We start from the raw sequence: 69,772 nt of genomic DNA, 5'->3' as shown, positions 1-69,772 counted from the left end.
GTAATGCTTCTACATGATAACGTACTTTTCGTCAACATAAACAACATAATGGTAACAAATTTTGTCACTATAATAATATCATAAATTAGTTAATCTAAATGATTAATTTTTTAATAGCTTATGAGATTGTTAGTCAACCATAAGCTAAACAACTAGGCTAATCTTCTATAATACATAGACTAGATAACTGGGTTAAATATTCTTAGAAATGGACTAACAGAAAATCTATAAAACTAGTGTAAATTATTTACTTAAACAAGAGGGATGTTGAAATACTCATCGTCAAATACACCTGCATTTATGTGTAAACCCCAAGTTATTCTCACATAACCGGTTATGTAATGCTTTCATAAATCCAAAGACAAAGTTTACAACCCAACTAGTTGAGAAATAAAATAACTAGAAGAAAACTAGGGAGTACAACTTAATAAGTTTGAAAAATAAAATAATTAAAAGAAAGTAAATCAACTAATTTCTCAATGGTTGTGTGCTGACAGACTATACAAAATATTTATCTTGCATTTACATTTATACTTGATGAATTATATTTCACTATCTTCTCATAGAATATTTACAAATTTAAGGAGTGACAATTTCTCGATCTAGATCCTATTTTAACCTTTGAGTAATGTAATTATTATGATGATAATTACATTATGTTATTATTATATTTACGACATGTATATGCATTGCCTACTAAGATGTAATTGATATAATTTCCAATAAATTTTAACTTGGCCATTCACTTAGAGCTACAAGATCATATAAACTATACGCTCATACAAAGTAATAAATAATATAACAGTTAAGTTATTATTATAAATATTTAAATTTCGGTAAGATAATAAAGTCAATTCATTATAAATATATATATATATATATATCATTAGGTAAGATGTAATACATAGTTGGAACATGGTTTAAAGTAAAATAAAATAAAAGAAACAAAATTAATCTTGGGCCGGAAACCAAACCTGCAAGCAAAGTTGGCCGAGCCCACAAAGGAAAAAGGCTTCAATAAGGACTAACCCACATACCAATCAAACTGATAAGAAGAGTCAGAGGAGGAGGAAGAAGTGGAAGGAGATGGCCATGGCGTTTACCTTTTCAATCAACAAAGCAACGGAGAAGAACCAAGAGAAGGAAATGCAAAATACTTCATACAAATGAAATGAACTAGTAGGGATGATAGAGCTCTTACTGACGAGTCCAATGGAGATCATAGCAGTAGAGTTACTGTTGAATACTTCGATCGAGAGAGGGAGGGAGATGTGGGACGAGAGGAAGAAGACGAAGTAAAAGAGTGAAAAGGGGGAGGAGGGTTTACATACAAACCACAGTAGCGCGTGCCTCGCACGTTCATTTCTAATATTTTATTTATTTATTTATTTATTTTCGGGGTTTTTACGGAGGTTCCGGTTACACGGTTAACCTAACCAGAAGGTTTTATTTGCTCTGAAAAGTTGTAAGATTCACAAGCCAAAGGTAGAACTCGAGTTAGACTCTCAAAAAGAACCCACGAATAGGAAGGAAGAGCAAGAGGAACATTTGTGGGTCCAGTTTTGTGGGTTGGTGAAAGCGAGAGGAAACGAACGGCCCACGAGGAGGGGAAGTAAATGTAATGCGTGCGGACGCGAGTCGCATTCCCGAGTCCCGACAGAGCTGGGGCCCACGGGAGTCCACAGCCTGCATGGCGCGCGCGAGAAGAGTGGGACCCGCACGACCGCGCGTGCGGAAGCGAGGTGTGCATGTGCAGCAGTGTGCTTGGTGGGCCTCTTTAGCTTAACGACAGGAGAAAATTACAAATAACACCCTATATTTTCTCTATATTATGCATAGATAGATAGATCCCTATTATTCTTAATTATTATTTTACAAATAGAATCTTTTATCATCAAACCACACTCTACCGTTTGATATGTAAATAATATTTAATTAGATCATAATGCTGGCTTAATTATAGAATAAAATTAAGCCTCCAAAATAAGAACTGAGCAGGACATTAACCAATTTGATTTAGGATTATTTATTTTAAATATTTAAATAATATATTTATAGATAATTCTAAAAACTAAAAAATATCACTGAAAGCAATACAATTGTATTTCATCTATTATTCAGCTATTTTTAACTAATATTTAGGTTTATGTATATCAAATCATATGACTTGTACAAAATCATAATTACTTTATTTTTTTTAAATATAATTATTTTAATTAAGGTCTAAATGGCCATGATAAATAATAGGATAGTTAAATATTAATGGCAAATAGGCAAATTCAAAACCAACGAGCAATCTAGCCCATTGTAAACCTATCCTAATTGCACGGTTCACTAATTAAACCATCAGGTTGACCAAATTTTACCAAGTTAATTATATTTTCAAACTGATAACAAAATAAAATTGATTTACTTCTCGATTCACTAATTAGACGACCCATTTTTTTTATAGCAAATATGAGGATCTATATATAAATAATGAAAAGTGATGGATTTTCCTAATCCTATAATATAATTATCCCATTGCTGTATGCCTGTATGCCACTTAGAATTGACTTTCTTCCGCATGGTTTTAAAACTCAATTAATTCTTAAATATTATAAAAAGCAAGCTTATTAATTGATATATTACTCCACAATATGTATGCGCAAATCATCCAGAAAGAAAAGATAAAACTTTACGTTTAGAATAATATATCAGTGCAGAAAAAAATATTTTTTTTTCTGCACTTGCAAACTCAAGATTTTTATATGAAAAAAGTCATAAAATCATATCTCAATCTTAATAGCTCTCGAAATTAATGCTTACGTCTCACTAACCCCCAACATGAATCTCTTTGAGATGTTACGTGGATTGGATCTCAACATAACATTTCAATACCTTCCTTACATACTCTCCTAATACCTATGATTTTGATCTCTCCTAAACTTACGAGCGGAAGCTCGAGTAATACCAAAAAAATACTTAGGGTTAAGTCTCATAAACTGTCATAAAATCCTCTGTCATATATGTTCTAATTACTTTTTAATAGTTAGAACCACATTATGAAAAGTCGTCTTTTTTTTTTTCTTCAATTTACTCACCAAAGCTCTCTCTACACTTACAATAACTCTCATACATAAAATCTAGATTCTTTTACAAATATATCATATCCTGATGATCACATTGCCAAATTACAACAAGCTTACATCTTAGTCTTCTTAGGGCAAAGGAAACATAGGTTCTCATCTTTAGACCTTTGTCATATGAGAGAAATAGACCGACAGATAGCAACAACTGAATTGCAGATGATGCGATGATCACTTTTTATGTACTGCATTAGACCAACTTGCCTTAAAGGTAAAGCATGCGAGACATGAACGACAGGTAAGATAACTTCTCTTTTCAGATTGATATTATTATTATTATTATTATATATATATATATATATATATATATATATATATATATATATATATGACCATTTCTTTTCTTTTTAAATCGATCGATGGATGGATTTTTGTTGTTGCTTTTACTAACCTTAGCATCTACAAACCTTATTATGAGAATAATATCTTCTAAGGGATGAGATGAAGTATAGAGCATAAGATCCAATGGATGTTTTAATGGTGCATGCCACTATGCCATTCTAGGAAGCATACACCTTGATCTTGAGAAAGGTACGTACATAGTGTGGGTCCACAAAATCTTTAATGTATGATAAATCACACAGCCTTCAGAGGAATATTATGATCAGCTCCTCTGACCTTAGGCATCTTATCATGTCTTTCTTGCTTTCAAATTTATCTTTTGTAGTAGTGGGTAGCAGGGAATTGGAGATTGTTATCATGTGGAAGCCAGAGGTTCCACAGAGAAAAGTACTGTGTGGATCGAGAAAGAAAGAAAGAAAGAAAGAAAGAAAAGGAGTGAGACTTTTCTTGTTTGCATTTTGTGGAATCACCATATATATATATATATATATATATATATATATATATATATATATATATATATAAAAGAGAGAGAGAGAGAGAGAGAGAGAGAGAGAGAGAGAGAGAGAGAGAGAGAGAGAGAGAGAGAGAGAGAGAGAGAGAGAGAGAGAGAGAGAGAGAGTACAATAAGATAGTTAATTGGAAGGACAAAAGAAAAAAAAAAGGAGAGGCAATATTGATATCTACAAGTGAAAATTCAAAATGTCCTATAAGAAATAATGCACCACACGCAATAATTATATATTAGTGCAGAATAATAAAGCTTAATTAAAACAGACAAATCTCAAACATAAGTAATTTTCTACCACCAGAATTGGGATGAAAATTACAGATTTTATTAAGAATTAAATTAATCATTAAAATTAGTGTATGCAGTAATAAAATAAATTTTTAGATGATATCGACGGCTATATTTATAAGATTATTCTCGCCCGAATTCTTGATGTACTATATTTTATAATTAAAATTTAATCTTGATAACCTTGGAGATGGGTGTTTCTTTTTAAATGACTATTGAGATTAAAAGAACAAAAAACCTTTAGGGTGTTGTGATGATGGGATCCCAAGTGAATATTTTAACATCTTTTGTTACGGACTCTTTCAAAGCTGGGATATTTTGATCTCCTCAAAATTTGAAAGTCTGAGGCTCAAATATCAAATAGTTGACCACCGGTTCAAACCAGTGATCACTTCTGAAAATATGCTAGCCCTCCATAATTGGTCATATATGCTAACATTCTAAAATGTATCAAGAGTAAGTGAGTAATATTAGTAGCCTAATAATGAGATCATCAAAAACCCAACTGCATCAATCATATAATAAAGAAGTGTAGGTGGAGTAATTACTAATTTGTATAATAAAGAAGTTTTTGTACGTAGGGTGCATGGAGGCATGCAAGAGTCTTGTTAGTAGGCAGGCAAGTGTGTCCTTTGTTTTCTTTCCCAAGTAGTAAAGTTCTTCTAGGTTCGCTTCTTTTATCAAAAAACAAAAAAAAAGTTCTCATATATATATGTTTCAAGGATTAATTAGGTATTGATGAGCAGAACCACTTCGAGTGGAAAGGACTCCTTGAAGTGTATTGCTTTTGAAAGGACTATGCAATTATGCATGCATGTAAGGATATCTAGCTAGAGAGAGAGAGAGAGAGAGAGAGAGAGAGAGAGAGAGAGAGAGAGAGAGAGAGGGGGAAGAGTTTGTGATGCATTTGGAAGTTAAACAAGAATTAATAGGTCATGTCCCATCACTAGTACTCGTTATTAAGAACAGAGACATGCACGTACGTACGTACGTACGTTAATCGATCCTGGCCATTTTGATCTCTTTCCGAAATGATAAAAGAAGGGTACATGAAGGTGCATGCATGGACAATGTCAGAAGGATAGGCCGCCATCCACAGAGATCTTGACACTTTGAAAGCTTTCTAATGGGATGCATTTGTTTCACTGTTTCACTGCAAGGGTGAGACCTGAGGCTGAGAGGGATGGAGGAAGGGGACAACTTTTGGTTCTAGATAAAAGGATATACGAAATGATACTATTCTATGTTCTTGTTTGGTTATAGGAGAATGAAAAATTAACTTTAAAATAAATATACAAATATTTATCTTAGTTCTTTTTATTAGGTGTTTGGATGCAAAAAGATTACCATTTTCCTAGCTTATTGCAAATAGATATTTATTATTTTTTATGAAAGATAGAAAATAGGTTTAAATTAAATCTAAATTATAATTTTAGTTTAGATTATTATATTATGATATCATGATAATATAATTTAACTTATCATAATGTAAATATAGATACAATAACAAATAACATACATCTCATAAAATATTTTAACTATTAAATGTATTCTAACATATCACAACACTCAAATTAATTACAGTTTACGAATTAGAATATATTAGAATAGAGAGAGCAAATTGATCATTTTTCGTTTTGGATAAAAGAGTCGGACAATTTTTTTTTTTAATGCAGATCAAAATTTCAAATAACATTGCAGATAAATTTTCTTACCTCAAGGCTTAAATTTGTAGCTAAACATCAAATTATCTATACTTTTATATTAAAAGTACTATAAAAATTATTTCACTCATAAGCCCAGTTATATTATTACTCTTGTTTTGACTAAATTTATTTCACATATTATGTCAAAAATTATTACTTTTCTTTGGTACCACCTACCTATTTCATTCTATTTTTTTCTTAACTCACTCTTTTTTTTTAATCTATTACTCTTTCCTACTGTTCACTTATCTTATTTACTAGTATGTATCTTATACCTATAAGAAAATGAGAATAAATTTATATGTCAAATCAATATTATTTAAGTCAATTTTTTACTTCTTAATTTTATTTTTTATTTCTATTTTATGTCACATAAAAATTAATTATTATACTATCATCCTAATTTATAACCAAACACCTTATTTTTATACTCTAGTTTAAAGATATAAGTTTAATAACGAGAAATTAGAAGAACTACTCTAAATCATAAATGCCACTTTTTTTGCCTACAAAATATTTTAAAAATAGTGAAATGTCTCTAATTAAGGATAGAGTTTTTTGCGTTGACTTTTTAGAGAAGTGAGCCTTTAATAATGTTTTAATTAAACCTATGTTACTAAAATTCGAACTTAAAAATATTTATATACAATGAGTCCTTTTAAATATAAAATTACTCTTCTTATTCTATAATTAAGAAAAATAGATATAGATAAAGGTGCCTAGTCGCAGTCGCACAGGCTGGAGTCTAACCCAAACTTGAACGTGACCTAAAAGATGGTCAAGCCTAGCATGTTTGGTTCGAATCCAATAGGACCCTACCTGACAGCGACCCAGAAACGTGACCATTGCAAAATCGTAATTAATGTAAAAAACGAAGGTTAATAAGATTGCTCCATTTTCTCTTATACAGCCAGATCAGACACGCTTGGGGTTCAAAAAAGCGTTCACAAAACTTTGTAATCTCAAAATTGCCCCTCGAAACCAATGCGGGGCCCACGCCTTCAGTTAGTTACTCCGCTGATTCCGTCGACCGTCGAATAATACGTACCCAGTGGCCAGTATCTGAATGGAGACTCGTAGGACACAATCGTAAATATTTGAAAAGACACGGGGCTCTGTCGTAATCCTCTCGTCGGCTATCATATCACGACGTGTATTCTTCGCGGGCCCCACTTCTCACCTCCTCCTACGTAGACTTTTTTTTATATATATATATATATTTTTTTCCCCTCTTTTGTTTTCCTATTAAGCCCCTGATAGAAAAGAGTTTATGAATCTCCTTAAATCAAATGTAGAAAACTTATAAACAACCGACTCCCTTTCACTGTTCTCTCCTCCTCCCCCTCCTCCTCTCTCTTTCGATCTCCAATACCTTTCAAAAGAATAGGAGAAAAGGAGAGGATGTCTCTCTCCTTCTTCCTCTCACTAAGGCGGTAATCTCACCCTCCCCACCCCCCCCCCCCCCCCACCCCAACCTTATCCTCCTCATCCTCCATGAACACCTCCTCTTATCTTTCCTCTTGTAGCTTTCTTCTTTTACTGCAACAACTTCTCGAGGCGATCCTTTCCTGATCTGGAAAATGATCAAACGGTGGAGAAGGGCGGGGTTCATGCGATGAGAAGATGGTCCCGGCTCTCGTCCTCCTCCGGCGACTCCGCAACGCCCATGGTGCCTTCCTCCTCGGCTTTTTACAAAAGAAACCCTCTCTGACGACCGAATTATCCAAATGACCCACGAGCCCTCTTACGCCACAAACCAAGAAGAAGAAGAAGAAGAAGAAGAAGAAGAAGAAGAAGAAGAAGAAGAAGAAGAAGAAGAAGAAGAAGAAAGAGAGGAAGTAGCAACTACCACTACCACTACCACTATTACTACGACTACGAGCAATAACAATAGCAAATCCTGGCTCCAATTGGGTCCCACGTTATCCGCGGCTCCGCCCCAAATCGAGAGAAGAGAAGGGCTAATGGAGCTCGAATTGTTCCCCGACAAGCCTTCGTCGTCGTCGTCGTCGTCCAATCCCGCGATCGGCGGCATTGCCCCGATGATCTACCGGGAAAATTGGAACCGGATTTTGCCGATTGCCGCGGCGGCGCCGGCGATGACGGCGGTGGATATAGCGGTGGTCCCCCCGCCGCGGGCGCGCGCCGGAGTTTGGTTCTTTCTCCAGGCTTCACAAAACCAGTGAGTCTAGTTATATTGGAATTAACTGATTAATTTGATTTTATTTCTTTGTTCTTGGAGAATATAAGCCTTTAGATTTAATTTATTTCAGGGGAAAGGAACCATTCTTGCCACAAATACCCAAGGGCTACTTGAGGATTAAGTACTAAATTTGACATTCCTTGTTACGTACCATTTTTGTTTATTTTTTCTATTGGTTTTTTTTTTTGCTGATCCTATTCCTTTCATAGGGATGGGAGGATAACAGTTAGATTGCTGATTAAGTACCTGGTTATTAAGCTTGGGCTGGAGGACGAATCTGAGGTATTAACTCTAATCTCATTGATTAATTAACATATCTGCATGTTGTTACGATTAAGAAAATTGTATGGAATTAGTACATGATGTTTGTGTACATTTGTGCTTTCCTATAGTTGGTGAAAGGAACTTAGGAGCTAGCAAGGGCACTAAGAATTGTGGGGTTGAGTAGCTTTTGGTAATACCATGTGTGATATATTAGGTGGGGTGTTAATGACAAAGGCTTCCATGGGTTGCATGCTTAAGTTTGGTAGATGGTTAGTTATCTATGGTGATGATGTGGGTTGTTTGGATGGATGGATGGATGGCCATGCTTTAAATGCATGGGATGGTAAACTCTAGGGTTTTTGACCATCATGACAAAGTAAGTCTTATTCATGGTAAGATGGACTGCCATCAATAGAAGAAAGTTATTGTAGTGTATTAAAGCAGTCGTATAGTATTTCAAAAGCTAAACATAGAGATAAAACTACGTATCTCTACCAAGCTTAAAAAAAGGTTGTAAGGGACTGTCAAAGGTCATTACTCACCCACCACCATTGAAAGCAATGCATCGCACAAGAAACAACTTGTAGATTTAGTTATGAGTAAGCTCTCTCTCTCTCTCTCTCTCTCTCTAATAAGTAGGACAAGATCTCCTCATAATGACATTTAGATTTTGGTTCCTTCACAACTCTATGTCTGGTTATAAGTATATACCCAGAAGTATAGTGGAGTACATCTTTTGCTGAAAAGTTGAGACAATTTACTTAAAAAAAGTTGTGCAAGTACAACTGTTTTCCTTACATCATTTCACTGTTATGATTTCAATTTGTGCAGAAATGCATCCACTAGCAGCTTATACAAATCTAGTTATTTGATGCTTGTGTGAGAAAGTCTAGAATTCAATAGGTTGAGTGAATATATTCTAAGCTGCATTGTTTCTTAGTATATTGCATTGTTTCTTTGGTGCATCGTTGTACGCTGTTTCCGTAATAATAGCTAAATTAAGGCAAATGTTCATGCTACTGTTATATATGAGTCCGCTTTGTTTTTTCTTACTAGAATCATTCATTATTCGAATCTATCATGGTCATAGGTTACAAATTTTGTAACGTCCTTTTGTCTTAGGTAGGCAATTAAAACGATGCAACACTTAGTCTTATTTGACTGAATGTTTCACTGTGAAAATGATTCCTAAACATCATATAGAGCAACATATAAAAGATTTGTTAGATTAATAGGTTTGATAATTTTGATAATTATAGAATATTTTGGCAAGTATGGATCCATAACATATATATCTAAGTGAATGATGCCTCCGGTAGTACATTTCTTTGTACTTAGACAATATGTCGCCTTTCCTCCGAATTAATCGGACTCGCCAATATGAATGCTTATCTTTATTTAACTCTATTTTCGGAAGTGTCCTTCAGAGATATAGGATTTTCATATATTTTCTCATTATCTCTCTGCCTAGCTCTTCTATTAGACATTGTTCTTTTGTATCTAGATAATCGCTCCCCCACTTACTTGAACATTGCTATCTCTTATTCTTCCAATTCTGTTGATAAATTCATCAACTCAGCATTCTCTTCAAGAAAATATATTGTTTTCTAGTTACCCGTATTTAGTATCTCTCGATCATTATGTTCAAATTCGTTTTTTTTTTAAACTTTGGTGCCCACTTTTGCTCTAGTTGATTCTATCTTTTAACCTTGGTCAACCATTTATAGTTAACTTTTGATCTATCTATCCTCACCTTATAACCTAGAATTTGTCTCCATTCCTTAGTCATTGTCTTCAAGCTGATAAAAGGTAAGTAGAGGGAAAGAAATGTCTAGAAGATCATCCTAATTACCTTTCTTCATTTACTATGGAATAACACCATTATTAATTTCATTTTAATCTTTTACCAGGATATATTATATAACAGTTTTATACTCTTCTGGAAAACTATAGGTCTTTCTCTTATGATTGCACACAAAGTTTAGTTTGAAAAATAATATACAGGAAAGAAGTATATATTTCAAACATCAACTTCAGGTTAAATTTATTTCTTTCCAGTAGAAACAAATCAAAATCATGCATGTTTCAGCAATCAACTGAGTAGAAAAGTTGCCTTGCATTCAATGCCTTCAATATATAGCACAAGAAGTTCAATATGCCAACTGTTTGTTCTTTAGTTCGCAGATATATGCACTTTAGTAACCCAGTAAACTTTCTTTTTTTTTAAAAAAAAAACCCCAATAAATTATTGAGCTTATGCTTCCATTCCTCTTGCATTAACATATTTTATCTTGTTGAAGTATTGGAAACATCATCTTGACACAGAGCTTGTAAGATCATCATTCCTCCTCCATTACTATATTCATGGTATGCAACTCTTTTATTTCAAAGGCCATCTCTATGCATTCATTTTGAACACTATTAAGTGAAGTGGATGCATGTGAGAAGAGGGAAGTGATCAAGAAAACAATGCCACTTCACATATATTTATTAAGACAACAATGGCACACATGCATTAATTTCATGCACAGTGCAACCATGATTAGGGCCATTTATCTATATATAGTTCTACGAAAGTTATACCATTTTGTTTTATTAGTTCGTCTCTTCTTTCTTTATTTATAGCCAATTGGACTTTAATTATGGCCTAATTAAATAGCTTACACAAAGGTACCCCGTACAAAATTAAGACAAGCCCTAGCTTAATTAAAATACGTGGAACTTTTGCATGCTCTTGGATCTATCACATGTCATGCTCTCGTTGGTCTCACGTCACCCTCTCACCTCTTTAATCCTAGACTAGACCTCACACCTAACCCTAACAAGCCAAGGATTGAGGTTAGAGGAGCCATCAAGAGGGCTCAAGTGGTGGTGCACTTTGTGGGATTTTTGTTATATGAAGTCTCTCATCATTGTCCCATTTCAGGCCCACAAGTGATCAATTTGCACATAGGAATTTGTCATATGATGATTGATGAAGCGTTGGAGGAAAGGTATGTGTGTGCATGGAGTGAAGGGTAACTGTACATATCTAGGAAAAGTGAATCATGCATTAATTCCATGTTGGTGTGGTTGAAAGCAATCAGAAGAATGATCCTTAGAAAGGGAAAGGACCACTCTCTCCTTTCCATAGTTCTACAATTTAATTATAGTGCATGGAAGAAATACATGAGGGAGAGAGTTGTCTCCATTATTAGGGTTTGATTGGCCTTTAGTGCTGTTTGGTTGTAAAGAGAACATGGTGGAGGAGTTATCTACAGTGCAGAGGAGTGATAATGTCTTTAATTTCCGTGCAGTAAGAATAAAAATATAGTACATACGAAAAAGACAGGCATCATTAATGTAAACTTGTAGATAAACTATAATTTAAGTCAAATAGTCGATTATAAATATGCCAAGGGGGATGCTATTCCGTGCATTGACAATGTGATATATTTGAGCAAGAATTAGAAAGACAACATTGAATTGGTTTGAAGTAGGATGAGAAGAAAAATAAAAACCTAACATGCAATGCACGAGGGCGACGTGCATGCAATTTTGTTGTGTAGTGTAACGTTAGGTAGTGAAAGGGGGGGGAAATAACACCGACCTCTTCGGCGTACATTTTGGATCAATATTCTTGTCTTCTTCTCTCTCTCTCTCTCTCTCTCTACCGATGATGAAAAGCCTTTATTATTATTATTATTATTATTATTATTTTATTTCTTAGGTAGGTTTTTTTTAGAAGAGCAAAAATTAGTACGTGCTTAGTACTAAAAGATGATTAGTTAGTCTTGTTGAAATGAGACATGCAAGAATGACAGCTAATTAAGGGAGCAAATCATGGATCGTGCATTAATTCTCGTGCTGGGATTTAATAAATGTATGATTATCTTGCACATGGCTCGATTTTAGACATTGACTTAGTCCTGCTTAAATTATCTTAACAGAAAATTATAAATAACACTCTACATTTTAACTATATTATAAATAAACTAAACTAGAATATAATAGAAAGTCTCGACTATTTTGCCTATTTTAAATTAATATTGTTATATTACCTTTATCTCATTATTTTATGATATTTGAGATTAAACAACAATACCTGTGGATCTATTGATATTTAGATGCGATTTTACTGCTTTAGAGGTTTGGTATGATTCATATTTTGTTAAAATTGTTACTTTAGTTTGCCTTTAAACTATTTTAGAGACTTAACTTAGTTTTATAGTTAAGTTAATCCGATGGTCGAGTTAAAATATATATATATATTTATTTATTAATCGTTTGGATTATGGTTTGGTATCTATCTATAAAGAATAAAAATAGAGGGCATTATTTGTAATATAGTCAACACGGCCTTGTCTACGGAGAGAAAGGATTATTCCAAATGAAATGGGTATTATGGGAATGCGATTTAATTCCTTAATGTCACCATTAAATCCAATGCCTCTATCCCTAATCCACCGTCTATGTTCAACCACGTATTATCTGCCGGAAAATGGAACTTTTAACGTCATACGTTGATGTGAATAATTTAAATAGACGGCATCACAGTTTGGCCCCATGCATTGTACCTATAACATCACTTTGAAAAGACAACCATACCTATACATTATTAATGCAATCTTAGCAGCCTCCCCACCTAATTAATGGAAATCTTTTTCCAAGTTTAAACTGACACCGTTGGATTAAGTTGCTTAACTTCAAGTTTGGGCCACCCATGGTATAATTAATTTTAGAGATCTAAGCTTTAGTTCTTATGCATGCATATCAAACTAATCTTTGCGAGAATAAAATGAATAAATAAATACAGGTGGAGATTAGATGCAGAGGACGACGTCTTCTTCCGGTGTTGACGTTGCAGCAAGTTCGCGACAGCATCTGGTGTTCGAGGGTGGCATTGTCGTCGATTCGACAATCATTGGTCGCGGATCATCTCGTCATGATGTTGCAGTACGGTCGAACCGCATAGATTAACTTTTTCATCCAAGTTCTCGTGTGTAATTAATTTAGTCAATTTATACGGATTCCTTTTCGTGACTTTTGTAATGGTCGTCGTCTTCTTCTTTCTTTGAGAATTGAAATAGATTTTGGAGGCACAAAATGAATCTTTTTTACAAGGGAAAGGACGGGGGATTATGGCCTAATTAACTCACATTAACCTAATAGAATTATATTCTATTAAAATTTTTTTTTTTTAAGAGTCTTAAGTAAAATGATGAAGGTAACTTTGGAGTTTTAGACATACTAATATAAATAAAATGGAATATTTCTATTCTTTTAGGTTAAAGGTAACTCGTGAGCTTTTTTGAAAATTGTTAGTTAAAGTAGGGGTATTTTTGGAATAAGCGGCAAGGTTAGCTTCAAACTATAAAAAGCTCATAATGTAGGGGCTTTTTTGTGAAAATTCTGCAATGTAAATTATAATGGGCCTTCTTAAATCAAGTAGGAGGTCTTCATCATCATGGCAAGATAGAAAGAAAGAAGCCAAGAAGTTGAGATTTCACCAGATAACTGTTCCTGAGAGAGAGAGAGAGAGAGAGAGAGAGAGAGAGAGAGAGAGAGAGAGAGAGAGAGAGAGAGAGAGAGAGAGAGATGAGTGTAGTATGCATTAAAGTTTACCAAGCAAGTTACTATGATATGCAATCGTTTATTGACAACCATCTTAAGTATCTTTTGAGCAAAGATCACCTGATATTTTATTTTTTTTGAGAGAGAAAGCTACGTTTGCCGTTTAATCAATTAGATATTTATAAGCCTGATGCAAAAGAAAAATGAGATAAATTGAATAAGACTCACTATTTGGCTAGAACAACAATACAATGTGAAAAGCCTAGTATTAATCTCGGAATGCATACAATATGTTAGCAAAATAAAACAATCTGAAGTTGTTACAACATCCCAAATATCAAGCTCCCATGAATTCTTGAGACAGAGCAATGACGATAAAAATGGAGGAAGGAAAGAGGTGGGAAAAAAGAAAGTGAGTAAAAAGATAAAAGATGGAGAAAAATAGTAATATACTTGTGAGGAAGGAGAAAAATACTCCTACTAGGAGAGGAGAGAGAGGAGACCACCGATGTAGGAGAGGAACGGGCGGCTAAAATTATTTTCCCGAAACCCTAGTAGAGAAGCTCTAGATCACATAATAATTCGCTGATCAAGTTCTTAACTTTGCATTGCATAATGGAACAAATATTTGCAATAAACAAGTAGGAAAGAGATGTGCCCCCTTTAAATTAGCAATAAAAGAGCATTTTGCAAAATTAAAAAAAAAAGTCCATGTGGTTTTATTTTTTTTGTTTATTTAACTTATTTTATTTTTTTCATTACATAATCACCCAATTGACTTTATTTAGGCCAAAGTACCTTTGTTTTATTTTTAAGTGAAGAGAGAAAGGTCGATTTTGCACTTAAAATTAGTTTTTCTCTTTCAAAACAAAATCAATATATTTTCTGAAAAGAAAATCACTTTTTTAAATAAAAAAAAAGTATAGAGAACACTCTTCTTCTTTCTTATACCATCATTCTATTTAAACAAGTGGAACAAAACCATATATACTCAGGCCTAACATTAAGCACTCTTTATATAAATATTTGAGTATAAAAAATTTTGAGTATCAAAACACATTAAAGAAAATTAACTCAGTCATATATTTGAGTGTCATGTGTTCGTAACCTTGTATATTTATTTTAGGATTTATAGTCAACTATATTTTAAATTCTATACATTCAAAAAATAAATACAAATATAACGAGTTTTGATCCATATCAATAGTTGTCCTCAGTAGAACATTAAATAAATTCACTATTTGAATAAGAATTTACCGTTATATGTCCAAGAGTATTTTATAAATCACATCCTATATTTTATCTATTTTGTGATTTACATCTGTACTTAACAATTTTATAACCCGACACCTCTTTTTTTTGTATAATTCTCGTTTGACACTTTGACATTATTTTGTCTAACTAGTATCAACCAAATTACTAAAATACCTTTACTATTATTTTTTCTCCTCTTTACCCCTCCTTTAAAGATGACATAGGTAATTTAAGTATTTATAAATTATTTTATAGATTATAACGGAATATTTTTTTACTAGTACCGTTTAAATTAACGAGGGTGTTAAATGAAAATTATATAAAAAAAGTAGGAGTCGGTTTACGAAAACCTCAAATATGGAGTGTGAATTATAAAATAGATAAAATATATAGTAAGATTTATAAAATTTCCTATGATCTGTGAACCATTCTCACCTATTAAGGGTAAATTAAGAAAGATAGATAGCCATAGGCAAGTATGAACAACACAATACCAAGACTTAATATTAAGTTAAAAATGCTGCTTAATTAGATAATAAATACATTAGCAAGAAATGCCTATACTATAGACAATACTAGCAATATATAGACAAGAATTACCATGTTAAGTAAGCGTAAATCTAATTTCATATATATTGAAATAAACACATAACGTAGGGTGTGAAATATAAATATCCATATGACCCCGATAATTATGAATTTATTAGGATCCGGTTTAGATGGTTAACCGGGTTATCGGTATCCATTGGGTTCTCCTGCTCTCGTTTCTCTTCCCCGCGCTTGGCCCCATCCTAATTCCTATCCTCTGGAGCATTCGCACTCCAATCTAGGGTTTCTCCTCCTCCTCTTCTCCGATGGTGGTCCGCTCCTCGGAGCTGGGGATAGCCGTCGCAGGCATCGGAGTCGTCTCCAAGACTGCCTTCCTCATTCGCCCTCCCCTCACCATCTGCGCCCGCCGCCGCCGGAGCTCCGCCGCCCCCGCCGCAGTTGAAACCTTAGACCAGACGCCTCCTACTTCATCTCCTCTTGCGAATGGAAGAAGTAAGTGTTAGAGAAGTGTTCTGGTTTGTGATCGTGTAGTTGCTGATAGGATGTTGTTTTATCTCTGTGGAGGTCGCGAGGGGATTCAGGGACCCGAGTGGAAGGCAATGAACTCGAAGGAGCTTGGGATTAAGACTTCGATGATAGCTAAGCCGGTGAGATCCGTTCTCGATGGGCTCCGGAAGAAAGGTTGGTATAAATTCTTGATTTGGTTTAATTTAGTAATGAATTTACCTATATGGAATAGATTGGTTCTATTAGACTAACTTAATGGTCTTGAAATCTTGGTCTTTCCAATCATCTTTGTGTTACTAGTAATGGTGGTTAAATGAGTTGGAGTTATCAGGTTGTTAGTTGTTGTGCAGGGTACGAGGTCTATCTTGTTGGCGGCTGTGTACGCGATCTCATAATGAGGAGAATTCCAAAAGATTTTGATATCATAACGTCAGCAGATCTTAGAGAGGTTTCAGCTCTCTTTTTGGCTATTGTTTTTTTGTTGTTGTTGATTATTATGTCATAAATACTCAGAATGCAAATGCTTCATTTTGTTCATATGTAGCACCTCAATTCTAAGGGTTACTGTCATTGTATATATTATTTGAAATAGCAGATTATCAAGATTATCACAATAATAGGTCTGTGCATTGTCAATACGGATGACGTATCATTCTTGACGTGCAAGTTGACTTCTGTAATGATACTATCTGATTTAGATCCTGAAATCAAGTGGAGTGAATGAATAAGGTTCTAAATATTGGCATCGGTATTGGCTATTTCTGCTACTGAATTAACCATTTTATTTTCAGACTACTTTTTAATTACTTAAATTCTAAAAAATTATATAACATAGAAAAATCTTAAAAGTTTGGAAAATAAATGATTGAGATAGGAGTTGTTAAATTACTCACATAAGATAGTAGAAACAAATTGCAAAGAGTAAAAAAATACTAAGAAAAAAAAACAATATCAAAGTCTGGATGGATTCAATAAACACATATGCTCATTGAGGATTTTGGCACCCCTGCAGCAGAAGTGGCCAGGACTCACCTAGAGGTGAGGCTAATAGCTACCTTTGTAACAAAGGCGAGCAATTGACTGTAGAAGGTGTTAAAAGAAAGAATAAAAAAAGGTAGATATAGATTCTAAGTGTCCGGTATGTATCAGTATTGGCCGATACTACGAGCCATGAATCAGCTATTACTAATAGAAACAATGGATTAAGTCTTAACAAGCAGACTCGATGGTTAAATTATAATGATTTGAGCACCTTATCATATTTATTGTTGTTTTATATTTTCTTGTTAGATGTTTTCAAATCTTAAGCGAACTTTCCTAATTTTCCCTAGCTATTAGAAATTCATGTTTAAACTTGGTGGGGGCATAGTAACTTTCTTATTATCATAATGAAAACTATTGCTGATTTCAAACATGAAAGCTTTACCTTATGTCCGGATATGTTAGTTTTCCTTTAGAGTGATTATTCGTGATGTAACTTGTAGGCACTTCTAATAAACTAAGAAATTTAAAATAAATGGTTCAATAGTATAGATAAGGAGTTATCTAGTGTGATGGTAAGGCTTACCCCTTGTATCCAAGAGACTATAGATTTAAATTTTGGGAACAATCTTCTCATAAATGAGGGTAAGATTGTGTACATCTTTCCTCTCTAAACCCTGTGTAGGTGGGATACTTGTGCATTAGGATGCCCTAGTTCAATATTCTAAACAGTATAAAAGAAAACAAAAAATTGTATTGAGACCTTTTTGTATATGTATGACATGGTAAATAGTCATAACCTACTCATCTTCGAATTATGAAAATGCCCTCCTTGAGCTTGGGCGAGCTGCCACAGTGTCCTTCTAAGTTTAACCTTTATTAGTCAAGGTACGATTTTGATTTCGAGTTAGATTCTAGAGGATCAAACTGGATTTGAGATGATAGTAAGAATGCAAGATCTTCAGGAACATTTTAGGTCTTTCTCTCACCTAAGTTTGCAAGTAATGTGATGAGATGATCATCCAACATTTCCAATGGAAAAAAGAGAAGACAATGAACTCTCAATTTGTTCTGCATTAATGTTTTCTACTTGAATACAGGTGCATGCCATTTTAGTATCATTTTATCCTGAATTATGTGAGCAGTACCTTTTATCCTGATGTAAGCTTCTTTTTAGTGTTCCTAGATAATATTGATCAAGCTTAGGCTAGATTATTGTTAGTGTCTAGCTAAGAACTTACGAATACCACCCACACAGACAATATGCATGGAGAAAGGATGATCTCTGAAAATTCATAATTACTGTGCCTGTTCTTTAGCCAGAGTTAACCCAACATGGTAATGGTTTCAGAAAATTGTATGGAGCCCCAAAACTTCCATTGCCCTTTTCTCTTAACATGTCTACAATCATGGCAAGGTACACATTTTCAGGCCAAAGAACTGAAGTCGTGGTCTGTACCTGTAATCTCTCAATTCTTATTGAATAAATAGTAGAAGTCTGATCAATCAGCGTCTTTGATATACTTTCATTAGGAAAATGAATATCAAATAGAAAATATACTTGGTCATCTTAAAGATAAAAATTTAAACAATCATAATTTATAGATGAGGAATTCTTAGATAATCAGTTAGATAAAAAATAAAGGGACATTTATTGAAAGATAATGTTATCCTTTAGAAAGCTGAAACTCTTTATTGATGACATATGCCTTTTTTTTCAGTTGGAATGTACTAATTGAGAAGGAGAGCAACATGTAAATATAACAGATCCTGTGAATGAATGTAGATTTTTTTTTGTCCTTTTGTAGCTTGTTTTGGTGTTAGGACCTCTTAATAGGCCTATGGCTCTGTATTGTCTATTTAGATGAAAACATATTATTTGTTCCACTTCCTTCATATCTTCTTGTTATTATTACTTCTTTTTAACGATTACTGATACTTGGTCTTCTTTTATGTGTGCAGGTGCAAAAGACATTCTCAAGATGTGAGATAGTTGGGAAACGTTTTCCCATATGCCATGTGCATGTAAATGATTCAACTGTGGAGGTGAGATTGTCACCATCTTCTGTATAATAGGCATGCATATGTGTTCAGATAGTTCTAAAAGATTGACATAATAATCTAGCATATCATATTTTTTTCCTTCCAAAGAAGAGTTGTGTCAGATGGAGGAAAACATAGGTTGTTGCAACTCAGATCATAGGCTGAATGATACTCTAATTTTATATTATTATTAGTTTCTCATGTTTTATATTTATATGTTGATAAAGCAGGTATCAAGCTTTAATACTGTTGTACGAAAGCCAAGTAATGACGTGATTTATTTTGCAAGAAGACCTAACTGTGACGAACATGATTATGTTCGATGGAGAAACTGTCTTGGGCGGGACTTTACTATCAATGGGTTGGAAATTCTATTCATACTTGCGTCTTATTGTTTTGCAATCACTGGTTCTATCATCCCCTCATATTCCTCTGGTAGCCTCCAATTGGTTAGGCTCATATGTATCTCTTTTAATTCTTTGGTTTTTGTCTGCAGATTGATGTTTAATCCATATTCACATCTCATTTATGACTACCTGGGAGGCATGGAAGACATTAAAAAATCTAAAGTGTGCATGTATCTCTTAACTTTCATCGGTCACATACATTCAGCATGATCTGTTTACTGTGATCTTTAAATTCGTGTTCTTCTTTTCTACTAGGTTCGGACCGTGATTCCTGCAAGTACTTCCTTTCAAGATGATTGTGGTGAGGACATACATTCTATTTGTTTTCACAACACCTTATCTTGCCTTGGCTGCAGACTACAATTTTTCGTTTATAATTGTGATTCATTCTTGTGTAATTAACAGCTCGTATTCTACGTGCAATCAGAATTGCAGCTCGTTTAGGCTTCAGTTTTTCAAGAGAAACAGCTCATTCTGTGAAGGATCTTGCCAGCTCCATTCTAAGACTTGATAAGGTCCTGTATATATATGCTTACGAAGATCTTCATCAAATGGTTGCTTCTGTGGTTATTCATTGAATTAATTGCTAAAAGGTTCTGTTCCTATTTTTGCTGCTTTCTTTCTTTTCAGGGTAGAATACTTATGGAGATGAACTACATGCTTGCATATGGGTCAGCTGAAGCTTCTTTGAGGTTGCTTTGGAAATTTGGCCTTCTAGAACTTCTGTTACCTATTCAGGTACATTCTGTATGCTATGCTGGTGAATTTTTCGATTCACCCTATTTAAATGATTTCTATTTGTTCGGATTCGAATTATCTTATTCCTTGACACAGGCTGCATATTTTGTTTCAAGTGGTTTCAGAAGGCAGGACAAGCGATCTAATATGTTATTGGTAAGTTGATCCTGAAATCTGTTTTGTTTCGTCTTGGTCAAGTATGATTTACATCTTTTGTTGCCGAAACCGTTCTTTAGAGAATGCACTCTTGATGATTAGCTTAGAACTAAAATTGTTTCATATTCTGAATTCTGAGATACTTTGGGTATTGGTGGTGGCAGGGTGCTATATATAATTATATATAACTTGCAGTAACCGGAGTGTCTGTCAATTAGGGGAAAAAATGGCATTTCTTCATTATGCCTAGCCTGAACATTCTGTTGTTTGGCAGCAAACTTCTCTTGCATACTGCATTTTATGCTTGGTATCAACTGGAATTAATTGCTAAGCCTTGCCATATTGCAGAGGTTTTATAACTTGTTTTTCGAGGTTCAATGTCATAGCCTGATTAACTCTATTTAGTAACTTAGATGGTGGAGATTGCCTGATTCTTGCTTGATCTTGGTTGAGGTCCATCAGTGCATGTATGACAACAAATCTTCCAATTGAATGCTCTTTATAAAGGGATTGGAAATCTACGGTGAAGTTAACCAATTATTGAAATTGTAACTTAAATTCACTTGCCAACCTATTTGATATAAGGTCAGGTCAAGTGAGATCAAGTTTGACGCAACCAAGTTAACAGGTTATCGACATGTTATATGAATCAATCATCCCTTGCAAACCTAACTCTGCAATGATTAGAGATTGTTTACTTATTACCTTGCTAAATTTAGGCAGACCAGTATATATGAAAAGAAATAGGACCATATTTACATGATAGTTGCAAATGCTCTCTAAATGAAATCTAAATGGTATTCTTCTCGGTCCAATTTCAGTGTTAGTTTTCATCGCTCATCATTAGCATTACTTAACTCCTATCTCATAGTCTATATTCCAATATGAAACTGCCATTATCATGAGCAGGTTTTTAAAGTTTCTATAGTCCTATAGTCAGAATCCTACATTGTTGAAATTCTGTGCGCCATCATTTTGTTTAAAGAGTGGCGACGTCAAATGGGAGCATCCTGGATTTCCAGCAATTCGTTATCCTTGTTTTGTCAAGTATAACTTTGTTACAAGTTAACAATGGATATACTACAAGTCTATAACAGTTTTTGTTTACATGGTAGTTAGATTGCAGTTTTCTTTTTTATAAATATTAATATTATGGATGCAGGTGCTGTTCTCTAACCTGGACAGGCTTCTTGCACCTAACAGACCATGCCACAGTTGCTTATGGTGAGAGCTAATATTGTTAGGTTTACTTTTAGTTGATTTTATTGGATTAAGTTTTGTTTTCTTGTTATCCTCTAGTTCTGGGGTATATGAATATAAGCTCAAGTTTCACTTGATTATAGGATGTCATGATACCTGTAATTAAGGTATGTACACTCATTATATTTGCACCGACACTTGGCACTACTAGAGGAATACCTGTTTGTATATCAGAATATTGTATTTCCACGTCATCCTATGAACATGGTAGAAGATGTTTGAGATAACATCAAGTATTGCAGCTAAATTGTGGACACAAATGTAAAACAGTACAAGTTCCACACACTTGTGTCCTTGCTCGTTAGGCAAGCTGATAGGAAGTATGCTTCTATATGAGGTGGTTTGTGGACTGATTTTCCTCACTGAAAGAGAAAGGTTTCTTGTTGTGATTAAAGATTTATGTCTGTTAAGTGCTGATTTGTAGCTACTAATGGCGAGATTATTTTTTGCATGTTTAATTTCATTATATTTATATTTTGTTCTTCTAGCACCAATATTTTTAAATCTTTGTATGTACAACAGGATTGGGCTTTTAGCTTTTCATCAAGCTTTGGTGCGTCAATCTCGAGATCCTTTGGTGGTAGCCACATTCACACTTGCTCTCCATAATGGAGGAGATCTATTAGAAGCTGTAGAAATAGCTAAACGAATTACCCATCCGCATAATATTAACTTTCCAGAAATGTTGGAACCTCGGAAATGGGATGCAGATGGGGATTTGGTGGGCGAGGTGTTAGACTTCGCTTCTGCAGTTAGTGCTTCATTAAGTTCAATGACAGACGAATACTTTGTTTCACAAGCAATGGCAACATATCCTCAGGCACCATATTCAGATCTTGTAAGTAATTGTCTTTAAACTTGTGCATGTTGTCCTATTGGTTTCACAGTTGGGGATATAATTAATTAATTAATTAATTTTAATGCATTCTTTGATGATACACAATTAGGGGTGTAAATGAGCCGAGCCTAAGTGAGCCGGCTCCAACTCAGGCTCGGCTCGAAATAAATTTCGTGCCTGTTTTTTAGCTTTAGGCTCAGCTTGGCTCGGCTCAACTCTGGCGGAACTCGAGCTGAGGCAGATCGAGCCTAAACTGAGCTCAAGCCTGAATTAAGCCTATTATCGAGCCATACTCAAACCGAGTTGGATAGAGCCGAGCCGAGCTAAGAACTATTCAAGCTGAATTAAATTTAATAGTTAAATTAAATAAAACTTTACTAAAGCTAGAAATTTTAAAATTTAACTAGTAAATATAACAAAAATACAACTCTAATACTAAAAATAATATCAAATTATCAAATAGAAAAGCCTCACATCGATTTCAAATTTTAATAGAGCACTATTTAAGCTGTCAAGCTAGCTAATTAAGTTGAACAAAGCTAAATTAAATAAAACTAAAAATTCAAGCTGTCTCTGACTCAGAGATCTCTTATCGCTGCCGAGAATGGTACCTTGTCGATCTCTTCTCCTTCTCCATTGTCGCCATGGAGGTCGGCGCTTCCCCAATCCATTATCCCCTATGCCTTCGGCCGATTTGGTCTCTTCTTTTCGAGAATGCCTCAAATCAACAAGAGAGGAGGAAGGCATTGAGGATTTTATCTTGGTTCGGATTGACAGCGACTACTCAATGGAGTCTTATCCATAGCGCTTGACGCTGACGTCAATGCAATGATTTGGCCATGATATCCACCAGCACCGCCATAGTGGTGGAGTGATCTTGGGGTTCGCCGTGTAAGGCTGAGCCCTAGCTATCGGAGGTACCACATGGCCAATGCCGAGTTCCTAGGTGAGCTTCGGAGAGCGAAAGCTTTGAAGCTCAACGACTTAGGTAGGTCGTGCTGATGATTTTATCAGCTTGGAGGAGGAAGCTTGTCGCGAAGCAGTCTTGCCAACGGTGAAGAAAGAGTTGGAGGAAGGTGCGGCGGGCTGAGGGATTTGAATGTTAGGATAGGGATTTAGGGTTTGGAATTATATATATATATATATATATATATATATATCGAGCCTATTGAGCCGAGCCTGAGCCACTCGTTTATTTTGACACCCCTACACACAACTACTCATCAATGGACTGTGAGCAACAATCTGTAAAATACTCTACACAGCTTTATTTAGGCTCTTATTCAGAATTAGCTTATCAGATATCCATATATCTGGCTGTCTTAACCATTACAAGACTTCTGGTTTACATGTTCCTTCTCACTTAGGCTAGGTTCTGCTTAATGAAAGCTTTTGTGAAGTTTCTCTTTTAACATATGCTTATTTCATTCCAGGTATTTATCCCACTGCAATCATACTTGAAAGTTTGCAGGATATTTGACTGCATTAGAAATAGAGAAAGGGATAGAGGCTTTGTTCCAAAACGTGGTAGTAAGATAAATTATTTCAATCTGGTCAATGGCGGACTGGCAGAGGTGAGACATGTCCTTGCTAGGGTTGTTTTTGATACTGTATACCCCCCAAACCTGGAAAACAAGGAGAGCGAAAGTCCTGCCTGAGGATCATTAATAAGATTAAATGGAGAGAGTGGAATTGTTCTTTCAAGAACAGAAGGCTTTGTCTCCAGCACGTACACTTGCATCAGTTACCAAAACTGTCTTCCTGACAAAATCTGCACATAATGCCCAAAGCAGTACTAAATCTGGAGAAGTTCCTTATACCCAACTTGTTACTCGTTCAGTTTGCTTGAGATTTTATTCTGTGGAAGAAGGTTATCTCAGGGTACATCATATTCTTCAAAGATGGACCTCAGCTGTTTTGAGGGTTGAACCATTGAACTGAGAGGTTTCTGGCTGAAGCCATGGTTCTAACAATGTTTTTGACGGTTTGACGTTCGGTCTATGCAGTCCATTGTAGCAGTTTCAGCTTATCAATGGTTAAATGAATGTCCTTTCTTTTGGATTGTGCTGAACTTCATCTGGAACTGAAGATAAGATCAATAATATGCACATCAGCCATGTTTTCTGTACGTGTATTCTTTCAAAGAATATCTTACCATAATTGATGGTTGTAGACGTGTAGCTTGCTAAGATTAAAATTGGTTTTATCAGAATTTTATACCAAAACACCAAATGAGATTGCTGCGTGGCATCTTTTTCTATCAAAACATTGTATCTTGATATTAACCGTACTTAGATGGAATTATTGTGGGACTTTGATTGAAAATAGTTGTTTTTCATTTTTTTTCTATAATTATCACTTCTCAGTTTCATTCTTTTTGTTCGGTATAACGTGGTTACTTGTAAGCAAACTACTTGCATATTTCCTTCATCATGCAATCTCAGCTGTATTTATATCATTGATAAATGATGTGCTAATTCTGGCACAATTCTGGCATTTGTCCTTATCTTCTCTTATGTTAACTACCTACCAAAATACATGTCAGTGCTTCAGGATCAATTATTGTCTTTCCAATTGTATGAATGCATCTAGCATCCTGGTGCACCACTCTTATGCAAAGTACTTGTTTTCAGGAATGCTATGCGCACATGAAAATATCAACAGGGAAATCCATCATGTTGCCAGTCTTTCGCACAATTTGTGTTTTTTTTTTCTAAAAAAAATCTTTTTCTGCTACATTATGATTCATTTTGCAAGTTATTGCTTTCTACTTTGAAACCAACTTGGTTATTGACGTATAGATAGGCAAGTTTCTGCTATTTTTTAAGCAATACACTTGTGGAGATGCATTCAAAACTTCCAAGCATTAATATGCTCTTTCATGAAAGTATTTACCAACTACGAACATGTGGGTCTCTGAAACAGAAATTTGCAAATCCTTTTTCAGCTCATTCTCTACAAAAGAAGCAGAAATCCTAGCAGTAGCAATCTCTGGTTACTTCTGTTTGTAGGACTACATGGGCAGTTAGGACTTGCAGACTTCAGAGAAACAGAGAAGCAGTGGAGCCTGAGAGAGAAGCTTACGACCAATGATTCCATCACAGTAGTTACACAGTGATCTTCCTATGCAAACAGTCACAAGGAAATCAGAATGTGTTGTCACCCCAAAAGCAGCTCATGTACTGTGGCTTATTTAAGAAACAGGAGAGAGAGCAGAGGAAATGTCTGGCCTGAGATCTGATAGTGTGAAAGAAAATAATAACCTTTTTTTTAAAGAAAAAAAAACCCAAAGCTCTGGGAGCGTAGCAGTACTCATTGCAAGCAGATAGTGCATATCATAACAAAACTGCAAATATAATCATTAGGATACCTATTAATTTAACAGGGATGATACTCCTCGATATTTCAAATAATAGGTTGGGCAACTAAAGTAGTCTTATTCTGCGTCTCAAATCCACAACCCCCTGCCATGGTAAGTGGTCCATGTCCAATTGCTATCCGTAAATTTACTAGTACTATAGCAAATTACTCCTTTCTTTCCTTTTTTTTATTGGTTTTTTTCTTACCATCCTTCAAATTTGAAGGATAAGCAGCATATCCCCCACCTCCTCTCCTTGGCCTTTTCTTACAGGGTGATATTTTATATCGCTTGCCAGAGAAACAAATAAAGTTAGTTGGCCCCCCTGGTAAAACCTGCCATTCCAACACTATCAACTCCCAAAAAGAATGCCCTAAAGCTGGTGCTTGATATCAAAATGAGAGATACTGTACCAGTTTTCCTGCTGCTCCTGCTGCAGCAGCAGCAGCCTCCCCTGCTTCCCTATCACAAGCCCCTGTCTTTGGCTAAGGGGTGGGCTCTCACCATGCAAAAGGTTATAGATTGGGTTTGGGAGATTTATATTGCGTAAAGACTCTCTCTCTCTCTCTCTCTCAATCTAAGGGGTGTAGGCTGTGTTGTTTGTTTCTATTGCAATCTGCACTCACTGCTGTCTTCTCTCTCTCTCTCTCTCTCTCTCTCTCTCTCCCCTCCCTCTCTGCATAGATTCCTTTCTGCCAAACCGAGGAAAGGTTCCTTTGTCTAATGCATTAAGCTCTCATTACCCACTCACTTTATTCCCTTACCTCCACCTCTCGCTGCTAACAGATAAAAGCAACAGTCGTAGCAGTACATAAAGCTTCTCAAATCGTTCAAACAAGCATTGTTACCACCATTGAGACTCGAAGCTACCTACACCTTCTACTGTAGGCCTTTTTATTCTCTCCTTTAGAAAGGAGTAGGAAATGGAACTCCTTTCTAACAAAGCATCATAGTTAGGTAATATGAACAACAGCAACACATTGAATAAAAAAAAAAGAGAGGAGCACAATAATAAAAAAAAGTGCCTTATTTCTATTCGTTTTAAGATCAATCTCTATCATTAACATCAGGGTATAGACGTGGGGAAGAAGGAGAACACTAATGAGATGAAAGAATGGGAACGGATCATAAGGGGAAAAGAAAAACGATTTTTACTCGGTTTTTGGGAGATAAAACCAAGACCCAGATCGATCATTTCAAGGCTCCATTTAGACGCATCCGTTCCGGCCGAGGTGGATGAGGTGGCCGCCGCACTTTGGGCAGCAATCGACGCGCTTGGGAACCATGAAGTACATGAAGCAGGACTTGCAACCGACGGCGACGAGGGTCTCGCCGGCCATGGCGGCCCCGCCGGAGTCGGCTCGCGATGACTCCGCGGCTGGGGAGGAGGAGGAGAGGGTGGAGTACCTGGCGCTGTCTTCGTCGGAAGACTCGTCGTCTTCGTCTTCGTCGTCCTCATCGTCATCGTCATCGTCATCGTCATCGTCATCATCTTCTTCTCCGTCGTCTTCGTCGTCGGAGTAGTAGTAAGTGGATTGGAAAGTGGTTCGTGGGTCGACAGTGGTTCTGGTGCCGTCTTCCCAGTTGATGTAGTAGACTTGCCCTGTCTGGAAATGGAACAGAGAGAAGATCGATAAGAAGAAGAGCGAGTAAAAATTGGAACTAAGAATGTCAGAGTAAAAGAAACCCATTAGAGAATAATAACTAGATTTCATGGAAGAAGAAAGAGAGACTCCATTCCTACTCTTTTTAACCTTCACTGCTATAGAGAGAGAGAAAATGGAGAAGAACAAAAAGGCCAAGAGAGCTTAAAAGAGAACGATAAGGAAGCAAAAAATGACCCCCGTTTTTCTCTTAAATCTTCTGTAATTTGAGATTGAGGAGAGCATTAAAAGCTTCTTCTAACTCTTGTATAACTCATACAAGGGCCACAAGTATGTGAAGAAGAATATATCGGCAAAGGCTTTTAGGAAGGATTTTGACTCCGGAATCGAACACAAAACATTCGTTGGCGAGTTGGGTATGCTGCATTTATGACCAATGATTGGAGAAGTAAGAGAAGTGGGAGTTGGATTAAAAGAGAAGTACAAAACCCACAAGCCAATCCGGTTAATTGTTTTCCCCCTTATATCATCTTCAACGAGACCCACAAGCATTTGGGGAAGAAAGCATCAAACAACATTATAAAAAGAGGATTTTGACGCCGGAATCGAACCAAAATCGGCCATTGTTGGATTAGGTATGCTGCATTTACGATCAAAGATTAGAGAACAAAGAAAAGTGTGAGAAAGTTCCTTGTAACTTATCCAAAGCTCGTAAACATATGAGGAAGAAAGCACCAAAAACAACACAAAGGAAGGATTTTGACGCCAGAATCGAACTCAAAACACGGCCAAGTTCGAGTTGGGTATGCGGCATTTAAGATCAAACGATTGGAGAAACAAGAGATCAAGCATTTACCCGCATGTCAAGGCATTGTTCCCAGTTGTAAGGGAGCGCCATCTCCGAGTTCAACTCCACGGTGACCCCCTCGCTCTCGTCGCTGCCTTCGAGGAGTAGCCGCTGCGGCGCAGCCGGCGACAGAGACGGCCGCGATCCGCCGCGTGCGCCAAGCGAGCAGTTGCGGAGGGAGGTGGTGATCATGTCGATATTAGGAGCCGTCATCGCCACCGAAGGCAAAGCAACAAAGGAGGAGAAGGAAGAGGCCAATATGACAAACAGAGAGGAGAGAAGAGGAGATGGGAGGGGCTTAAAAGAAGGGGAAAAGAAAAGGAAAAAGAAAAAAACGGAGGTGGGAGGGTGGTGTTGTCGCCTGTGAAGTTGTGGGAGGATTTGGGAAGGAATTTGTTTAAGGAAGTAGAGTTGGAGATGGATGCCGGTGTAAACGCGGTTTTCCCAAAATCTCCTCCGAAAGTTTTTGAGAGAGGAGGAGAGAGGAGAGAAATTTATTTATTTATATGCAGTAGATCGACATTCAACTTTTTGTCTGCTTTTTAGGTCTAAGTCTGCAATGCATATCTGGGTTCATTTTCTTTGCCTTTTATTTTGCTTTTTTTTAAAAAAAAAAATATATTTTAATCTTAATATTTGTAGAATAATGCATAAGATTCTAGTACAATATTAGATATTTAATGAAAAAAAAAAAACTGACGACGAAGAATAAGTTTAAGGTCGATCATTTACAAGGGATGCAAAATAGAAAAAAAAAAAAAACTTCGAGCTTATAATTCTTTTTGCAAGAAAATAAGGTAGTTTCGTATGTGCTTGTCGAGCTCATGATGATGAATATATAATAGATAAGTTTATCTCTCTAAGCTTTTATATAAGCTTGACTTTATTTATTATATGTCAGAATATGATCCATTTTACTAAGAAAAGCCTCATAGCTAGATCAAACTATCTTTTTTAATACTGATATTAGGCAGGTCAACTTGTTGATGACAGAAACTCATATATGCTAAACCTAAATCAATTGCTAGGTCACGTCAAAAATTATCATCTTTATTCATATTCTAAGTATATATATATATATATATATATATAACTCGGAGAGAGCGCCCATTAAACTTAAATTTAGGATGATTTGTATCAAAAACACACTTAAATTTTTGTTTTAATCACTTAGATATATATGTTCATGTTTACCTTTCAATTTCTTTTTCATTGCATTACTCTTGGTGTTGGACTAGAAAGCTCTTATTATTATAAAGAGAAGAGAAGAGAAGAGAAGAGAAGATATCTACTATCTAGTGCCTTTGCTTCCATCAGGATGAGTTTGACTTTTATATCTCAATTTTGGGGATTGGAGAAGCTTGCCCATGTAAAAGTGGATGTCCTAAAGTCATTGATATTAGTGCATCCTGGGATGTGAGGAGTGCTAGCTCATAACATCCCTCTAAATATACTTTTGTTGATATCCAAGTCAAATGAGTCTTGGAGACTAATTTAAGAACCACTTGTTTATTGGACTCAACTTTTAATAATATTTATTATCTTAAATATAATGGCAGTTTGACTTATTATTAAGAGGCCCCAGATATAACTTAATTCGAGCTCAAAAACCTTTCTATGATACTTGTTTTTTTTTTTTTACACTATCAGAGAATGATTTTTTTTTCTCATTCTAACAAGAATGTGCAAATTTGAGGAAAAAAATTCATCTAAAAGAAGTTTGAAGGAAAAAGAAGTTGTCTTCTAATTATAAACTGAGGGCTAACACTTTCATGCATTCACATCAAATATCTGCACTTCAAGATATGCATTTAGAAAAGATAAGCATATATTATTAATTTGTGCTTAACTCTTAAAAATAACAAAGAGTTTATTTATACAACGCATTGAGATAGGAGGAGTTACGTAACTTTATCACACCCTCAACCTATGATAGAGAAAAATGCATGTAAACTAAACTCATGCGTAGCACAGTATTTAATTACTATAACACTCCCTCTTATGCACTAAACGTAAAAAGAAAAAGAAAAGAGTATAATAATATTTTTCACTGATAGGTTGTGGGCTATCATATATTTGATGATACTGGAAGTTGGAAGAAGAGGCCATCCTACTGAAGAACTTTTTCCCCAGGATGCCATCAAATCCCAAGCATGGAATCACCAAAGACATGCAGATATATCACACTCATGGGCCTGGATTTTTTGGCTGGATCCTTCCAGAGCAAACTCAAATTAATTATCTATGAATAAATAATATTAAGTTTTGAGTATTTCTCATTCTACAAGATATCTCAAATGCAGCTGATGATTAAGATTACTCAAGTCAATGACAATATATATATATATATATACCCAGTTGGCAATGCTCTTACGGAAGAGTACATATGTATATATTAAGAGTATGAGGTCGCCATCATTTTAATATTTGGTTCAATAATTACTGTAGGAGAATGCATGATAAGTGTGCTTCAACTAAACTACAATTAATTAAAAAAAATTTCAAAGTATTCCATTTGAGTTAAAATTTCTAACATATTTACCATTAAAAAAAAGATTAAAATATTTTTATAACGATCATTCGAATTATCAAAAATACCTCATTTCACTCCTTTCATTGGGATTCTGTTAATTAATTACATTAATAAGTTATCATGCGATAGCTACGAGATAAAAATATAATATATTTACTTACCGAATTCGAAAGAGAATTTTATATTGACAAAAAATGAAGAAATAATTTGATCATTTCTTGGGATTATTAAAATGACGAGATATTTTTTATAATTAATTAAAAAAAACAATAGATCATTATGAAAAAGTTAAAAAAAAATTATCCCTTTTAATTTTAAGCACCAATGCTCTTTGCCTGTTACTTAAACTTAGGGTTCCTCTCCCCTGCCTTGGAGCTATTAGAGGAAGTTGTTAGTTGCATAATTGGGCAGCTTTTGCATCTCTCCGCGTGGTACGTACGATGTAGAAAAGATTCCATACAGCCATCCATTGTCCTCTATCAAGTACATCCGGGGCCCCACGTCGTCCCATCCAATCAGATCCCTCAAATCCCTCGCTACTTTTTTTTTCTAGTTTTCATTGTACAATGGTTTGCCCGCCAGATCCCCCGCAATCCCAACCAGCAAGGATTCGATGCATCCCTACTGCTTTGAAACCAATGAGCAGCTGCCAAGTACTCGGATTGTCACAAATTAATTTTAGTAGGTGGCCCAGAGCATCACTAACCACATCAAATACTTGGAACATATCATACCTAGCTGAAGAGTGAAGAGTGAAGAGTGAAGAGTGAAGAGTGAAGAGTGAAGAGTATATATCTATTTAATTTCACTTCTTTTATGGGTTTTTTCCCCCTCTTTTTTAAGGGAAATTTGAAGAGCCAAAATTTCATTTTTTTTACTTTTAAATAAATAAATTAGGAAATGTATCTAATGCATCATATATTTTATATTTATTATTATTATTATTATTATTCTCATCCTACTGACATAGATATTTGCCAATTCGATGCATATATTTTGTTTTTATTACTTTGTTAGCTTTTAACTTAACCAACAACCAACAACTAACCAAAGTAGAGAATATTCTATTGCTTTTTAAAAATAAATAATTTTAAATTTATTTACTCCTTTTATTTTTACCTTACTTAAAAATATTAGTATTATTTTTCATCTAAAGTTAGTTTAATCTATAGTTAACTTAACTCCTCTATGTATATATAGTAACAAATCGTTGTGAAAATTGAAAGCAAACTTATAATAAAGACGAGAGTTAGTGTATTTTTTAATAAAATTTTTCTAAGAAATTTTGAACACTTGTATGTTTGCGTGCACAAAGCTCTCGGCATTGATTTCCGAGCAGCAAGTGGGGAGATTCTTAGGGATGCCAAGAGATGTTGTCTTCCTTGAACACAGCTAGGGTTTGCTGGATGGACATTCTGTGGGGTCGCCTGGGAAGGAATTGCACGCCACCTGTTTGACCAAATTCCTCTGAGATCCTTGCAACCCAAGATGAGAGTAAGCTGGTCGATGTCGTCTTGGTTGGCTTAGACCTCACTTGGGCTTGATAGAAATTGGCAATCGACTCAGTTGAGAGGGGTTGGTGGATTGATGATACATATCTCAAGGATTAAAATTTACTTTAACCACTAGATCGCATGCTAATTGCATGTCCTTAAGTGGCTCATTATTCACAACAAAAGGACGCCGTGCTGACTACCGGAGCTCATTTTTTTTAACTTTTTTTTTTTTCCTCAATCGTCATTAATTAATTTTAATATTATTTTTGTGTCGGTAGATGAAATCACTATCATATCATCAATATGATTGAAGATTGTCGACAGTATTTAATGTAATATTTTTATGTCAGCAAATGAAAATTTTGATTTTTCGGTATTCTATTTTCAATTAGATATTATTTTTAATTATTAAATTATTATAAATTAATAATATATATTTAATTATATTATGGAGTACTCAATTATTAATATTAGTTTTAATAAACATATTTAATTATTTTATGTTAAATAATATTTATATTTAATTAATACTATATTTTAAATAAAATAGGTTATCTATAAAAAATAATCTAAAAACACAATATAGATTTTAATATATATTTATTTAAATATTATAGTTTTTTATTATTAAAACTATGTTAAATATATACAATTGGCATATAGGGATATGCCACAGGCATCCAAGGGCGTGCCGATGACATGCTGATGGTGGCACTGTACAACACGTGTCTTCCACACGACCATTATTAATTATCCATACCCAAATCGATCCCGAAACTAGCTCGGTTTGGTTTCGGCTCAGGCCGTCTCAAGCAGAAAGCCTGACCTATTGGCCCCCTCCCTCTCTTATAAATTTGAACTACATTTTCGGTTCATTGCATTGCATCAAACGAGTAAGGCGAGGAGCAAGTTACATTGCTTAATGCGTGAAGATCCATTTCTATCATTTAATCTTTGATTAGGTCAGTAGGAACACAAGTTAATGATCATAGCTTTCTTGCAAATGACAGGACTCATTTTGCAAAGCAAAAGAGATACACAAATTTTCAGGAGATCAAAAGTGAAAATGAGGCTTAGAGAGTCAGTGGACCTCCATCCAAATTGTAACCTTCATATGGAGCTAATCTCTATGTTAAATACTTAAATAGTGGAGAAAATTATAAATAACACCATACATTTTCACTATATTATAAAGAAAATTCTCTCTTTTTATTATTTATAAATAGAACCCTATATTTGCTAGAACAATACCAAGTGACGTTCTATCTTTTGGCAGATAAATATAATTTAACGTGACTATCAAATTAAGCTTTCAAAACAACTCGGAGAAATAAAATATGATAAATTTAAATACTAAATCTCCCAAGACCAACCGTACCAAAACTACTACCGTTAAACTTAACTAGGCATTGCTATGAACTTTTTTTTTAAGCAAATAGAAGATTGTACTTATAAATAATAAAAAGTGAGGATAATATTTATATTAGCCACTAAATTATTACCTTTGTTTTTCCATGTACCTCCTATGAAATTTCTCTCTTAATTTTTTTTTCTCATATTATATAGCCACTCGTATAACTAGAGATAACGTAGACCCAAAGGAACGAGTGTTTGAGATATTTTGAATAGCTCAAAATATAATATATAAAAAAGAATAATAAATCGTGGGTCCTGGTGTAATTATTTGTATAGTTAAAATATACTGTGTAATTTGTAATTTTCTATATAAACAATGAAGACATGTGTAATTATGGTAGTATAGACAAATGATGCCAGTATAGAATGAACTATCTAATTGTGTCAGGTTTAAGACAAAGAAGACAACATAGTACAGCTACTTGTTTACAATTGCATACAAAAAGATGCTAAGAATTGAGGACAAGCCACAATAATTCTCTAATATTCAAACAGCAATGCCAGCACCTACTTTGCGTTGCTTCTCTTTTCAGTTCTTCTGTTGGAGAGATGGATTCGTGTACGAAGACCATGCGATTTTAAAGGCAGCTAATTTTATATCTCAGACAGGAAATGGTTGGATTTGGAGGTTATTAAACTCCAGCCAATTGGTCAGTGTGTTTAACAATGGATTGTTTTATCGATCACAATGGGTTCGATGAATCTTGTTTAGTTTTTAATATAAATCCTATGTACTTCGTTATTATTATTATTATTATTATTGTCATTGTAGATGATAGATATTAAATGACCATTTTGACTCTTAATTTATGTCTTTCTTTCTTCCAAATAGGGGGTAAAAGTGGTCCATGGAGTCAGATGATAGTCTATTGTAAAAAAAAAAAATTAAATTAAATTAAATGGACAACTAACCAAAGAAGCATTGGGATATTTTACATAATTGAGGAGGGGTAAGAAAGTGCCTAAAAAGTAAGTAAGAATGTGTAAATAAAAATAGACAATAGTTTGGTGAATTTAAGTGTAATTATCATTTTCTTTCCCAGAGAAAATGGTTTATTAGGAAGATACCAAGGTCTAGGTGCCAATGCACATATACTTATAAACAGACAAAAACACAAAGAAACAAACAAATTAAAACTGAGAGGAACGAGGAACAAATCAGTTGGTTTCAATTTTAAGGTATGGTTTTCACTAAGTGCATGATGGGAAAGAAGTGTGTAAAGAACGATTAGCTCAGAAGAATAATTGTATGCCAAGATCTACACCATAGTTGTGACTACAATTTTATTGCATCAATCGAGCAGAGTTCACTAAAATTGACAACCACCTGATCATTGTGAGAGCATGAACTACAAGTTGGAAGTATTACAGAAGGTCCACACAAAGACAAAAGCACAGAAAAGAATGGACACTTCTTTAATTGCAATTGAATTTCTATTTTGTTATGTACAAGAAGTACCTGAAAAGGTATTCTCTCGAGAACACAAAAAGGAAAAAGAAAAAAGAATCAGTCTTATCATCAGCTGGAGACTTCCACAGCAAAATTTCATAGTAATCAGTAACCCCTCTAACTAAAGGTTGTCAAAACTGCATAAGATGCATCTAAGAACCATGATTTTCATCTCCTGCTAATTACAGCTTTCTAGTCATATATCTCATCACAGAAAGTATGTTGTTACTGCTGATATTCTGGCTTCAAAACCCATCTAGATCCCTGAGTAGCTTTCTCTAATGTTGCAATTTCTTTGAGAAGATTCTTAAATAACGGCAAATCCTTCGACTGTATCCTGTCCTTAAAATGTTGTGTAATGCTAGCAGAATCAGCCTGCCCGCCTCTCTGTTGTATGAAAGTGCAGAGTTGACGGATCAAAACTTCGGGTTGCACAACCATGTATCTATGGGGATTGTTTGATAGGCGATTGTTCTCTGGTGTTCTTGCTATTTGATTCGAACTAGACACCAAATCTAGGTCTTGTTTGAGTGCATCACTCTCTGCTCTTTCTTGAGTTCCACGAATTCTAGCCAAGAGTTCAGCTGAAGAGAGAGCCTTCCCATTGGAAGCCCCAGCAGCAAAAGCGGAAGGTCTACTAGCAGAGCTCTCTGATGATCTTGCAGTGCCAATTAACTTGGTATTTACAGTAGAGCCAAATTTCCCACGAACAGAAGAAGGAGCCCCAGCAGCACCAGATCTTCCAGTCCATGTTGGGACAGCAAAGTTGTCACGGCTCCTATGTATCCGTGATTCCCGCAATGCTTCTGCTGCCCTTTGTGCAACTTGGGAGGCTTGTTCTTCTAACCTCAACTTGTTGTCATCATTGGCATCCATTATGGCGTCATGATTCATTGCACTCTGTTATAAAGAAAAGAATAGAAAAGAGGAAAGTATAAGACTGAGCATAAATGTGCAGAAATAGGTTCCAATATGATAACTTACATGAATCCCATGAGCATCAAAGAGATTCCGTAATATATTTGTTTCTTCATCTAATTCATCACTGTTCTGATCTGACTGCTTTTTACCTTTACTACTGGATGTGGATGGTCTTACCCCAATAGAGGGTGCTTCTTTAGCTGCTGCAATGTGACCAAGTGGAGCTGAAGATGAAGATCCTTGTTCATTGTGCTTATCATTAGCAACCCCAACATTTACCTCTTCAGACAACTCGCTAAAAATATTTGATGTCTCAGTGGAATTACCCTCGTTGTCATCTTGCAAAGTAAATAGATCCCTCATGTCTCTGGCTTTAAAGAATCTTCTTTGTTGAGGGTTCTTTAAAATCTTGCTTGTAAGAAAATGCTTGTAGATTTGCCGATGGTACACCTTTTCCTCTATAGTTCCACGAGTAATCAATCTGTATACTGTTACATCCCGTGTCTGTCCAATCCGCCAAGCACGTTCTCTTGCCTGTTCAATACACACAGATTAGTGGCGTATCACATAAAAAGACAACAGTATATTGCAGTGCATGCAGAAGAGTTTAATTGGTTAATAAAAATGATAACTTTAGTAGATAATGGTGTTGCAATACAACTATGAGCATAATGGGTTATGAAGATGAAGAACAATTCAGTGAAACCAAGACACTGGCCTAAGAAATTTCCAAATATAACATGATTGTAACAGCTCTACAAGATGTTACAGCATGAACAGAAAAGAATAACTGTCCATATTTGCCTATTGAGAATTATGTTGTTTGTTTTATAGAAAAGCAGCAATGAAATTATTACCAATAGAAACTAAAGTTAACTGTCTTGACTCTACTTCCATGGCAAGCTCTCTCACATGAGAAGTAGCCAACCTTTATTTATTACACCCTTGATGAGATCAAATTGTAGAGTTTTGTTTGTGGAGACTGAATCACCTACATATATGAAACATGGGGTAGCTATCCTGACATGGGGACTTTTCCCAAACTCCTCTTGACCTGATACTAACCATGAAAAGTTGTGTTAGATATTAAATATCCCAACAAGGACATTCAATAAGCGGGAGAAGTGCCTCCTCATCTAATATCTCCATGCTAGAAAGCAGAAAGAACAGAAATAATCAAGATCACCAGATATTCATGGAAACATGAAAACCATTGAATATGATGTGGACTCAATGGAAGTATATTAAAACATAATTTCTTTACCTGCATGTCTGTTGAAGGGTTCCAGTCAGGATCATATATTATAACCCTGTCAGCACCAGTCAGATTTGTACCTAATCCACCAACTTTAGTAGTCAGGATGAAAATAAAAACGTCTTCTGAGTTATTAAACTCGTCAATAAGTGCCATTCTCTGCCTTACAGGAGTAAGTCCGTCCATTCGCCGATAGCTGTATTCATTAGCATCTAAAAAGTTCTCCATAATGTCAAGCATTTGTTGAGTTTGTGTAAAAAGTAGAACACGATGGCCTTGCTCCTTCCAGACTTTAAGTACTTGCGCTACAACTTTCATCTTTCCACTCCGATCTGGATTTCCATAATCAGGATGCTGAGCAGAGTGTTCTCTTTCTAATAAATCAGGGTGATTGCAAATCTTCCGCAGGACATCTATCCCATAAAGTGAGTTTCTGTTCCCGTCAAATATTTGCTCCACCTCAGAGCTTGCAAGAAATGCCCGGTAAACAGACCGCTGCTCGGAAGTTAGGCTACAGAACAGAACATGCTCGGTTTTCTTGGGAAGCTGAGCATTCACATCAGCTTTCATACGCCTAAGAAGGTATGGCATTATCAAGTCACGCAAGATAACTGCACATCTGTATGCTGTAGATACTTGCAATGGTGTTGCATTGGCATACCCACCAACTGTGATAGGAACAGCAAATTCTTTCTCAAATACAGGTAAGACACCTAGCTTTCCAGGGAACACAAAATCAAAGAGAGACCAGAGTTCTGCAAGTTTATTCTGAATTGGTGCACCTGTCATGATAATACGGTGCACAGTTTGCAATTGTTTGCATACTAACGTTATTTCAGCATTTGGATTTCTTATCCGATGACCCTCATCCAAGATTGCATATCCCCATTCTACATCAAGTAACTTCTCCCCTAGAAGGCGTAGTTGCTCATAAGTGGTCAGAAGCATCCCTGACTCTGATCGCACGACACGATTAATCAAATTATCCCACCTTTTCGTGGACTTTGCACTGACAGGTCTTTCATCATCACTATCTAAGGAGGCTTCACTATCATAATCACTTTCCTTGTATTTTGCTGCTGTCTGTTTATTCAGACCATTTGCAGAATCATGCAAAATCTCAACTTTGAAGTCGGGGTACCATTTATTGGCTTCCCTTTGCCATTGTTGTAGAAGAGTTACAGGACAAACAACAATGCTGGGTTTGTACATTTGACTGAAATGCAAAGCAGCAAGAAAGGATATAACCTGCACAGTCTTACCCAGACCCATTTCATCTCCAATAATCCCACCAGCCCTTTGGCAGTGCAACTCCCATAGCCATTGTACTCCCACTTTCTGATAATCAAAAAGTTTTGTATAAATAATTTCAGGGATTTTCAGACCTCCTTCAAGAGTGACAGCAGACAGCTCCTCATCATCTGCACTCTCTGCCACTTCTTGACTTTCTTCCTCATAATCCGAGGTGGTTGTGTCTTCCCCTACAACAACATCTGGTAAGAAGAACAAACTTAATAAGATCTTCAGAAGCAAGAGGTACTCTGCCTAATAGTAAAGCTGATAAAAGATGGAGCAAACAGAAGGTTTACACATAAGATTTAGCACCGCACTAAAAGTGAAAAGGTCAAAACTAGTTGCAAGTATCAATCTAAAACAAGCGCAACCAATCATACTAAACATAGTAGAGTTGTAGAAGAAGAATGAAAGTTCATGCTCAAAAAGAGTCCAGAAAAATATTCTATGACAAGAAGAGTTGTGATATGCTCATCCTGAGGTTGGTTTCATGAGGGTGGAAGAGAACTGTCATTCCTAAATCATTCACAGACCATGGATGACCTTTATGTATCACATGGCTAATGCCAAGTGATAAAAGAATATGTATCAGTCAATTAATAGAATCTACCAAATCATTTTCCCTTTCAGCAAGGATATAAGCAGTCAGCGCATAGAAACTAAATTGCCCAGATATCAATGATGTGACAGTACAATCCTAATTCATGTTGAGCTAACATCTAAGAAGTTTTAAATGGAGACTAAATAATAGAAGTACAAGGCCATAATGTATGAATAGCTCCACATTTGAATACATGATAAGTTGGTGCAAAGAGTTGCTCTCCAGTCAGGGAATTCTTGAGGTATAATTCTGTAGAAAAGAATCTCTAAAAGAAGGTCTACAAGGTTATCTTATAGAGCTTCTTAGATGAGTGTTAGCTGACAGCCTGACATGTACAGCCTCCAGGTTTTTATCCAAATGAACACTTAAAACAGAAGCTGCAATGCCCAATTAATTAATGCAAATATATAACAGATACAATTTGAGCGATTAATTCTTTTCTATTCCTTTTTAACTTTACTCAAACTTGTAAAATATGCTCTCACTTCAGCACTTATTCTTTTCTTTTACCCTTGGATGAATAAATATGAAGTAATGTAAAGAAATGGGAGGTCATGTAATCCTTGACTCAAAATAGGGTGATGATGGATCCTTTTCAACCTCATAAAAACAGCCTGCTTTGATGTAGTAGTAAGATAAGTCCCATTTTAGTGCTTACTTTTCTCTGAAAAAGAAAAGGAGGAAAAAAAAGTGCTGCTACTCCTAACCAGGAGATCCCAATTCTTTATTTCACATTTCAATCAGCAAGTAAAGTAGATTTCCTTTTGGATGACTACCCTTGTTAAATGATAGATGTCTCTGACTCACATTTCACATATTAAAAATGATTAGGAGGCTATAGAGGTTGAACTGCCTAGAACTGACAAAAGATGTCACTTCTTTCTTGGAAGACAAGAAAAAGATCGGCCAATGTCACCTCAACTATGAGACATGCATGACTATGATACACTGAAGACAGAAACACTACTAGCAAGTTTTAACAAATATGTTAATGTTTTATGACAACAAAAAGTACATCAATAGAAGGCAGGAAAACAAAACCATAGACCTAACGGGTCAGTGGAGATGTAAGATGTGAAGTTTACCGCTCTCATCTGTCAGTTTTTCCTTTCTTAAATAAGCTTTTCTCCATTTCTTGTCAGGTAAAGGCCTTTTGGTCCTTCTAAGTTTCCGATTATTCTTTTCCAACTCCTTTGTTCTTGGAGAAGCTGGACGTTTAAGAGGTGCTTTAAGTCTTTGAAAAGGGCTAGTAGGTGCATCAAGTCCAGGTAAGGCCTTGGCGTCAAGCAATTTGGTTGTTGGACGAGCTTGCGCAATTTTTATCATTGATTGAGCAACTTTAGCAATGCTAGCTGATGCAAGAGCTTCAGTTGTGACTTCCTCAGGAGCACCTAACCTATTTGATGGTCCAGGTTGTTGAACACGTCGCTCAAATCCTTTAAGCTTATGAAATGGTGTTAATATGCCCTTCCTGACCAATTCATCTCTTTCCTGCATATAGATAGCAGAAGATCAGTGCTCATGAGGCCATTCCAATTGCAATGTAACTCCAAAGTAGAACCAAATCCAAATCAGAGGATTCAATTAAAAATCAGGGGAAGAAATAAGATGAAAACTGATAATTCTCAGTAAATGACAACAGTAATAGACAAAAAGAACAATGCTCACAGTTTCTACAAAGCCAGAAGATGCTGCATCCAATGCTGCATCAAAATCAGCGTCTTCATCATATGCAACAGTTTTCAATTTCCGTTTTGAGTTCCTATGAGACTTTTCAACTGCTTTCAATTTGTTTTTAGGCTTTGCCTTCTCTGCAACCAAACTGGCAAGTAACTTCTCATGTTGCACATCATTGGCAGGAGCACTCCTATCGAACTCTGAGATTTCTCTTTGCAGCTGAACCTTAGTTCTCTTGAGGCTCCGTAGACGATCAGCTGCTAGTGCCTGCTGAAGAGCTGATCCATCAGGAGCTTGGACAATATTATCAGGATGCTTACTCTTCTGATCCTCTCTGGTATCTGGACTCTCTGAATCATCATATACATTTTCTGCAACACATTTAGCTCTTTCAATGCTAGAACCAACGGCATCAATTTCAAGTTCAACAGCACGTAATTTATTGTATAATCTAATTTGGCTAGCTGATGATTCATCAGCTTCATGTCTTCCATCTTGCTCCTGTTCCTCAGAGCTTAGTCCAGATTCACTAGCTTGCTTAGCATCAGTTTTCACCTGAATGACAGAGCACATTTAAAATGAGCAGATTTGTACAAAATAGTGATACCAATTTGATTAGACGGAACTCAATATCACAATAGGGGCAACATAAATAATGTATACAACATGATTGCTTATATGAAGGCTTCACTGGAGCGGTTATTATTCAAACTAATTTTTTCATGTGATATCTGTGCAGCATTTAAAGCAAGTGGGTACTTAAAAACTCAAAATGTAACTTATTATCCAGATTTTCGAAGCTAATATCCCAAATTCAGGTGAAATTGAATAAATAAAACAGGCAATAAGTTCAAGATCACACAACCACAGGAAAATAAATATTACCAACAAACAAGATGCAACCCACGGAAAACAGAAAAGAAAAGAGAAAACAGCGTATCGAGAAAAGTTACCTCTGACAATATTCTTCTTTCAATATCCTCTGGATTAGCCGATGTTACTCCAAGACTGCTTAACAATCGCTGGTCTTCGTCTTCTTCCTCCATGGTGTCACATGAGAAATCAACTGCCTTACATTGATTCAAGCTGCCATCAAATAGGAGAAACGTATGATGAACTAAGCATCAATTACTTATAAGAAAGACAATGCTAACCCAAAAACTAGCAGCAGAAAGCATTATTCCACAGCAAAAGTTGAAATTATCGTAACAGCTACTATCAATAAGCCCTTTGAACACCCACAGTGGTACCAATTTCCAGAATGTTTATCATCATGAATTGCTCAGAAAGAATCAGACTTTGAGTTCTGTGAACAGCTAACGAATTTCCAGAATGGTTATCATCATGATTTATGCCGTCTAACTCTTAAACAATCGGCTTAATGGCAATCACCAACACAAGTTACTACCTTCCATATAATATATGAGAATACAAGAATGCCATCAGCCTAACTCTTAACCCCATGATAGCTTCACTCGCAAGTAACATCGAAAGTCTAAAGAACATCCATTCTACCAACAAAAGATTATATCGTCTTTGCGCGCAGATTTCAATACAAAATAATGGAAGAAAAGGGGCGTAAGTCGGAAAGAAATCAGAGAGGGAGACAACCTGAGAAGGAAAACCCGAGGGGTTGGAGATTGGATGGTCGCACGTAGGGATCCCCCTCCCCTTTCATTCGCTGTTTTTGGTTTGGGTCTAAATTAGAGAAGAGCGAGGGGTTTGGTAGACCGGGTAAAGAATACCGCGCCGTGGACCGGACAACGAACGGTGGATACGAGGCGCGGTCGCGATTAGTGGCAAAGAATGTGCCACGTTTTCCTGTACAGAGCCACTGTTTGGACTAGTCGGTTTGGCGTTAATGCTCGTGCTCAAAGCATCGCTCGTGAATCTCGAGCAAGTCTGGACGGCTTAGACAAGTGTTAAGACTTTAAAAAGTAGAGTCTTTCAAGTTTTTCCCTAATATTGAGTCTAAAAGTTGATTTGTTAGACCAAGCTTTGTTACCTTTTATTAATGTATTATGCCACATCTCTTGTCAGAGTTATGGCATCTATATTCATAGTTAGGACTTAGCAATAATTCATGTATTATGAGCTTCGTAGTCTATAAAATAGCACACGATTTGGCTATTTTGCTATTACTTATAAATTCTCGAAGGATATAAGCAGCATACAAGACTGCGAGGGGGTGGATAGAAAGAACCACAGGACAGAATAAAATTAAATAAAAAAACTTTTCCAAATGCTACATTAATAAATATAATATCTAATCCAAAAATTCTTATTTAATTTAATGCACCAAATTTAAAAAATAATATTTTAAATTTATCGAACCCATCTCCCTTCTCATTTTTAATCCCCAATGCATCTCTCTGCTCTGCTCTCCTTTCATCCATTCTCAATCCGAACTCATCTCAACTCTCCTCTCTTCTATTCTCCATTAGTTAAACACTTATTTACTTATAAAATATACTAATCAAATATATGCTTAACAGATATAATATTATAAAATATAATCAACGAAATAAGTTATTTATTTTTATAGATATAATATTTAGAGAAACATGTATCTCTTAATACACATTTTTAAATACAAAAAAAATCAAACGACCGCTTATTGTCTGCTAATTTTAAAATACCAACAGTTTGGCCAAATTAAATTAGACGATCTCTCATTTGATTGCTCATCCCAAACAATATTCCTTTCTGACTAGCCCTCTTGACAAACAGGAAAAAAAAAAACAGCAAAATGACAGGTAAAAAGATAACCGTAGATCTGAATAATTTTTCGTTAAAAGGAATTCTATTTCTGAGATGTATGAAAACTGCAGCTTCAAATAGGACTACCGATGGACATAAATAAAAGATCGCATTTCTACCTGGACCTAGTAATTAAAGGTTAAGCTGAAGAAACATCAAAATTCTGTCTTAATAGTTCATTCAGGTGTTTTTTCGATGCAAAACTGAGCAAAGCAACCTCATGTGAGATCTTGAATCAGCGTCTCTTCTTGCTTCCCTTTGCACCGCCAGATTTAGATGGGCTTGCAATCAAATAGATAAATACTCCCACCAGTGATAGAACAGAAGCCAGTGATCCATATTTTGCAAGTAGCCTCTGCAAAAGGATATTATGAGACAGATGAGCACTATTGACTCAAACTATACTGTTGAAACTTCAAGATCTAAACTTGATAAGACTGATATTGACAGAGAAAGATATACCTTAGCCTGCAGAATTTTGAGTGCAAAGGATAAGGATGTTGGTTTTCCAGAAGGAGAATGTTAGTCACATAAAAATTGCAACGTTAGAATCTGTGAGAGATAACAACTCCAAATTAAGATGTAAAAAGTGATGGTACAAGAGTGACTGACCCATTCAAACTTCTTTTCAGGAGGTCTGTCTGCGAGAATATCTAACGGCAGAATGGGGCTTGAATAAGCCTCCTAGAATGAGCAAAGGACAAATTAGAAGTAAAAAAATAAAATAATGTAGCATGCCATGCAGAGTAAAAGAATTTACGACTCCTTTGAAGTCTCTGCAACAACATAACAACTGTAGAGTTCTAAGAAGAAGGTGTCAAGAAGCCACTGTATTGCCTCCTGCCAAAGGCAGTTCATCCAACCATTTGGTAGCCAAACTTTAATCATGCTTTATATGATTATATCTATCTAGCGCACATGCATTACAAAACAGAGAACATTTTCACAAGTGAAAGTAATGAGTTAGACCTGTAGTGCTGCCTTTGTGGGAGTGCGGAACTTGATAATAGCAGGACTACCATGGAATATGCCCTTAACTGTGGACTCTAACACGAAGGAGTGAGAAGCAGTGGCACCACTGAAGATAACACAATTTTTTTTTATTTCAAACGATTGTAAAAGAAATAAGTAGATAACAGAAAAAGGTGACAGATATGCAATGGACTTACGCATCAAGCCTCTCCCAAGTCTTTGAGGTGCTGCCAGAAACAAGCTCAAATACATCTTGAGACCAACTATCATCATTGAGGCTCACATCATACGCAGTCCTGAAATTGTTGCTAGTTTAGATAATGAATGATAGCAAAATTAACAAAAGAAAGCTTTGTAGAAATTGTACTTATTTTACAAAAAAGAAAGTAAACTATGACGAACAGTTTTTCTAATAGAAGTATATGCATTATAGAGCAGTGTAATTCTTTCTACAAGCATAGTATTACACAGACAGCCCACTTAACTTTATCACTAGAAATGCCTCTTAATGATAATTAGTTCACCTGAGTTTGTTAAGCTTCTTTCCATAATATCTACCCACAAAGCATGAGAAGTCATCAATCATCATTTCTTGGGTGTTTGTATTAATCAACTCCATTAGAGCCACCATGAAAGAAGAAAAGATTTCTTAACAACTTTAATCACTTGTACAATGATAATTTATCCTTTTGAAATTCTTCAGATAAATTTAACACTTAAAAACCAACTGCAAGCAGAACACAAAAGATACTGTTTTTGTCCTTTCCAATACCAATTGTTTTCGACTTCCATTATTAATTCTCTAAAATATCTTTCACATCTATGATGATAGGCAATTTTACAATAGTCACTTGAGACCACCTTTCTGCTCCATTCTTGTTCAACCCTAAATGTACTTTTTATTTAAAAAAAAGGGAATTTTATAAATCGCATCCTACATTTTACCTATCTTGTGATTCATACCCCATCTTTAAGAATTTTATAACTCGATGATTTTTCTCCTTATAATTCTCATTTAACACTCCGATGTTATTTTCACAAACTGACATCTACTAAGTTACTAAAATACTTTCACTATTTCCTCTCATCTTCTCTATTCCTTCACCATCTTTCTTCATCTTCCCCAACTATCTCCTCCCACCGTCATCGCCGTCGACACCACTACATTTCCTCATCTTCCCCCTCTTCTTCTTCTTCTTCTTCTTCTTCTTCTTCTTCTTCTTCATTTTTTAGGTAAGAGAAAAAGATAAAGACAAAGATAAGGGCAATTTAGGCACTTATATATTATTTTATATGTTATAATGAAATATTCCTTTGTTAGTAACGTCCAAGTTAACCCAGGATAGTTAATGTGAATTATAGGAAAAAAAAGAAGAATCAAGTTACAAAATCCTCACAGACAGGGTATGAATAATAAAATAGGTAAAATATAGTGTGTAATTTATAAAAATCCTTATAAGAAAAGATAAATGTAAAATTAGTGATAAACTAAGTAAATACAAAGAATAACATTTGGTATAACTTCCTACAAGGTGAATAGGTTTGTCAAAATGGCTCGGTGGCTCGCAAGCTGCTCAAGACTGGCTCAAGGTCTAAATAAGCCAAGCCAAGCTCAGTTTTTAGGCTCAAAGAAATAGTCGAGCTTAGAGCCAGACCTAGCTCGCTCACGCTTGGCTTGAAAAAGCTTGAGTCCTCGTGCAGTAGAATTAATGCATAAACATTTATTACTCTTTTTCCCCAGCTATACCTATCTACTACATTCAACAAATAGAATCTTGCCAGTTGTCACCTCGCTAGATTGCTTTACAATTTCGTATAACTTGGGTGTATCAAACCCCACATCAATCTTCAAGACCATTAGATTAGATATTAACGGCTAGTATTCTTCCAACTTGAACATTTCCTACTGTAACTCAAAAGTTCCCTTTCTACCTTACCCTTCCGACAACAACTCTACCCATTGTCTCTTCATCTCTTCCTATCTATCTTTCCCCTGCCTCCCATAGACCGATCATGTTATTCGTTGTCATTCACTCCATCCTAGAAGAATGCTAAAGACATCATCATTCATCATCAATAGTGCCTAAAGCCATGATCCATTGTTGTTGAAATTGATGTTTTCTCCCTTCATTGGAGACATCGTTTTTTGTCAATGCCTTCAACATTGCCATCTTTGCCAGTCATGCCCTGCTGGGTTGATAAACGAGCTTAACAAGCCAAGCTCGAGACAGCTCAATAATAAATCAATCCGAGCATGAGATAGGCTCGATTCGAGCTCAAGTCAAGCTCGAGCTTGCTGATTTATAATTTCGAGCTGAGCTCTACTCATCTTGCTCGAGCTTGGCTCATTTACACCATTAAAGATGTATATAATGGAAATGTGCAACTTGTGCACCGTCAAATATTACATATGAATTATGACAGAAATGAAAAGCACTGTGCAAAATGACAACACAAAGATCTATAACACAGGCATAGAATCACTTCATCATCAACTATGAAAGCAAGAAAACTGATTGACATAAGACTACAAGGATCATGACATGACCTATATTAAGGGATCCAAAAAGAGAGATTCATGGAATTCACAATGCATAACAGAACAGAAGACATGCAAGTATGAAATTGAACCAATATATATAATTATATACACACATAATCAGGGAGTCTTCACAACCTATGCCCAGTTGCCCACAAAAACAATGATTTACTTGTTATCCTTGTATGACTGAATCACAAGTAGGTTAATATACTATGTTACCCAATGAAACTCTCACTGAAGTAGCGTAATGTTTTATGATTTTATCATACTGAGATTCATCTAGAACAGCAAATCATTTATAGGTATACCAAAACCTCTTCAGATTGCGATCTCAATAAAATAATAGAATATCACCGATTATATAAACACCTTTGAAATTTACTTTATCCTCCACAAATTGCATTGACCATGTAAAACCAACTTTTCATACTGCCCATCATTCTGCAGTACAGCTAGGAGTAATCCAGCCAAATAATTCCTTTGGTAGCTGAATATTCAGAATTTTGGTGTAATAAAACTTATGGCCTCAGAGGAGGGGTGGGTGGGATTGGGGTTTGAGTTAGTAAAGAAATTTATTATAACATGGTAAAACCCCCTTTTAGAGTTCTAGTCAAAGCACGACAAAGGAGGAAACACATGATTATGCAGTATGCTTTCAAGTCTGTTCCTCACATGTATGACTCCTACACAGGGTGAGGAAAAGGTAGCCTACTATCTGGGAAGGGACAGGGAATCAGAGGGAGGCAGTATCGACTATGAATGAAAAGCTGAAATAAACCTTTATCCTTATGTGAAGCAGACCGATGTGGACAGAAAATACCCAAATTAGCCCATTGGCATCATACTATTGACTATTGAGTTGTGAAGTCACTTTGATTCCTATCGAACTTGCACCTATAACTTCTTCTTATCGTCTCTCATAAAATATTCACATATTATACTTGTCCAAGAGAATAAAAACTTCCTGACATAAGTCATAACTATGTAAAGAGGACATGCTTCTAAACATTCTCATCATCCTTTTGAAGACAACCCAAATTTAGTCAATGACATGAGACATGCTAAGAATTTCTCATCAAATATGAATACCTGCCTATATCACCAACCATCAAGTCATCCCACATGATCTAGGGAAATTGTTTCAGATCTGGAGTTATTATAGTAACCTCAACCAATCAGTAGGATTTACCAAAAGCAATCTTAAATAGAAAACCTCAAGATGTCACAGTACTGTAGTCCTATTAACATCATAACATAATTCTCCTCAGAAACTAAACGACTTAAAAGGAACTAATCAAACTAGAAAAGAAAAAACAAGCAAATTTAATCATAAGAAGAGCCAAAAAGAATGTAACAGAAGCTCCAATTAGAAAAGATCATCTTTCTTTCCTCAAGCTGTACAATTCAAGAAAATCTGGCCTCCAGATACCTAAGGCAACTTCACCTGCTATTCCTTCTAACGAAAAAAAAAAACAGAAAATTGCAACAAACAATTCTAGTGCGAATCCTTTCATGAAGTTCATTAGATATTTCTCCTATAGACAGACACAGAAAAGGTAACACGAAATTTCATGCACAAACGGCAAATTTCAACAAATTTTACATCTCTGCAAAGAACACTTCGTTCTTCCAACCAAATTTACCAGAATTCCTCGACCGAATATGCTCAGAAATAAGCATCCACATGCAAAGGAAATAAAGCAAAACTTTTAACTTTAAAAACAACTTTTCTCAAATGTGACCAGGAATATCGCAGAAAATACAGATTATCATAATTCTCTTAAATACATCTTCGATTCTTCGATCAGAGAATACATGCAACGAATCCGATCGAATCAATTGATCAGATCATAACAACTCAATCGAACCAGATCGACCAGTAAAGAAAGAACTAAGATATCGAATCCAAAAGAAACGTACGCTGATCCTTGGTTGTAGAGATCGATCGAGACGGAGACGCGTTCGACGCCGGACTTGAGCCGAGAGAGGCTCACCTTCTTGTGCGCCACCACGAATGGCGCATCCGAACTCGCAAAGGCGAGGGAATTGAGGGAGAGAGCGCAGAGGAGGAGGAAGGGGATGAGGGATCGCATTCTCAGGGTCGCCATGGCTAGGGTTTCGGATAGCTCGCTCTCTCTCTCTGGATCTCGAAGTAGGAGACTCAGGAGAGGAATTAAACAGGTGGAGGGGCTACGTCAGTTCGGGCACTTGGCAGGCTCTGAATGGCTGCTAAACTTGACCCTTCTCAATTCCTGCACCCGGAATGTGATGATCATATCACTCTTTGCTCTTCTGTTAGTCGATAGATTTTGGTCGTCTAAAATTACTAATTATTACTACTATCAAGTAGGTTACGGGTCGACTACGATTCTAAATAATAAAATGGCTCACCAGTGTGGTTAATTTAGAAATATAGCTCAGCAGCACGATAGCTTAGAGCAAATCTCAGCTAATAGTTCAGTGATTTATAAAACCTTAAGTTTAGACTATACAGTTTACTATATTGGTTTAAGTATGTTTATATTTAGGGAGAGTTAGCTATTTATCTAGCTTATTTATAGCATTCAAATTATTAAATAATAAAAAAGTAATTGTCTAAAATGATTGTCAAAGGTTGAAATCGATTTTTTGCACAACTAAATCACAGAATAATTTTTTTCACAATAATTATTTAAAGTTATAGTTAATCCGATAACCTCTTATAAAGCCTCAATTACAGGAATTTGTTGCAACAGGCTGCTTGGTAGCCTTTTATTGGCAGCCAAATGTAATGCAAGATTCCTACATTAGCTAGTGAAATTAACCTAGTCATAAGAAATTACGGTGAACGTAGTTGTGCTTCAAGAAGTTTCAATATATAATAGTATTTTTCTTTTTTCATTATAACATACTTGTAATTTAGTACTCATATAAACATATGAACAAAGTTATATATACCGACAATGCATGAATGTAGATGATGAACATAGAAATCTCTACGTCCCCGTTACCGTCCGCGATACCGGTGGACATAGATGACTTGGATTTTGCAGAAGAAGAGGAGGTCTTTCATGGATAAGAAGAGCAACTCAGAATAGCCAAGGAGACTGCCTATATGAACAACACCATAATCTCAGCTGGTGATGGATTCAACCACTGAGACTTTTGAAGACATAGGCAAGTCATCCTTGGCTATCAAAGGCAAACTCTTCTCCTCATGTAAGACCTCTCTTCCCATTGGATGCTCTGGCAATGCTAGTGCTACTCTTAGTATTTATAGCAGAAGAAATGTGGTAGAAAACTAGAGATAGAGATTAGATGGAATGAGAGAGTGACAGAAAAAGAGAAGAATGCGCCGCAATATAAATAGATTTGATACTGATTCCCTCATCCATAACTTTTCTTTCCTTGAGGCTTTTGATCAGCCTACAATCAAAGAAATTGAAACCCTACTTTAGTTTTTTTTATTATCATCTACACCCTTTTCATGCGGTTGTTTATTGTTTCACCCTAAAATTTGTCTCAAAAACACGCTGAGTTAGTTTTTACCTAACGACTGCTAAAAATTTTAGTTTCATTTTATTTTACTTTTATTTTAACTTTAAAAAGACTTACTCGAGAGTATTAAAATTATTTTACATCTGAGTTTTTTAATTTAACTCATTTACATGGTAACTCTTCCTTAAGACATTAAAAGCAAATGATAAATATTGATATGATAAAGGAATGAAATGCATAAGTTCTTTTGATAATTTTCCAAGAATATATTTACTAGTGATCTCCGTTATTCTGAGTAGGATTTGACTGAAGGTAAGTTGGAGCTCTGAGACAGGCCTAATAATAAGGCCTCAAGCTCGGATTGCTAAGTTGATTGAGCTGGCTTAGTTTCATAAGCTTTTTGTAATATTTATTTTTATAGTTACAATATTTACACTTTTTAATAGATGAGAGTACGTATAAAGACGTTTTATATTTCATGTAGGATTACAAGTCATCCAGCAAAAGCACAATAACTAACTGGAATACAACACATTAATATAAATTACAAAATGGACAATGCATATTATACTAAAAAGTCTGAGGCAAGCCTAGTTCGAGATTGACTCGTTTATTAAATGAACTTGATTTTTTAGCTCGAGCCAAGTTCTAAATGAGTCGATCTTGAGTTAGCTCGAGCCAGTTTGACACCTTTTTAAGATTGCTGGGGGTGCTGAATTCTTCTGATCTCTTTCTTGGCAGGCTAAGTATGTTATCAGAGTTCATGGATACATTTAGCTTTGTGAAACTTATCTTTCTCTTTAATGCATGCTTTGACTTCCCACTCTGAGTGATTTGGTTCATTGTTTGTGATGCTTAAAAGGAGGAAAGATTCCCATTACCCTTTATTAGTAGTTCATGTATCTTTCTCAATGTCAATGAAGTCTATGTGCAGAGAATCTATAATCAAATTTCCTGTTCTCCTGCTTTATGTTCATAACATTCTGACCTAACTCTCAAGTAAGCCTGTCTTAAAGTTAATTTATTATTCTCTCCTAGGGTTGTCAAGCTTGAAGAGCGGCTCGGGCTCGGTTTGGTCAGAGCTGAGCCGAGTGGCTCAAAATTAATATCGAGCCGAGTCTGAGCTGGAGCCGTCTTGTTTAGGCTCGGCTTGATAAGCTTGGTATAAAAGGGGTGAGATAAACCCAAATCCCCAAATTCCCGCTTCCTCCTCATCCGCGGTGTGTCGGTGCCTCCTCCTCCTCCTTCACCAAGCCGTCGCCGCTGTGCCACTCCTTCTCCTTCGCTAAGCCGCCGCTATGCCGCCTCCTCCTCCTTCTTCTTCTTCTTTGGTTTAGTTTGGGCTCGATCTGGCTTGGTCCGGCTCGGTTTAATAGGCTTGATGATAGATTCATTTCAGGCTCAAGCTCAGCTAAGGCTCCACTCGAGTTGAGCCAAGCCTAAGCCTGAGCCGGAGCTGGAGCCGGCTTGCTCATACTTGGCTGATTTACACCCCCTATTCTCTCCAAATTGGGTTTGGTGGTGTTCTAAGAATCTTTTATGGCCAATGTAACAGACCTGTCCTCATGGCCCTTAAATTGGAATAATTACTTCCTTGATATTCATATAATTTGAGGTATAGAATAGTTCTTTAAGAAGGGTAGGAGTCAATCTGCAAATAAAGGAAACAAGAAAAGTTACTCATAATTTTCAACTTTGGAGGAGACATTCCTTTCAATACTCTACTAAAAGAATAAGTTGAAAGAATATTACTGAGACATTATTTTGTGAAATTGAGGAGCATATATACTGGTCTTATAGGAAGCTATCAGGAATAAAAGTATTCGAATAGAGAATAAAAGTATTCAATACTCTGCACGTAGCCTCTCTTTTTTTTTTTTTCTTTTTTTTTTGAGATAGAAAAGTTTATTACGTGGTGCAAAGATAGAGAACAAATGGTGCAGGATGCAAGAGAATATGTTATTCCGCTTGATATCTTTGAAAAAAAAACCCATATTTAAATGCATTGCTTGCTATTTCAAGTTTCCATTCAGATGCTTTGTTTTTATTTTTACTTTGAGAAATAGTAGGAAATTATGGCGTCCAAATTAAACTCTAGGAAACTATACTAATTTATGGATGGGGAAGATAAGAGAGAAAAAAGAAGAAGAAAAAAAGTGATTAAAATCATAGCTAATTAAAGAGATGTCTTTTTAAAGATACAATAATAATTAATAAAAATAAAAATATTAGATAGAATAAGAGAGGAGAGAGAAATATGTATTATTATATTAGTACTAAGATAAATAGTTGTTTACTTACTATACTAGTATAGTAATTTTTATATCAAAATAAGATATTTTTATTCCACAATTGAACGATGACTTAGCAATTAAAGATAGAGAGAATTTCCAATTTGTTTTTCGCCGAGATTTTCTTTTTCTATTTTTGCATAACATTTACATATTACCTCACAGTTAATTAGTCATCACAAAGACCTATTACATCAAAATTCAAGCAATGGTTGTCTTTAGAAGGTCATATAAAGCTTTGGTACAAACAATTCCTTTTCACTCAATATTTTAACATGGAAGCAGAGTAAAATTGCATTCCTTCTTAGTGAAGACAGTATGTAATGAACATCCTTAAATATTGACAGTGAGAACAAGACTCTTGAAAAGCTTTCTTCAGATTAAAATCTGAAAGCTTTCATTGCATCAGGATGTGATCTGTGATTTTGTCTCTTAAAATGGTCTTGCAGCTGCTTCCATCAACTTCTTCACTCTCGTCAGTTTCTCAATTTCCTTCAAAACCTAGCATATCATGCAAAAGAAAAAAAGAATATATATCACTTTTGAGATCTACAATGTTGTAGTAGTTCCTCTCCTCTTAAAATCTTCTTCAGTGGTGTTCATATGTTTACCTCCACTACCATGTCCTCTGGGGTGACAGATTCCAAGTTCTCGTAGCCTAGTTCAGAGGCTACTTCTGCAAGAATTGAACGGAGAGTTAGTTTCAGATTGTTAGTAAGTACAAAGTAATGTTGTAAGTGCTATAATTCAAATTATTAAACTTGTCAGTATTTCTTACTCTGGAGTGAGATGGTTGCATCAGCCGTCCCATATCCTCCTTTCAGTTCATTGTATCTCTTGTTGAGTTTGTCTGACACCTAGAGCACAGAAGTGGACCATGGTCAGAAGCAACTATGAATTATTTTAAGAAGGCAAAAGAAAGAGCTGAAAACAACAATAAGCGTGTTGTTATATACAAGTATACAACTATACATATGTATATACATCAGTGCACCCAACTTATGAAAACAAAGTCAGTCAGTACTTATATGGATATCAGGAAAAGTGGATTGACCTCTGAAAAAGAATCAGAATGTGATACTGATGGTGGTGGCAATGCTTCATTTGCTATTGATTCTAGGGGAATATCTATCCAGATGGTGATGCCATGTCTCAAAAGGGCCCTTGAAAGTTAACAAGGCTTATGGTTAAGAGCCAGAAAAACGAAAAAGCTGATACAATTACATTCAATACGAAAGGAACTTGATGGAAATGAACATATAACAGTAAAAGAAAGAACTTACAAGCTAGTTGAGCTGTGGACAGCACCATCCCCAGCACAAACAACTAAACGACCCATGGATGACAACTGCTTTAGCACTTCAATCTAAAGAATTGTGTAATCTAGCATTACTCTATCCATGCAAGCATATGAAATGCTATCTTTACTATTTGAAGTAGAAATTTATAAGAGAACCTCAGAATCACGAAATCCCATTTCATCTGATTCTCGAAATGATTTAGCAGCAGCCTCACCACCAATGGCTTCCTCAACCACACTATCACTACTTGCAAAAGAAATCAATAAAAGAATCAAGCATTTCATTCAAATCATAAGAATGTTTACCTTAGCATGGACAAGACATAAACCTGTCGAAGTAGTAATATCTTAATGCATCAGCTAGAAGATTTCCCATTTTGGTTTTCATATTGCAGTTTAATCCTGCAGATTGCAATATGAAGTGGGGATATTGCTGAGTTCCATGTATTGTATGCCTTCTCTCACATGTGAGAAGTGCACAGACAGAATTTTTAAAGCAAAATCAACAACAAAAATATAGATGACACTTACCCACAAGAAATATGGATGTTCCCTTCAATTCAGATGAAATCTCGGCTGCTTTTTTCTGCATCCATATGGTTACTAAAGATATGGGACTCAATGGACCGAATTTAATATCTAGGAATGTAAGAATACAGGATTTCTAACCTTTACGACAAGAGATGGCTCAAGCTCAGCTAGTGACATTTTAGAACCTACAGAATAAAGTAAGCAAACATGTAAGTAATGAAAGAATGCACACCATAGAACAAGCATAGAAAAATAATCTATGCTTTCACCATTAGTGGTGAAAAAGGATAAGACTTCTGGAGAAAGTTATGTATAAGAGTCTTTCATTTTAATGGAAAAAGCATTAATTCCTAGAAATTACTACAAGAATATCAGGATTTCATTGATTTAATTATTTTAGTTGTTGGCATTGCAGCAACTTACTCGTGCAATTTGGTCTTGTTTATGGTTTTATACTGAGATTGAAAATGTTAACCTATAAATATTCAGTCAATAAATAGATTACATACAGATTGCATCAAATTTGGTTTCATATCAAATTGTATTCCAGAACTCTCCCAGCAGTACAACACACCAAAACGAACCTCCCAACTTAAAATTTAACAACTCTGACATCTACTCGGCTATCCTTCCATAAACATAAAGAGCTATAATTAGCATCAAGCTCTCGCCTTTACCTCTCCAATTGGTGCAAAACACTAAGGCGAAGTCAAGAAAGCTCAAAATCCACGGACATATGAATTCGGAGAGGTAGAAATAGAGATCAGAAAGAGCAAAATGGGTCTTACCGGAGAACCCATGAGCGCGAGCGGTTCTCCTGCGTTGGGTGCTCAAGCTTGGAATTGATCTCCGGGGCGACGAGAGGTGATAAAATTTTGGCGAGGCGAGGAGGAGCGATTGATGGGGATACGAAGCGGAGAGAGGCGAGGAACAAAGGTAGTGGGGGTTGTTAAGGCTCACCACTCTTATCGCCATGGCTTCGGAGCTCTGTCTCCCTCTCTCCCTCTCTCCCCTCTATTAGAAGAATCCGAATTAGCACGAATCTTAACGATCTGAAACTCGTCAGCTATCGCTATAATAGTGAAAACGGACGGTTCCGATAAGATAATACCTAACAGGGCCGAAACACTGGGCTAGAATCTAGATAAGGCCTCGGATGAAATGGACCAGAGCCCGAACAGGGGAAGTTTCTAATTTTCTTTTTCTTTTTCTTTTTTGTGAAAATAGTACGTGGACTAAATATTTAATTTGGATTACAATTTATAAATAAAGATTGAAGGGTGGATTTGATCCAATCCTTTTCAATCTCCGAATAGGAGCTATACTACACCAATCAATATTATCATCGCAGCAATTGTTAACCATCATAACAAGTGTCACTATAAAAATCTAGATACCATTTCCTTGAGCTGCAAACTTCAGCACAAAAAATGCAGCTGTTCTAAGACGAACAAGAGAGACGTGCTCTACCAAGTATGGGTTGACTCATGTCATTGAGACCTCTCATGCAAGTATGGGTTGACGTTGGATTTGGAACCAACCGAGGCTGAGAGAGTTAGAGACAATATATTGGCTCTATATATCCACTACTTCCAACGATCGAGTTAACCTTACCTTTGAAAACGCAGTCCTTCTCCCAGATCCAAATAATCCAAGGTCGAGAAAGTGCAGCTATAAGGAAGTTACTCCAGTCGTCCAGTCTGTGTGGAATACCTTCAAGCTTTAAACTTGGCTGACAGTGAAACCAAACAAATCTAGCGAACTAATAATGCAGCAGAAGAAGCTGAACGGATTCAGGGGACTTGAGGCAAAATGGACAGGAGGAGTCTATAGCAGACACTCGACGATACAAGGCAGCTCGGACAGTGAGAGTTCCGACAGCGCTCAGCCAAACAAAAGTCTTCATTCACTCTAGGTGACAAGAAATTGCAGTTCCAGATAGTCTTCCACAAGCGGCGAGAGGAGTTAGAAGACGAAGAGTTCAGCTAGCCATCATTAGTGAGAGAATAGTAAGCCGATTGCAACGAAAAGAAATCGAAGATTTCCCAATGGGCCAATGCAAATTCTGAGAATATAGGCTGTTTTCAGAAACAAGGTCTTTGACTGTTGTAACAGTATGGGACTAGATGCATTTCACCAAATTATAAAGGTGAATGCCCAACAGTGTAAACAGGAAGCATTTGTTAGCAATCATTGAATGCCAATGAGCTGAGCTTTATCCATTTCTAATTCACTGAGTATCAGTAAACAGAGAACTGAGTAATAAAAGAGTATCTCCTGAGTATTTTAGCCGCTTATATTTTTGTTCTATTATTACTATATTTGTGCGTGCGAACGACTAGCCCAACCTTACGTATAAGGTTGACCGCCGCATGGACTTGTTGCATGTGAAAGGAGTCGAGTACATGACACCATCGTCTATCCCTTCTTCTTCGTGGCTTCGACTATGAGAGATGGGTTTTAGGAGGAGAACTGAGATTTAGGGATATTTTGATGCCTTCCCCGTTGAATTCCGATGGGTGTAAGTCTTTTGTGCTTATCCGAGGCTTTTTTTTTGGTACGGTAGATGTTTTTCAAGTTATGGAGCTTATTCATATAATTAATAAAGATATAAACATAATAAGAAGTTAATAACTCATCACATATCTAATGCAATTTATGTGCATCGGGAGAGTTATTGGGATTTAACCTTCGATAGGTGTGTGTGTGTGTGTGTGTATTTTGAAATGGACACGATGGGTGTGTTTAATTAAATAAATAGCAAATAGCAACCCCCATCATCCCCGATCCAACCGACCAAGTTTCACTTCTATGGTCGCCCGAATTCCCCTCCATCCTTCCTACTCCCACCCCACTTCTCCTCCTCACACGTGTCACCCTTCTCCTTCCTTCCCTCCCTCGTCTCAAACCACCAAAATCTCCCTCCAACTTATATGCCCTCCCCTTCCCCAACCTTCCCCACCTTTACCTCCTCCTCCTCCTCCACCTCATGAGAGAACCAATCACCGGCGCCGGCGGCGAAGGCAGCGCCCGACGCGGCCGCGCCCTCTTCGTCGACGCGGGTGGTGGCCTTCCGAGGCCGACCAAGAACTTCCCCCCCTTCTTGGTCATGCATTCTGATCCACTATTCAAGTCCACGAGCGAGGAGGACTTCTCCACCGCCAGCCACAGCAGCGCCTCCATGGCCACCAGCCCCGGCTACCTATCCGACGCCACCACCACCTCCTCCTCCTCCGCCGCCGCCACCACCGCCTCCGCCGACTCCTCCCCCTTCCAGTGCTCCCCTTGGCACCACCAACACCCTCCCCCGGACTCGGCCAGGAATAGCACAACCTGGACGACCGACCTGTTCCCCTCCGGCACCGGCCTCGTCTGCTCCCTCGTCCGCGAGGAGGGTCACATCTATTCCCTCGCCGCCGCAGGCGGACTTCTCTATACCGGCTCAGATAGCAAGAACATCCGTGTCTGGCGCGACCACAGCGACTTCGCCGGCTTCAAGTCCAGCAGCGGCCTCGTCAAGTCCATCGTCGTTTCGTCCGACGCCCGCCGCGTCTTCTCCGGGCATCAAGACGGCAAGGTCCGGGTCTGGTCGCCATCTCCAAAAGACCACACCTCCTACAAGCGCGTCTCCACTCTCCCCCGGCTCAAAGACATCTTGAAGGCGTCCATCCACCCAGCCGCCGCCCTCCGCCGCAAGAGGCGCGGCGGCGCTGCCTGGATCCGCCACGGCGACGCCATCTCCTGCCTCTGCCTCTCGGCGGATGAGTCCTTGCTGTACTCGGGGTCGTGGGACCGGACGATCAAGGCGTGGCGGCTGGCGGACTCGCGGTGCGTGGACTCGATGGCGGCGCATGACGACGCGGTAAACGCGGTAGCGGAGGCGTTCGACGGCCTGGTGTTCTCCGGGTCGGCGGACGGGACAGTGAAGGTGTGGCGGCGGGAGATGGCGACGCGGCACGTGGCGGAGCAGACGCTGATGAAGCAGGAGAGCGCGGTGACGGCGCTGGCCGTGAGCAGCGCCGCCGGGCTTGTGTACGCCGGGTCCTCGGACGGGATGGTGAACTACTGGGAGAGGGGGAGGGGACTGGAGCACGGCGGGGTGCTCCGGGGGCACAACGCGGCGGTGCTCTGCCTAGCGGCGGCCGGGAACCTGGTGTTCTCCGGGTCGGCGGACAAGTCGATATGCGTGTGGCGTCGAAGGGAGGAGGGGACCAGGGTCCACGATTGCTTGTCGGTGCTGACGGGTCACGCTGGGCCAGTGAAGTGCCTAGCGGCGTCGGCGGAAGTCGGCGGGGAGGAAGGGGAGGGGCGGAGGTGGGTGGTGTATAGTGGAAGCCTCGATAAGTCGCTAAAAATATGGAAGGTGGTGGATCCAGGAGAGCCCAAGTACGATTTGTACTAAAAGAAAAGAGATTCCGAGTGCACCAAATTTGTAGCAGCTTCCAGAGGGATGCATGTACTAATTAAAAACCGAAAGTGGAAGTTTACACTACTTGCTCTATGTTCTTATCGAAGTGGAATGGGTTGGTTTTACGTTGTTTCATTATTTAATACTTGTTTTAGCTCTGTTTTAGCTCTGTTTTAGTAGCAGCATATATGTCTTACTTTACTCCTATGTTTTCTCTTTTTTCTTTTTTCTTTTTTTTTCTTTTAAAAAAATGTATAGTACCTTAAAAAGCAATAGACCACATGTATCTTTTCTACGACCAAGTTGGAAGGTCAACTTCAAACCCAAATAATTATTATAGAGAAAATTATTTAATAGTTTGGTGGCTTAATTAATGGCTCGACTGTGCGGTGATTTAAAATAGCAATTCAGTAGTACGACGGCTTGAAGTGATATCTTGGTAGAGTTTAGTTCAGAGCAATTGCTTAGCAACTCACACGACTTAAAGCCTAGACAATGCAGCTTGGTATGTTAGTTAAAACTTAGTAGGACTTAAATATCTCTGTATCTAGAGAGAGTTTATCATTAATTTGTCTAATCTTTATCTAGCCTTCAGACCTTGAATAATAATAAAAATGATATACAATTACGAGGGATGCAACCAACCCAAAAAATGAATTAGTGAAGATATTTGTTATACTATGCTATTTAGCAATAGTATTGGTCTCCGTATAAGCTAAAGAGACATCGATGATGTTCAAATTAGTCATAAGAGTTTGATGATTTTCAATGAGATAAGTAAGTAGTGCGCTAAGGAATCTTCAATGAGATGAGTAAGTAATGCGCTAGGGAAGGGGTTGTTACTTTTAAAGAATATTGTTATTGAGGACTTCGCCAAATTTAGATTAACAAGATAGTTGTCTCCTCTCCTTGGCACATTACTTATCTTAGATAGGATCCAATTCTCCGACGACTCCCTATTCCCTAATTATTTCGTATTCTCTCTCTCTCTCTCTCTCTCTACTCTTTTCTAATTTTTTTAACTCCACCAACAATGATCAGCCCTAAACTCTAGTTGTTGGTGCAACCTTCGGCCATCGACAAGTCACAACTATGTAGACTCCACCTTCATCGTTGCCCATCCTATTTTGCTACTTAGTCTTGGTGGCCGGTAATCCAGAGACAGACAAAAATGGATCCATGGAGGAATGAGGATGGTCCATTCGGCATCTCACCTGACCTACTCATTAAGCCCAGCTTGATCTAGCCTACGCAGCTCAAGCCCGTTTCTCACAAGTTAATATGTAGTAGCGAGCTAGACTATTCTACCTAGCCCAAACTCGATCTGGCCTGATTCACAAGCAGCCGACTGCTGGCAAACCAAGAGGCTAGCCCGGTCGGCCCGACCCACCCGATGATCATCTCTAGCTAGAGGTTTGGAACCATGTCAGACTTCCTTCGGTGGTGGAAGGAGGGGTGGCATCAGCTCTTGGGCCTAGATTGGATCACAACTAGATGGGTTCATTATACCGTGATCTCTTCTAGCTCTCACGTTGATATCTCTTCAAGTTTTGAATCTCTGTCCTTCCCTGTAAGAATGCGCAGCATTTCGTGCAATCTAATGTCTTTGGTCCTCTTTGCTCTCTTCTCGAGAGGGTGGCATTGAAGGAATCGGGCTTATTCACATGCCAATATCTATCCCTTATCCAAAACAATGTTATTGTTATTTTCATAATGGAAATGTTTTAATACCTTTCAGAGAATTGGGCATGCTTAAGATGTTAAAATTGATAGGAAAAGGTGGCAATATTGATATCTTTCGTTCATGTTTGTAGGCAGTACAAGAGGACTTGAATGGTTTGAACAAAGATGGAGGAGGAACGGAAGCAAAACTCGGTTCTTTTAGGGAGAAAAGAAAAGAGAAAGAAAGAGAAAGAGAAAGATTTGGCTTGCAAATATATTCTAGGGATATAAACTTTTTTGGGGTTTTGACCTCTTCTAAGCCACTTTTGACCATGGATATTCGAGAAATAAGTTACACATTTAGCGATAATATGAATTCCTTTGTTACTCTCTCAACTTTCAAATACATATTATACTTTTGCTTGATAATTTGCAATGTGAAAATAATTCTAATGTTAAATGTGAGCGCGATCACAAGCCTTTTTCAATTGTCCTATGGCTATCTATTGGCCTGCTTATGGAAGTCTCGATATAACCATTCTCGTCTTTGAGCTGTAAGTGCTACTATATATATAGGGTGTTAGAATATAAAAGTCACCGTTATCTAACCATTTGAGAAGTCTTAAAAGGGTCTTATTTCTATGAATCATTTAATTACAGTAAGTTCTTTTAATTTTCTGATTTAATGTAAGTTTATACCTATTTCTTGCGACTAATATTACTTTGCTTTCTGCTAATAGTCATTTTCTTTTCTATTGCAGGTTGCCTGTAAATGTTGCTGGTCCTAAATCTTGGATTACCCAAGAGGTTAGAAACCATTAATTCATTTTATCATGCTCCCAGATCTTCTTCTAGTGAATTTCAACTGGCTTTATTGATGCATTGTGACTGGATATTATATTCTCCATTCATACTTGGACAGGGAATTTATTTCTGAACGAATCCTCAATCCTGCTCAAGTTGGTATTCAAAGGATTTTATTCATTCGCTCGTCGAAAGACGGACGATAAATAAATTAAATTTTGTTTAAGATGTATGTATTCATGATAATATGATGATTGATGGCTATAGTCTCTTTTGTTCTTGAATTAATAAATTTATTTGATAAATATATCATTCTGTAATGAAACGAGATGTCAAGAATCTTCTTCTAACATCATTAGAATTTTATTTATGCAAAAAAATTGTTATTTCCTTCAATTATATACTTTCAAATATCCCTTTCTTTGCTGGGCAATCACACATCTTCTAACTATCATTTTTAGTGATCAAATTGACTATGGATCTGATATTATTTTTCATTCAGCACCCTATAATACAGATTTTCTACGATTTAAACCACATAAATTTGTTATTTTTAACTAAATCCGAAACCCTAATCGTCAAAAAAATTTCTCCTAACCGTTAAGGTTTGGTATTAGCATCAAAGGTCTCGTTCACTTATAGAATAAAATCAATACTAGTATAGCTATTATAACTTTTATACTAAATTATTAAAATATTATTTATAATAGATGCACGACGAGAAGAGAGAAAAAGGAATATGAAATAAAGAGAGACCGATTAAAATGATAGTTGATTAAAATAATATTTTTTCAAAAGTAAAATAGTAATTTATAAACATAAAAATATTATGCTGGTTGTTTTATGGTGGTGCTCTATGCCTTCAATATTTTCGGTCTAGAAAATCTTATTTTGTCAGTTGTTTTATGAAATGTTTGGACGTGTGATTTGTTCTTAGTAATTGAGATTATACTAATATTTGATAGACTTTTTGGTTTATCTTGTTTTGTTAGTAGTTGAGATTATGTTCTATTGGTGAACCGATTGATGGTCCATTTGCTCCTAACGGTTTTCTTGTTTCTAATTTTATGGTATATCTTAGTAGAAGATCGCCACTAATTAAGTTTCAAAGAAACTGAGGAGGATGTAGCTTGATTTGTCAAAATATATATATATATATATATATATATATATAAATATTATACGAAAGGTGAGAAGAGAGAGAATTAAGTATTACTACGCTTTTATTATACTATAAAACTATCACCATTTTTTACATACATCCTCTAAACTCTTTTTTTAACGCATAGACCCCTTAACAATCAAAAATATCTCAAATACCCTTCTCGTTTTATCCATACATTACCACGTATAAGCCACTTATATAACATATTTATCTTTATGTTCTATGGGAAAGAAGGGAGAGAAAATTTAGCTTACTAAAGTATTATTATCTTTTTATGAAAAATAGTGTTAATTTGTAAAATTCACAGGAGAGTTGCAATTTATTTATTACAAGAAACACCCTGAGGCCTACGGTAATTCCATTCAGAGGTCAGCTTTATGTAATAGATGCATGTCGTCCATTATTCTCCTTTTGTTCTTCTCCACAGGCTTCTTCATCGGATTGGTGGCGAGTTTGAACTTTCGAAGAAGCATCGCTTCGCTTCGCTTCGATCTGGAAGCTTCTTTTTTTAAATTATTATCCGCAGCCGAAAGGTGATGAATGATGAGCATAGCCAGAGTCAGAAATCCAACTCCGCACTCCTGTCGGTTGGGGGGTGTAAAATGTAAAAATAACTTTTAATTTTTGAAATTTCTAAATTTTTTTAATGTTGAGATTCTTGGATTTCTTCGCATTAATTTTCACTGTGGTTGTTTTTGCATATCAGACCCTACCTTTTGTTCTTAGTAAGAAAAACTCCTCTGCTTCACGTGCTCGTAAAAATGACTCTATTTAAGGTAGAATTGCAAAATAGCACCTGAAAAGGTCTACGTGCACTTATTTGTATATTAGATGCACAACCTTTTATAATGGACTGCATATAAATTTAAAAAATATTTTAGTGTGTATATATATATATATACTCTGAAGTGATATGCAAAAGAATCTCATTATGTTAATATTTAATAATCCACTAGTTTGGTCATTTAGTAGTATTTTCTTCAATTTCTTTAGTGATTCTAGCATTTGCCCCGTTAATTTTTTTTTAAATATGAATACTTAAGTTTGAAATATATGAGGTAAGTTAAATTTGAACAAAATTACTTAAGAGATAAAATGTAATTTGCTCAAAATATTAAAGGGTTTTTGTCATGTATACCCTTAACAAATATTTTATTTGCTTGATATTTACATATATATATATATATATACCCATCAACAAAATATATTATTTACATCAAGTTAAGTCTCAATGATTTTTAAAGCAACTTAAAAACTAGAATAAATATATTTTAACTATATATATATATATGTAAATATTAATTTTAAATGAGTGTACAAGAAATAAGAAATCTACGAAGAGTAATTAATTATGAGGAAAAAAAAAACATAATTTCAAACAAAAATAATTTGGAAATGAGAAGTGCTAAATAAATCTTACTTTGATTCCAAAGCCACCCGACACAACCCATTTATAGGCCATCTAGCTCATGTGAAAGGGAATCCAGATGGAACATAGAACTTCTATAACTGGATTAGATTCTCCGTTTGCTGGATTGCGTTTATCGTACCCCAAAAAATGGATCTTAACTCTTAGTAGCAGTCAAAATAGAGAGAGAGAGAGAGATTGCAATTAATAATAAATAAATAAAAGACAATATATATCTTGTGGTTGGCGTGGGAGAACTTCCCAAGGTTCATTGGTTGGATAATAAATTGATTCCAAATCCACACCGCCAAGAAAGAGTTTTGTCGGCCGGATCTTTTTCCCACTTACATTTCTTCAACATTTCATGGTTCGCACGCTAACGTTGCTCTTCTCCCTATTTATCTCGCCATCTACTTTTTACGTTTTGCTCCTCGTGATTTTTTTATCCAATTTGCAATTCACACCCTTATTTTTTTTAAAGGAATTATATTTTGGGTAACAAAATATATTCAACGTATGGATGTTTTTATCGTATTTTTATCATCCGAAATTCAATCGGTAATATTTTAGATGCATCGAAAGACTTATTTAATTATTTATAAATTTATATCTAATGAGTTTTTTCATATTTAAATTAGTTAAATATAATTTACAAAAATAACAGTTTTAATCTGAATATAACCATATGGACGTAGAGTGATACAAATAACTAATTATGGTAGAAATATAGCCTATAGTGTAACCTAGGCAAAATCTTTTCCTACCTCTCTTCTTACTTTTGCCGCCGTTTTTTGTAACCGTGGTGATTAATACAATATTTTATGTTTCTCCAGAAAAAAAAAAAGTGATACAAATAAAATTATAAAGAGTGAAATAGATAAGTATAGACATGCAAGATGACCCTTCCAACCATCAAACTCTACATATATATATATATAATCCACTAAACATCATACTTTCAAGAGAAAATTTATATTCACAACCTCCTCCATAAGTTGAGTTCTTGCAACGATCTACTGTTGGGTTACAGTAGTTGACCTTGGATCTTATATTTAGACTTTTGGGAAGTTCAATCTTCTATATATCTCTCTGAAAGGAGTGTCAAAATGCAAGTATTGAAAGAGAGGATGTGTTCAAAAGTTTTTTGAAGTATGAAATGTAGTAAGTTGTCCCATTTATCAAATTAACTTGTCAGGTGGCATTATAGAAACTTTCTCTATTGGCATATAAATAAGTATTTATCCACTATGGCTTCATTTATTTAATACTTGAGCTTATGAGTTGGTTTAAATCATTAATTTAATACTTGCCAGCCATGTGGATACTTTGCAACTTTGCTGTCTGTTGTTACAAATATATATAACTAACATTATGTTCATTAGTGCCGTCCATAATTAAAATAATATGATCCCCACGAAGAACCAAAGTGCATTGACATTATAATAATCCACTCTAATTAATGCTGGATTTCTTTCAGGTGTTAACTTTTAAGAAATTTATTAATTGCTTTATTATCATTGTCACTTACTATGCTAGCATTTCTTGGTTGACCGCTTGTATTTTACTTTAAATATCTTAAAAATATCTGAAATTAAATTTAACCCAGCAACAGGCGAAGAAAGAGATTAATTTATATTAGTTTCAAAATTACTCCTCTCTAGGTTTTATCACCTTAACAAACTTATGTATATTATAATTATTCTGTATATATAGTTGATTTAGTCTATTTATAAATAACTCTCTATTATAATAATTACTCGAGTGTTTTATAGTACGAGTTAAAAGAAAAATGTAGGAATTGAATGATAAATACCCGAATAATAAAGCATTATTAATAATAAAAACAACAAAAAAATATTATTATATGTGTGAATTAATAAATGCATAATATTTTTTTTTTATATTTAGGATGCCTCTGCTAAAGTATTGCAACTTTATAAGTTTGTAACCAGGTACTCAGTCTCCACGTACTTCTACCCTTCTCTGGAACTCTTGGGATCTTTTTAACTTATGCCTACCCCTTGTCTTCTATTAGCAACCTGCCAGATTCCTATTGATGGCCCTTCCATGGAGCAGTAGCATCATTAACAGTATAATAAATTGGCTAATTCAGTATATGAATTTGGTATTATAACCAACTCTAGAATATGCAATATTTATCAACAACAGCTCCCTACTTGTAAAGGTTTTAGGTTTGAGAGTTATGACCGGGTTCAATTCTCTAATAGATATTGAGGATGATATTTACTGAATTTTCTACTAAAGCGCATATGTGCATAGTTTAGATCTACTGTGGCCGTTTCATAAGATGGCTAACTCTCTTGTCCATTTTCTGATCAGCTTACGAGCTCGTGATTTATATATAAAAAAAAGAACTTTTAAATCAAGCTAGCTATTGGAGTCATGCTCAAATAATTAGAGGGGCTTATATTATATGAGTGTTTTTAAGTTTGAATTCGAAAAATACTGGTTCAACTAGAGTACTACCAAATGTCACGCTTCAAAAAAAGAAGAAAAAAAGAGTTTTATGTCAAGCTAGGTCTATGTGTGATAGATATATCTGTTCATATCGACACGATCAGATGTTTGACTGTTGAACGACGGATAATTCATATCAATAAGATCAGTCGTTCGACTACTAGACAGCGAATAATTCTAACTAGGGCAAACTCCTCTCAAGTAGATGGCTAAGAAACAACATGACAACTATTGCATGAGTTACCTCTTGGCTTAAATTATACACAAGTAATGTACTAACTTTGACTAAGCATGAACCCTAATTTTAAACAACAACCACATCTCAATCAGGAGGGCCTATTCCTGATGTGATGACTTGCAATCTTCTGCTAAAGAAAAGATCCTTGGAGATATCCCAGGCCAAGATGTGTATCCATCAAGGGACCCAGATGGCCTTCACCAGTTCCCTTCACTTGTAACACATTCTTTTTATGGCCATCAATGAAAGAAAGCTATTAGCATCTCTATCACAGTCCACAAGGATTTCTTCACTCTTCACAGCATTGGATCCTCACTTTGAAAGTAACCTCCTAATTGTAGTCAGAATAAACCCTCTTCTTTTGGTCATATTTGCAAACAGATTCCTTCTCTTTTTTTAGTATATTAGTGAGAAATATCACTTCCCTTCTCTTAATTTAAAAGCATAAGCTATTAGGTCAAAATATTTATCTAATATAATATAAAAAGTAGCATTTTTGGATGTCATAGATTCACATCTCATCACCCACTTTTTTATTATTATAACATATTATTAAGTTTTACATAATTGATCGGGTTATATAGTTCAGGGGTTAAGCTGTTATTATCGCATAATTTTTTTTTTATATTCTAAATGGGTATCTAACATAGAAATACAAAAAATAGTCTAAAATGTGGGTGGCAATATGCAAAAATCAAGGGAAAAAAATAGAACATTCCTCCTTAATTGCAAAAAAAAAAAACTTACAAGAGATGAGAAAAAGGCTACAAAGTCATCTGGATTCAAAGTTTGGGTTTTCCGAGGAGGAAAAATGACTCGGAATTCAACTAATTAAGTTTGATAGAAACAATGAAGCAGGAACTCTCTCTCTCTCTCTCTCTTACTTCGTCTTCTTCTTCTTCTTCTTCTTCTTCTTCTTCTTCTTCATGGAGCAGAGGTGACGCTTATACTGCTGCTTGCTTCCTCTCCACTGCCATCACAAAGCTCAGTGACACAGCTCGATTCCGAAGCAGATGGCGAAGAAGGATGCATCTCGGCAGCCGTCCTCTTCTTAAAAATGCGGCACAGCACCCAACCATTGGTCGAAAACATAGAACTCTGCAGACAAAACCAACATTTAAGGTTTAAGGGGTCTTTTTCGCATAATTGCCATTGTTCTTACTCTGTATGTCGAACTGATCAACATACACTTTTTATAAATTAATAATTATTATTCAATCCGTTTCATGGTAAGAAGACAAAAACACTCATTTTTTTTTCTTCTATTTTTTCCTATTTTCATCTTATGACTTAAGAAGGAAAACTCTTTTTGAAGCTATTTAAAATATTTCAGCGACATTGGAAAAGTTTTAGCGACAATTTTGTGAAAAGAACCCTAATCTTTTTGTTCCATCTCTTCTCCAAATATGGAACAGAGCGTTGCGACCCAACTCACATTGATCAAGTTGCTTGTCTCAGTGCCAATGAGGCGATACTCGTGCATGACCCAATTGGTTCTAATCCCTCTCGCCGCCGCCTTCCTCCCTTGATGGAAGACAAGAACTCTCTTCATCCCAACCACACGGTTGCCGCAATTGGAAGCCACAATTACCTCTTTCTCCTTCCCCGTCGCCTTCCAGTACCCTGACCTCGTAGCTCTATTCCTTCTTCCCCCACTTGGGTACTTCGCCTCCGAGAGGTGGAAGAAGTACCTCTCTTCCTCGCACCCACCTAAGATTGAAAGATTGCATAAAAGAGACAACTTTTAGTCTCAATCTTAACCAATATGTGCTTGCTTGTTGGAGAGTAGAGAGAGACCCACCTGGTAAATCCCAAGGGTTGTACTTGGAGAGATTGATCTCAGGGATGATGGAAGAAGGCAATGGGCATGAGTGGACCTTTCTTTTAAGGTATTGCACAACTAGCTCTTCATCAGTTGGGTGGAATCGGAACCCAGGGGGAAGCCTTAGCACGCCATTCTTTCCAAAGCTTGGCTTCTCCATAGCCCAAGATTGGAGTTTGTGTCCAATGGCGTTGGTTTAGAAGAACCCAAGTTCCAGTTTGCAGATAGAAGAAGTGAGGAGAGAGAGAGAGAGGGTAGGTATGGATATGAGAAAAGTCGAGGGGCTTTATAGTAAAAGGTTGCGGGCAGAAGGGGGTGACCTCTGTGGCGTGAAGTAGACTCAAACCTCTTTGACGCATTTAATCAAACGGTGGTGATTGGTGAATGGTGATGGGAGTTCAGATTTCATTATTATTTTGATGGAGATATTATATTTTACCCTAATGGTTAAGGCATGAATTTATTTCATTTCTATCGCTTTAACGTTGTATCACAACTAAAATTATCATCCCATAGGTTGAATTTAAATATATTTATTGGAGACAGTGTCGTAGAGAATTAAGTAAGTTTTTATAATATATTTAAAATAATATCAATCAGATGACAAATATGTGATAAAATATATATATCTATGTAGTATATTTCTAATCTAAAATCGAATCAATATTATTTTAAATATATTACAAATTTCTATATAATTTGGTCGTTAATGAGAATCTTCAAATACTACATTTA

The 69,772-nt window shown here is 36.1% G+C and overlaps 8 protein-coding genes across 10 annotated transcripts; 3 read left to right on the top strand and 5 right to left on the bottom strand.

Moving 5' to 3' along the window:
* The first annotated feature begins 7,257 nt into the window (after positions 1–7,257).
* Positions 7,258–13,528, top strand: LOC140797122 (uncharacterized). Of its 2 annotated transcripts, none has more exons than XM_073150386.1 (4): positions 7,258–8,157; positions 8,249–8,299; positions 8,388–8,460; positions 13,238–13,528. In XM_073150386.1, exons 1-4 carry the CDS (start codon positions 7,703–7,705, stop codon positions 13,394–13,396), a joined length of 738 nt encoding a protein of 245 aa, XP_073006487.1. In that variant the 5' UTR covers positions 7,258–7,702; the 3' UTR covers positions 13,397–13,528. The 2 variants fall into 2 exon arrangements, with proteins under 2 accessions (XP_073006487.1, XP_073006486.1); XM_073150385.1 differs by lacking the exon at positions 13,238–13,528 and adding an exon at positions 11,369–13,037 and having other exon boundaries at positions 7,290–8,157.
* A 2,465-nt stretch (positions 13,529–15,993) lies between these two features.
* LOC140797967 (uncharacterized) lies at positions 15,994–25,053 on the top strand. Its single transcript, XM_073151681.1, has 13 exons — positions 15,994–16,290; positions 16,363–16,479; positions 16,656–16,753; positions 19,249–19,332; positions 19,560–19,690; positions 19,826–19,898; positions 19,992–20,037; positions 20,142–20,251; positions 20,367–20,474; positions 20,571–20,630; positions 21,793–21,854; positions 22,413–22,728; positions 24,162–25,053. Exons 1-13 carry the CDS (start codon positions 16,104–16,106, stop codon positions 24,384–24,386), a joined length of 1,617 nt encoding a protein of 538 aa, XP_073007782.1. The 5' UTR covers positions 15,994–16,103; the 3' UTR covers positions 24,387–25,053.
* A 2,045-nt stretch (positions 25,054–27,098) lies between these two features.
* LOC140797965 (protein CURLY FLAG LEAF 1-like) lies at positions 27,099–29,058 on the bottom strand. Its single transcript, XM_073151680.1, has 2 exons — positions 28,547–29,058; positions 27,099–27,693 (listed from the first exon to the last, which is right to left on the bottom strand). The coding sequence occupies exons 1-2, from the start codon at positions 28,748–28,750 to the stop codon at positions 27,295–27,297; spliced, it is 603 nt and encodes a 200-aa protein (XP_073007781.1). The 5' UTR covers positions 28,751–29,058; the 3' UTR covers positions 27,099–27,294.
* Positions 29,059–35,379: 6,321 nt separating this feature from the next.
* LOC140798155 (DNA excision repair protein CSB) lies at positions 35,380–42,889 on the bottom strand. 2 transcript variants are annotated; one of them, XM_073151917.1, is made up of 7 exons: positions 42,791–42,889; positions 42,133–42,265; positions 41,171–41,734; positions 40,588–40,993; positions 37,618–39,101; positions 36,417–36,887; positions 35,380–36,332 (listed from the first exon to the last, which is right to left on the bottom strand). In XM_073151917.1, the coding sequence occupies exons 2-7, from the start codon at positions 42,223–42,225 to the stop codon at positions 35,658–35,660; spliced, it is 3,693 nt and encodes a 1,230-aa protein (XP_073008018.1). In that variant the 5' UTR covers positions 42,226–42,265; positions 42,791–42,889; the 3' UTR covers positions 35,380–35,657. The 2 variants fall into 2 exon arrangements, with proteins under 2 accessions (XP_073008018.1, XP_073008019.1); XM_073151918.1 differs by having other exon boundaries at positions 37,618–39,089.
* Positions 42,890–43,963: 1,074 nt separating this feature from the next.
* Positions 43,964–49,671, bottom strand: LOC140797225 (uncharacterized). The gene is made up of 5 exons (XM_073150508.1): positions 49,374–49,671; positions 45,109–45,207; positions 44,909–45,017; positions 44,402–44,623; positions 43,964–44,294 (listed from the first exon to the last, which is right to left on the bottom strand). The coding sequence occupies exons 1-4, from the start codon at positions 49,559–49,561 to the stop codon at positions 44,462–44,464; spliced, it is 558 nt and encodes a 185-aa protein (XP_073006609.1). The 5' UTR covers positions 49,562–49,671; the 3' UTR covers positions 43,964–44,294; positions 44,402–44,461.
* A 3,750-nt stretch (positions 49,672–53,421) lies between these two features.
* On the bottom strand, positions 53,422–56,128 carry LOC140798163 (probable inactive shikimate kinase like 1, chloroplastic). The gene is made up of 10 exons (XM_073151927.1): positions 55,841–56,128; positions 55,191–55,237; positions 55,053–55,107; positions 54,851–54,923; positions 54,678–54,765; positions 54,505–54,587; positions 54,276–54,384; positions 54,000–54,078; positions 53,833–53,897; positions 53,422–53,722 (listed from the first exon to the last, which is right to left on the bottom strand). The coding sequence occupies exons 1-10, from the start codon at positions 56,025–56,027 to the stop codon at positions 53,654–53,656; spliced, it is 855 nt and encodes a 284-aa protein (XP_073008028.1). The 5' UTR covers positions 56,028–56,128; the 3' UTR covers positions 53,422–53,653.
* A 1,748-nt stretch (positions 56,129–57,876) lies between these two features.
* On the top strand, positions 57,877–59,661 carry LOC140797952 (protein JINGUBANG-like). The gene has a single exon (XM_073151662.1). It carries the CDS (start codon positions 58,042–58,044, stop codon positions 59,452–59,454), a length of 1,413 nt encoding a protein of 470 aa, XP_073007763.1. The 5' UTR covers positions 57,877–58,041; the 3' UTR covers positions 59,455–59,661.
* An 8,253-nt stretch (positions 59,662–67,914) lies between these two features.
* On the bottom strand, positions 67,915–69,369 carry LOC140797147 (NAC domain-containing protein 83-like). The gene is made up of 3 exons (XM_073150417.1): positions 69,017–69,369; positions 68,651–68,925; positions 67,915–68,313 (listed from the first exon to the last, which is right to left on the bottom strand). Exons 1-3 carry the CDS (start codon positions 69,195–69,197, stop codon positions 68,140–68,142), a joined length of 630 nt encoding a protein of 209 aa, XP_073006518.1. The 5' UTR covers positions 69,198–69,369; the 3' UTR covers positions 67,915–68,139.
* Between the last annotated feature and the right edge of the window lie 403 nt (positions 69,370–69,772).

This window comes from Typha latifolia, chromosome 11 (genome assembly GCF_019914945.1).
Source record: "Typha latifolia isolate L0001 chromosome 11, TyphaL0001v2, whole genome shotgun sequence".
NCBI lineage: Eukaryota > Viridiplantae > Streptophyta > Magnoliopsida > Poales > Typhaceae > Typha > Typha latifolia.
Note: the sequence above shows the minus strand (reverse complement) of the source record. Positions and strands in the feature narration are given on the sequence as shown.

What these genes read in the sequence shown, in the direction of transcription:
- LOC140797122 (XM_073150386.1), top strand. Translation starts at nt 7,703, where the DNA reads ATGACCCACGAGCCCTCTTACGCCACAAACCAAGAAGAAGAAGAAGAA. An exon ending in CTCCAGGCTTCACAAAACCA is followed by an intron (nt 8,158 to 8,248) that starts GTGAGTCTAGTT and finishes AATTTATTTCAG; the next exon opens with GGGAAAGGAACCATTCTTGC. An exon ending in AAGGGCTACTTGAGGATTAA is followed by an intron (nt 8,300 to 8,387) that starts GTACTAAATTTG and finishes TTCCTTTCATAG; the next exon opens with GGATGGGAGGATAACAGTTA.
- LOC140797967 (XM_073151681.1), top strand. Translation starts at nt 16,104, where the DNA reads ATGGTGGTCCGCTCCTCGGAGCTGGGGATAGCCGTCGCAGGCATCGGA. An exon ending in CGATGGGCTCCGGAAGAAAG is followed by an intron (nt 16,480 to 16,655) that starts GTTGGTATAAAT and finishes GTTGTTGTGCAG; the next exon opens with GGTACGAGGTCTATCTTGTT. An exon ending in TAAATGATTCAACTGTGGAG is followed by an intron (nt 19,333 to 19,559) that starts GTGAGATTGTCA and finishes TTGATAAAGCAG; the next exon opens with GTATCAAGCTTTAATACTGT.
- LOC140797965 (XM_073151680.1), bottom strand. Translation starts at nt 28,750, where the DNA reads ATGACGGCTCCTAATATCGACATGATCACCACCTCCCTCCGCAACTGC. An exon ending in AACAATGCCTTGACATGCGG is followed by an intron (nt 27,694 to 28,546) that starts GTAAATGCTTGA and finishes TTCCATTTCCAG; the next exon opens with ACAGGGCAAGTCTACTACAT.
- LOC140798155 (XM_073151917.1), bottom strand. Translation starts at nt 42,225, where the DNA reads ATGGAGGAAGAAGACGAAGACCAGCGATTGTTAAGCAGTCTTGGAGTA. An exon ending in CTTCTGGCTTTGTAGAAACT is followed by an intron (nt 40,994 to 41,170) that starts GTGAGCATTGTT and finishes ATCTATATGCAG; the next exon opens with GAAAGAGATGAATTGGTCAG. An exon ending in AAAACTGACAGATGAGAGCG is followed by an intron (nt 39,102 to 40,587) that starts GTAAACTTCACA and finishes TCTTCTTACCAG; the next exon opens with ATGTTGTTGTAGGGGAAGAC.
- LOC140797225 (XM_073150508.1), bottom strand. Translation starts at nt 49,561, where the DNA reads ATGGCGACCCTGAGAATGCGATCCCTCATCCCCTTCCTCCTCCTCTGC. An exon ending in ACTTGGGAGAGGCTTGATGC is followed by an intron (nt 45,018 to 45,108) that starts GTAAGTCCATTG and finishes TGTTATCTTCAG; the next exon opens with TGGTGCCACTGCTTCTCACT. An exon ending in CCACAAAGGCAGCACTACAG is followed by an intron (nt 44,624 to 44,908) that starts GTCTAACTCATT and finishes TGCTCATTCTAG; the next exon opens with GAGGCTTATTCAAGCCCCAT.
- LOC140798163 (XM_073151927.1), bottom strand. Translation starts at nt 56,027, where the DNA reads ATGGCGATAAGAGTGGTGAGCCTTAACAACCCCCACTACCTTTGTTCC. An exon ending in TGCAACCATCTCACTCCAGA is followed by an intron (nt 53,898 to 53,999) that starts GTAAGAAATACT and finishes CAATTCTTGCAG; the next exon opens with AAGTAGCCTCTGAACTAGGC. An exon ending in CAGAGGACATGGTAGTGGAG is followed by an intron (nt 53,723 to 53,832) that starts GTAAACATATGA and finishes ATGATATGCTAG; the next exon opens with GTTTTGAAGGAAATTGAGAA.
- LOC140797952 (XM_073151662.1), top strand. Translation starts at nt 58,042, where the DNA reads ATGAGAGAACCAATCACCGGCGCCGGCGGCGAAGGCAGCGCCCGACGC.
- LOC140797147 (XM_073150417.1), bottom strand. Translation starts at nt 69,197, where the DNA reads ATGGAGAAGCCAAGCTTTGGAAAGAATGGCGTGCTAAGGCTTCCCCCT. An exon ending in CAACCCTTGGGATTTACCAG is followed by an intron (nt 68,926 to 69,016) that starts GTGGGTCTCTCT and finishes TTTCAATCTTAG; the next exon opens with GTGGGTGCGAGGAAGAGAGG. An exon ending in AGACAAGCAACTTGATCAAT is followed by an intron (nt 68,314 to 68,650) that starts GTGAGTTGGGTC and finishes TTTTGTCTGCAG; the next exon opens with AGTTCTATGTTTTCGACCAA.